A 67,208-nucleotide genomic window follows, 5' to 3' on the forward strand; every position below is an offset into this window, starting at 1 on the left:
ATCTTCACAGCCACAGTGTCTTCATAACTATACCGACAATTAGTTATATACCGACAATACAGACCCTTATATCTGACAGATGAGGAAACAGAAACTCAAGGGAATTGTAGTCACAGACACAGTAGGTGGAGGTCTGGACGGGAACCCAGGTCTCAATCCCCTTCCAAAGCCCAAACCTTTTCCTTGCCGGTACTGCGGGGGACAGACAGGCACGGGGAAAAATGTACCTTTACTGCAGTGAGTCTCCTGATGCCTCAGCCCAGATCTATTAAATCAGAATCTCTGGGTGTGGGAATCAGACACGGATGGTTTTAAGGGCTCCCAGGTGGTTCAGAGGGACAGAAAGGGCTGCCAAGCACTGCTTTACTGTAACTGTAAGAGGCACATCGCCTCCTCCAGGGCTCTCCAGGTGCTCCTTTCACAGAGTAATCCTGGTCCGAAACCAAAAATCAAAACCGAGCCAGTGGTGTCTAATTCCCCTGCTCTGATCAACAGAAGTAGGGGGAGGGTCCCCGGCCGAGCTCGCCCCAGCGGGGTTCGGAGCTCCTGCCCTGGAGGTTCAGGTGCGGCGCTGCGGCAGGAAGCCACCCCCTCCGCTCGGCCGGTGCGCGGGGCTGTTGCGCCATCCTCCTCGACTTTCGTAACAGCACCCTGGGACAGCCGAGAGACAGCTCCAGGGCGAGTTCCTCAAATGTTTTCCTGCCTTGCCGGGACCGTCCGCGGTTCTGAGTCATGTGCAAGTGGGAAGTCGCACTGACACTGAGCACGGCCAGAGGGACCCGAGCCGAGAGCGGCGCAGGGCTCGGGGACTCGCCGTGCGTGCGGAGCGCGGGCCCCCCGGGGATGGGGGCTGCCCTCCGGGCGTGAGCCCGCCCGCCGCCCCGCCCCAGCCGTCGGCTCCCGGCCCGCCCGCCCGCCCGCCCTCCTGTGTCTCTGGGAACATGGGGCATTAGGCGAGGAGGAAGCATGCTGGCCGTCCGCTGCGCGCTGCTGACCGCCCTCCTCGCCGCGTCCGGGACGGCGCTGGTCTTGAAGGGCTGCCCCGCGCTGGGTAAGGGCTTCGGGCGCTTCCGGAGGGCTGGGGCAGCTGGCGGGTGGAGGAACCGAGGTTGCTGCGGTAGACGCTGGGCGGCGGAGGGAGGCAGGGGGCAGTGATGGCTCCCCATGTCCGGGGCTAGCTGGGGTCCCCGCGGCACAAGGTGCGGCCCCGGGCTCCCCAAGCTGTCCCCCCCGCGGGCGCTAGCTCGCGCGCCCCCTTGCTGCGTCCTGCCGCTTCGGCCCGGCGCGCTCTCCCCGTGACTTCTCTGCCTCCGGTAAGCTCTCTGCGATCCGCGTACAGGACGTGGTGTATTCTCAGAAACCCGATCCTCGGGTCTCCTTGCCAGTGCCCCCCAAGAGTCCTTACACAACTGCGTCCTGGGTTACTTTAAAAGGAGATGCCCTAGCGGAGTGGAATTCCTGTCCCGGGCGTCCTTTATACCAGCGCCGCGTTTGCCCCTCAGCTTTTGGAGAAGGCATCCCGCCTGGCTCTTCCCTCGGACCCCGGGTTGATGTGTGAATGACAGTGCCCTGACTGTGAAGGGAGTGACATCATGGGCGCTGAATCAGGACCTTCCGGCTGTTCACTGCCCGCACTTGCTTAGGCAGACACCGGCTCTAGCAAGCCCTGTGCCTCAGATCTGGGAATTTAAGCCAAGTAAGGAGGTTTGGCCAGGGGATTGAGACGTCTTGAGACTGGCACACACTGGACTCCACTTTCAGACGAGAGAAGGAGGGGTGAGGCCCAGGGCACAGGGCACTTGTTGCTCCTGTAAACTGTAATGTGCCTCTAGCCGAATCCTCTCTGGGCTCTGGCAGCATGCCCTGCAGCACGTCTTTCTTCTGGAGGACCCTGGCAACTGTTTCTCCAGAGATTTGTTCTAGGGTCTGAAGGCTTCTTTGAGGCCACAGTGGAAAACCAAGGGGACAGCCGGAGGCTTCTGGGAATAGATGGCTGGGGGCCGGTGACTCTGGCTTTCACTGCTAGATCGCACTGTGCCCCTGCCCTGGGTGAACACCTTCAATCATCCTTCCCTGCTGGAGAGAACCAGGGGCTGGTGTGCCTGCAGCTCCCTTCGCCTTCTGAATGGTTGTGATTTTTGTGCTTCAAGGAGGAAAGAAAAGGGATTCCTTTTCACAGCACATGTTTATAACCCCAGCCGGTAAAAGCGGCTGTGGAAGGCCTCCTGTGCTTTACACACATTCTCTGCTGGATCTGAGTAATACTTTATTCCAGAGAGGAGGCCATCATTTAGAGAGGTTGGGTCGGGAAGTTGTCAGGACAGCTTGGTGGAGGCCCACCCCTCCAAGGCACTGTGCTCTGATGTGGTAGATCCCCAAGACTTCTAAATGGAGAACTAGCCCGGCAAGCAGAGCTGGGGGTGTCTGGGGGACAACCTGGCCATCACCCCTGGCTGACCAAGTGCTGGCCAGAAGAGGCCAAGGGAAGGGGAGGCCTGGGTTTGCCTGGTGTTCTATCAGAGAGAGGGAAGGCAGGGTTGAGGCCTGGGGCACCCAGGAGGGAGCAAGCCTTCCCTGCCTGCCTCTGTTGCTACTCACACCATACCCCAGGGCACCTGCCCCAGGGAGGTTACTGCTGTAGCTGCTGCTTCCTTTTTCTCCTAAGTGGCTATAAAGCACTGCAAGGGCAGGCTGTTGCAGTCAGTTCTCCATTTTCCTGGTGCTCAGGTTGGTCCGGCGAAGTGGTCTCAAGGCTTGGATAGCCTTGTGAAAGGCAGAACTGAGAGTTTGGGGAGGAAGTGAAAGCCCTCCCAGTTCAGAAGGAACATGCAGAGAAGTAGAAAATACCCAGCTCCCCTCCCACACCCACACAGATCTCAACCCACAAACTTGAGAGCAAAAATAAAGACATTGTACAGGAAGCATGGAGCAAATGACTGTGAGATATCTTGCTTTGGAGAAGTGAGGGGCCGAGCTGGGTAGCAGAGGCTGGAGTTGGTTTAGAGGGGAAATCCACTGACTCTCCTGGCTGTGGGCCCTTATAGCCAAGAGGCGTGTTTTCCTTGGGATCAGCTGCTGCCCACACATCCGAGCGCTGGCAGGGCTTCGCAAGTGAACTGCTGTCTAGGGGCCTGGACTAGTTGGGACGTAGGTGTCAGGTGTGGAAGGCCTGGACATCTGTGACTGAGGTTCCTCTCACCTTCTGTATTGCAAGACGGTGCACAAAACAAACACCTACACCTTTAAATCTCAAAGTCCTATCTTAACCTCTAAACTTCCCTTCAGGGCAACCTCTTTCAGTTCCAGCGCCTACCTGCGTTCCTTAGTCAGTTCAGTTCAACCACTCAGGCGTGTCGGATTCTTTGTGGCTCCATGGTCTGCAGCACGCCAGGCTTTCCTGTCCATCACCAACTCCCTGAGCTTACTCAAACTCATGTCCATCGAGTTGGTGATACCATCCAACCCTTCTCCTCCTGCCTTCAATCTTTCCCAGCATCAGGGTCTTTTCCAGTGAGTCAGTTCTTCTCATCAGTTGGCCAAAGTATTGGAGTTTCAGCTTCAGCATCAGTCCTTTCAATGACTATTCAGGACTGATTTCCTTTAGGATTGACTGGTTTGATCTCCTTGCAGTCCAAGGGACTCTTAAGAGTCTTCTCCAACACCACAGTTCGAAAGCATCAATTCTTTGGCGCTCAGCTTTCTTTTTACTCCAACTCTCACCATACATGACTACTGGAAAAACCATAGCTTTGACTAGACAGACCTTTGTCGGCAAAGTAATGTCTCTACTTTTTAATATGCTGTCTAGGTTGGTCATAACTTTCCTTCCAAGGAGTAAGCGTCTTTTAATTTCATGGCTGCAGTCACCATCTGCAGTGATTTTGGAGCCCTCCAAAATAAAGTCTGTCACTGTTTCCATTGTTTCCCCATCTATTTGCCATGAAGTGATAGGACCGGATGCCATGATCTTAGTTTTCTGTATGTTGAGTTTTAAGCCAAATTTTTCACTCTCCTTTTTCACTTTCATCAAGAGGCTCTTTAGTTCCTAGTCTCACCTTAAATCAATATTTCTCAAAAGACTCATTCTGGGTCTATTTGAATAAAAGTTGGTGTGTGTGTGTGTGTGTGTGTGTGTGTGTGTGTGTGTTCCTGCTTGGGTGCCCTGGGAGTGGGGGGTGGGTACTTGACAAGAATGCTGATCCTTGGCCCCTGCCCCAGATTTACTGAAGAGAAATATTTGGAAGTAAGGCTCAGGAAATGTCCTTTTCAACAAATACCACTTGTGATTCACAGATTTGAGGATGACTGGCTAAACGGGGCGATGGAGAACTGCAGGAAGGCCTTCTGCACTTCTAGCTTCTAGTTGCCAGAAATCCCTCCCGCTTTAGCTCCACCTCTTGCTGTGCTGTGTGTGCATAGTCGCTCAGTTGTGTCTGGCTCTTTGCGACCCCATGGACTGTAGCCTGCCAGGCTCCTCTGGTCCACGGGGATTCTCCAGGCAAGAATATGGGAGTGGGTTGCCATGCCCTCCTCCAGGGGATCTTCCCAACCCAGGGATCAAACCTGTGTCTCCCACACTGCAGGCGGATTCTTTACCGACAGAGCCTCCTGGGAAGCCCGCCTCTTGTTGACTCTGGCTCAGATGGTAAAGAATCTGCCTGCAATGCGGGAGATCCAAGTTTGATTCCTGGGTTGGGAAGATCCCCTGGAGAAGGGAATGGCTAACCAATCCTGTATTCTTGCCTGGAGAATCCCATGGACAGAGTAGTCTGGCGGACTACAGTCCCTGGGATCTCAAAAAGTCAACACAACTGAGCAATGAACACTTTCACTTGTTTTTACTTGTTTACTCACTGCCGAAAACAGTTATGAATCCTGTGAAGCCCTGGAATCAGCCACTCAGTGAAGTGAAGTGAAAGTTGCTCAGTCGTGTCTGACTCTTTGTGACCCCATGGACTATACAGTCACCACCTAAAGTCTGCCCTAAAAGGAGCTTAAGATGATCAAGGGTGAATCCCTAGGAGGGACTGAGGAAACCCTCTGTCCTGTCCTGCTTGGTGCCTGCTACTCAAGGACCAAGTTGTTGGAGCGGGGTGGACCAAGATCCTGAGGAGCAGGCCTGTGGATCCTCACTGCACATCACATCTCTGACCCTCTGCATCTTGGCCTGTGGACTGGGTTAACAAATCCTCCCCTTACAGGGTGTTTGGAAGGATTACACATGGCTGGTCCAGTTGCTCACTTTCCTTCACTTCCCTTCTGGTTCTCCTATCCCACCAGCCTTGCCTGCTACCAGCCCACCCAGTGAGCCAGAGCATTCCTATTACTAAATCTGGGGTTTTCCAGGTGAGGCTTAAAGATCTAGATCTGTTCTCTCTAATATGGTAGCCACTTACTAAGTAGGGCTGCTTGAAAAATTTGAATTAATTTAAAAAATCACACTTAAAATGTAGTTCTTTTGTTACACTAGTCACACTTGGCTACCATACTGGACAGCAAAAGTATAGAGCATTTTGATCATCGCAGAAAGTTCTACAGGACAGCGCTTGGTCTTGAGTGCTAAACAGTTTCTTCCAGAGATTTTCTGTTGCTTTTTATCCCTCTCTGGACCTTGTTTCCACATGAACACAGCTCATCTTGAACAGTTAATGGTTAAGGTTTTGGAGCCAGACTGATCTCTGCCCAGCCCTGCCATGGAGAATGATGTGAGCTTCAGCAAGGGATTTTTACCATCTCAGAGACTTGCTGTCCTCATCTGGAAAATAGAAATAATATACTACCTCACAGGGTGGTTATGAAGATGAAATGTGTTAAGTAAGGTACTACTCAGAGCACATAGCGAGATCTCTAACACAGAGCGAGTGCTTAAATACATGCAGCCAATAATGTATTTATCTGAAAAAAACATTTTGAGCTCCTCTGATGTTCCAGGCACTATTCTAAGAGCTGTGGATACAGCAGTGAGCCAAACAGACAAAATCCCTGGGCTCATTGGGGCTTCTTTCTATTAGGGATGTAAATTAAGTATATAGTATGATAATGACTAGTGCTAAGGAGGAAAAGGCTTCCCTGGTGGCTCAGATGGTAAAGAATATGCCTGCAATGCAAGAGACACAGATTTGATTCCTTGGTCAGAAAGATCCCCTGGAGGAGGGCATGGCAACCCACTCCAGTATTCTTGCCTGGAGAATCCCATGGGCAGAGGAGCCTGGTGGGCCACACACAGTCCATGGGTTGCAGAGTCAAATACACTGAGTAACTAAGCATGCGCGTGCGTGTGCGTACACACACACACACACAAGGAGGAAAAACAAAGCAGGGGTTGGAGATAGGAACCATTTGTTCAAATCAAGAAGGATGTGGAACTGATCTTTTTGAGGGGAAGCTGGAGAAGTTCTCACCAAGAAGATGATGTTGGAATGAAAGTCTGAGGAAATCTAAAAATATTGAGGGATTCCTTGTACTTCCAACTTGTGCAAGCAAATTCCTGCCTCCTCTTTAACAATCTGGTCCTACCTGAGGGCCTGTTGAGTTCTGGAGCAGAGGGCTCTGGTGGGACACTTGGATGCCCCTTGCCCTGGTGAAGTTTGGGTTTGTCTCTGGGGAAGCCAAGCCTTGGTCATCAGCTCTTTAGACTCCAGGTGGACAGGGAGGTTCTAGATGTCCTGTCCTTAATTGTCACTGAGGTGTTACGTCTTTGGAAGAGAGTCCTTGAGGACCGGAGTTGTGAGATAGCAAAAAAAGAGACTTTTAACCCTCAGACTGTTTGGTGAAGCCCTGGGGAGTTTCTTTGGGGTCATCTGTGTGCTTTACTCTCTTCTGCACTTGAGATCCAAAAAGGTCCAAAGTCTCTGGTAAAGTTGGGGACTTTCTGGCACGGTCCTGAGTTTGGCCTGACTTCCAGCCAGGCTATCTCCCAGTGCCTTTGTTCAGCTTCCCTCTGCCTCCCAACTTCCCTGCCTCTAGTCTTGCCTCTCTACCCTATGGTTACAGCAGCTGTCACCATCCTGGATCCTGACTGTACACCGAACTGTGCTAAGCTCTCTGCATCTATGATCTCACTTACTCTTCACAGCAGCTGTGTGTGAGAGGGGTCTTGGTGCCTGGCATAGAGAGGGTGGGCTGTTGGACCGCAGGTTTTCTCAGGGGGTGGGGGGGATCAGAAACTTGGTTTTAGACGTGTTGAAACTGAACTGTCTTTTAGACAATGGAGAGAAGATGCTGAGGAGCTGGGTATAGGAGTCCAGAGTTTGGGGATGCAGACTGAGTTTGAGGTATAAATTTGGGAGTTGGCTGATGACAGAGGTTATGTCAAGTCTTGAGCGTGGCTGAGATCACAGAGGGTGAGAACGTAGATGGAGAAGCGAAGAGGTCCTGGGCTGAGCCCTGGGGCGCTCCGACCTGGAAGAGGAGGAGGAGACTGAGAAGATGAGGCCGGGGAAGCAGGAGGGGAACCAGAAGAGTTGTCCTGAAAACGCAGCTAGGACAGTGCGTCAAGAGCTGGGAACGGTGTAGTGGTGTCAGACGCTGAGAGAGCAAGAAGACAGCCTGACCAAGGGACATAGCTACCCTCAGGCCGCTGGTGACCTTGACTTGATGTGAGGCATTTGGGCAAAATGGTGGAGGCCTAAGGCTGACAGGAGTGGACTAGAAAGAGAACAGGAGGAGAGAAACAGGAGCCAGCAAGTGGAGGCCACTCCTCTGAGGATTTTAGCTGTAAAGAGGAGTAAAGAAATGGAGTGTGCGTTGGCTGGAGACGTGGGGTCATGAAAGGAATTTTTAAAAAGATGACTGAAATCTCAGCCTGTTTGTATGCTGATGAACATAATCTAGTAGAGACCAAAAATTGACAGAGAATTGCTGAGGCAGTGTCCTTGAGTAGGCGAAAGGAAACCAAGGCTCAGAGAGGTTAAGAAACTCACTCAGGATGGCACAGCAAGGAAATGACGGACCTTGCGCTGAACCTGCTCTTTCCACTGTATCGCGTGTCGCCCACAACTCCCACCCTTCCCAAAGCTCGGAGGCATCAAGGTCACAGTTTCTCTTCTCGGTATTCTCAGAGACTTAGCAGCTCCATACACACTGATGTGGCAGAGACAGCTCTGATTTCGCCCCAGGAAGTGTCCTTCTTCAGTACTTTCAAGAAGAACACTTAAGGGCCTGTGTATGTTTAGGCCGTTGCAGTGTAACCCCCTCCTCCCTGGTATACATTCATACCACTTTGGGTCAGGGAAATGTTTTATAACCACATGTCCCTGCAAATGAGCTTTCTGTATCTCTAAGCAAGGCAGCTGGGAGAGCAGAGAGAGAGAAAACATCTCAGGTGGCAGGCAGTTCAGGCCTGTCTCTACACTGCCCACTTACCAAATCAGCCAACCTTGAGCCAAGTCACTCCAAGCTCAGACAGATAGAGCAACACTTCTTGAGGCCGAAACAAACAAAATCAGGTGCTTGATTGCTGTTACTGATCTGAAGAGCCTATTTTGATGGGAGAGGCTATAGTATGAAGACTTTCTCATAGAAAAGGAGAAAGACCCACCATTGCAGTGGGAATAATAATTGCTCATGTTTTTTGAGAGATTAGGTATGTTCTGAGAATAGTGCTAAGTTTTTAACATTAGTTATCTAATACAACTCTCACAACAACCTTTAGAAATAATTATTATTGGGCTTCCCTAGTGGCTCAGACAATAAGGAATCTGCCTGCAATGCAGGAGACCCAGGTTCGGTCTCTGGGTAGGGAAGATCCCTTGGAGAATGGCTACCCTCTCCAGTATTCTTGCCTGGAGAATTCCATGGACAGAGGAGCTTGGCAGGCTACAGTCCATGGGGTCGCAAAGAATCAGATGCGACTGAGTGACTAACAGATACACACACACACACACACACACACACACACATTATTATTATTTCCATTTTTGAGATGGGGAAAAGTGAGGCCTAAGGAGGTTGAGAAGCTAGCCCAAGGTCATACAAGTAGTAAGTGACTGTCCAAGGGTTGGAACTTGGGTGTGTCTGAATCCTCTTAACTACTTTAGACAATGGACTAGGAAAAAGTTCATTTATTTTTATAAATAAAGAACTTCCTCTTTATTTTAATTTTTTTTTAATTTATTTTTATTTATTTGGCTGCACCAGATCTTTAGTTATGGCACACAAGATCTTCGATCTTCCTAGTGGCATGAGGAATCTCTAGTTGCAGAATGGACTATCTGCCGCATATGGGATGTAGTTACCTCACCAGGGATCAAACCCAGGCCCCATGTATTGGGAGCATGGAGTCTTAGCCACTGGACTGCCAGGGAAGTCCCTAAAGAACTTCCTCTTTAATTTTTTTTTTGTATTTCATTATATGGACACACCGAATTTCGTTAGCCAGTTTCCTTTTGATGGACATCGTCTCTGGGCTTGTTTCCTGGCTTAGGCATTACAGATCGTGCTTCGGGGAGTAAGCTTGCATGTCCAGCATGTTGCCTAAGTGAAAGAACATGGGCAGCATGAATTCCTCGAAGGTGAATCTGTGGGTTGAAGGCCATGTGTGTTTGTGCTTTTGAGTGAGAGTGAAAGCTTCACCAATTCCTACTCCCGGTAGCAGTGAGAGAATGCCTGTCTCCACACCTCTGATGAAAACTTGTAATCAACCTGAGATGGTGTCTATGTGGAGTTAATTTTCATTTATCTTATCTGAGTGCGGTTATGCAGGTTTTTGCTTACTTAACAGATATTTGCATAGCCTGTTTCTATGAGCTTCCTGTTCATATTCATTGCTCGTTAAAAAAAAGAATTGGGTTGTTGGTCTTTTTCTTCTTTACAGGAGCTCTTAATATATTAAAGAATTTAGTCCTCTTTGATATGAGTTTTGAAGACTTTTCTCTAGTTTGTCATTTGTCTTTTTGGTGGGGGTTAGTTTTTGCCATGCATATTTTTAAAAAATTGTAGTTGAGTTTATCAACTTATTTTATGACTTTTAAATGTTGTATCATGCTTAATAAGATCTTCTCTATGCCAAAACTGTTTTAAAAGATTCTTTTGGAGGGGGGTGTGTAAAAAAGATTATTTTTTTTTTTTTCTGGTACTTTTAATAATTTTAATATTTAAATGTTTGATCCATTTAAATTTATCATATAGTGAGGTCTGGCTCTAACTTTTTGACTCTTGGTTGTTACCTGATGTCCTTTTTTGTAGTTTGTTGAATAATCCATTTTTCCCTCATTGATTTTAAAAAGTCACCTTTAAAATCTACCAAATTACTGTATATTATTGGGTTTATACAGCCTGATAGAGACTGAGTAGTTCAAAAATTCTGAGGCCTAATCGCCTGGGTTTGTGTCTAGGCTGACTCCTAGTTAGTTATGTAACCAGCCTCCTGTAAGATAAGCTGTTGAGAAGATCAAAGTAGGTCATCCATGTGCATACTTAGAATAGCACCTGTATATAGCCAACATTCAAATAAGCTATTTTAAAATAATTGTGGTAAGATACACATTGCATAACATTTATCATCTGAGCCATTTTGAAGGGCACAGTTCAGTAGTGCAGACTAAGCTTTTTGTGGTTACTATTATTTCTGAACTTTCTAGTCTCCTCTGTAGTTTTGTCCATCTACTCATGTGCCAGTGCCATGCTGTTCTCATCACTGTAGCTTTATAGTATGCTTTAGAGTCTTGTAGGGCTAATCTTCCTCTTAGTTCTCTGCTTTTTCAAAATTGTCTGGGCTATCTTTGCTTGTTTGCTTTTCAGTTTGAACTCTAGAATCAGCTTCCCTAGTTCCAAGAAAAAACAAGCAAACAAAAAGTCCTGTTGGTGTTTTTATTAGGACGAAGTAAAATTTAGAGCTAACTTAGGGAGCATTGACATATTTATAATGCTGAGTCTCCCTAGCTCAAAACCTGGTAGGCCTGGTGAGGTTTATTTATGAGAGGAACAGGCTGAGGGCAGAAAAGCTGGAGTCTGGGTTTCCCAGTTTCACTAAGGGTAGACGCTCCTGTTCTTCCATTCTGAGCTGCCTGCTTCATGGTGACACGAAGCTGGACCGGAGTGTGCTTGTGTGTGCTGTGCTCATGGCAGTGGGGGTGAGGGGAAGAATGGCAGGAGGACTTTGGGGCTTTATAAAATGAGCACCGCAGTATAGCATGCATGCGGAAAAGTGTGCTCAGCATAAGTCTAAGAGCCCAGTGAATTTTCACAAATTGAGCATAGCCACATGACCACCAGCCAGCCGTATGGCCAGCCCCAGCAGGCCCTCCTGTGTCCCTTCTGGTCACTCTCTACCACACCTCCATTTTGTGACTTCTCAAATCTTTAGCTTTGCTTCCTCATATCTAAAGGGGTGGAGGAGTGGAAGCTGGGGCAGGTGGTGGGAGGGGTGGTGGTGGATGTGGCTTGGGATGGGGCTGGGGGAATAGGTATCAGGTGTGTGCTGCACCCCATCCACCCCCTGCTTCGACAAACACATAATAAAAGACCCTGAAGGGGGCCAGGCTCCTGATTAGACTGCCTTGTTCAGAGGCATGATGACAGGACCCTTGCTGCTGTACTCCTGGGAAGGACGTGGGGCAATAACGAGCCAGGCTTTCAGTTCTGGCTACACCACACACTGGCTGTGTGACTTCTGGGCACTGGTTGCCGTCATCTATAACAATGGGCAGGTTGACTAAATAATCTTTAATGGTCTTTACAGCCCTAGAAGAGTGACCCTCTGCTCAGCACCCGCTCTGTGGCTGTAGCCCCAGCCCAGCCCCTTTCTGGACCTGCAGCCACATGCCCTTCTTCATGGCTTACTGAGTCTTGCCTTTATTCTTTTTTCAATCTGCTTCTTGGGGTTTGGTGGGGGAGGGAAGTTAGATTGTTTGCTCTCCTTTGATATCTTTTCCTCTAATTAGCTTATAATCTCTGAGAAGTGACCTAGGTCAGGCCTTCTGGGCCTGGGGCCAGCTGGTTATTTGTGATGCTGCCAGGGGAGAATTAAATGTTTTTCTCCTGAGGAGCTGGTCACACGCGCTGGTCTCTGAGTCAGCAGCCATCGTTGCCTTCTTATGGTCCAGAGGAGCCTCCCAGGCCCTCTCTCCAATCAGTAGATGTAGGGTCTGTGGTGCAGATAGAGGGCAAGACCGTGCCAAGGTAAATACTGACTCTGCCAAATACAAGACAAATACAAGCAGGTACAGAAGTACAAACACATTAGAGGGGGGAGGAGGGCAGGAGTCAGCAATCTGAGGAGGGGTCTGTGGGAAAGGGGTGGCTGGGGCCACATGGCCCTACGTGGCAGGGGAGGGCATTCTGGGGAGTTTTAGAAAGTGAGTGGGTGATCTGGTAAGAGCGTGAGATTAGGGGTCTGGGGGGACACTTTAAAACTATAAATCGTCACAGGCATGCTGCTGCTTGGGCCCTGGCTTCTGGTGAGAGACCCTGTGGGCCTACTAATGTGGCAGGGCTGTGTGGGGGCAGGCTCACTCCCCTCCCAGCCACCCCCCCCAAGAACTCTCAGCCCCAGGGCTCAACCCCAGGGCTGTCTTCCTGGAACCTCTGTGATGGTCAGAAACACCTGGGGAAGGCAGAGAGGAGGAGAAGAAATTGGGAGGGGGGAGATGCAGGGTAATGGGCAGCCCAGAGAAGGGGGGCAGGGCTGGAGCACAGGGAGGCACCTGGACCCCCAGGGAGTGGTGGGGGAGGCTATGGTCAGACCCACCTGGAACCAATTGCAGGCTCCCTCCCTCACTGGTTGTGTGCATTCGGGTCAGTTCCTCAATGTCTCTGAACTTCCACGGAAGTAGGGACCAGCCTCCTCCTCAGCAAGGTATGTTAGGAGGGTAGGGCTCTTAGGTAAGGTGCCTGGCAGCTTGGCACGTGCTAAGCGCTGTAGGTGGTGCTAAGTGTTACGGTTATTATTACTCGGGAAGTCAGGACATGGGTTTCAGTCCTTAGCTGGTGGGGGATGCAGGGACGGGATAGAGGACATCAGGCACTTGTTCTAGGCCCCATGGGACCAGATCCTGCTTCTGTTTCTCTTTGGACATTAGGTCCCCATGTTTTTTTTCCTCCTGGAGACTTCTCAGCAGGCACCTCTTTCCAGATCAAGGTCTTGCCTGCTAACAGGGTCCCCACGGTTCCTCTGTGACCCCTTCTGAGATCCTGTGTCCCTGCAGCCCCAGAGGCTGGAGGCTGTTCTATGCTGCCAGCCGGCCGGCCGACAGCTGGGAGAACTGTCCCTGCTCAGAAACCAGGGCGGTGGGATTAGCAGGCATGAGCTAAGTTGTGTCAGCGGCAGTGGCACTGGCAGCGGCTCCATGGCTTACATAAATGGGGCCAGGAAGCTGAACTTGTTTTTGCTGGCAGGAGCAACAACAGGCTGCAAAGGAGTTGAGAAATATGTGTCTCCGTGTGCGTGTTTTTCTCTGGTTATTGACATTTGTGAGTTTACTTGAAGAAGGGTAGAAGTAGAAAAACAACAAAGCTGTCTGGGTTTCTGGCATCCAACCTCAGGTCCTGGATGGGGAAGAGCCCACTTTCCAGGGCTGTACTGCGAAGTTCCCAGGCTTGAGAGCTGTTGGCCGTGGTGGGGGGCCCCAGGGAGTGGGATTGCGTGAGCACTGGGCCAGGAGAGGTGTGGGTTTGGTTTTCAGAGGTTACTAGGATCTAAACTCTCTTCCCCCTAGGGAATGAGAGGTGAAGGAGGTTGAGGGAATTTTCCTCCCCGGGGCTCTTGAGGGATAAGGGAGGTGCATTTGTCTGACAGCATTGGGATGCTCTGGCCATCTTCCTTCTCCAAACGTCATAGACTCTTAGAGTCATAAATCCACAGATTAATTGTATTTTCAAGCTGGGCTATTGTCTGAGATAAACAGACATAGACATGCTTCCTGCCCTTTGTGAGCTAGTGATTCAGAGTGATAAGATGCTAGATGGCAGGAACAGGGAGGGCGGGACAGCAAGGAGCTCCAGATTGTGATCTGAATCCTCATCTCACAGAGAAGGTGAGTAGGGCTCCACCAGGGGCTGTGACAGGCCCAAGGCTCATTGCAAGTCCAGGTGGCAAGACCAGGAATAGCACTTGGTCTTCTGATAACATAGGGCTGCTTCCCCTATGCCAGGCGGCACTGTTGGCTTCAGTCCTGGAGGCTGGGGTTGGAGGTGGTGAGCGTGGAGCCTGCACATAGCTCTGTCTGCAGAGTCAGCTCTGATCCCCTTGGAGGACATCAGATACCTGCTGTCCCTAAGGTCTTACTTCTCAACGCCTTTCCGTGCTGTTCGCTCTGTATAGAATGCCATTCCCTGTAGCCAGTCAATCCTAAAGGAAATCGATGCTGAATATTCATTGGAAGGACTGATGCTGAAGCTCCAGTTCTTTGGAGTCAACTCATTAGACAAAGACCCTGATGCTGGGAAAGACTGAGGACAGGAGAAGCGGGTGACAGAGGATGAGATGGTTAGATAGCACCACTGACCAGTGGACCTGAATTTGAGTGAACTCCAGGAGCTAGTGGAGGACAGAGGAGCCTGGCATGCTGCAGTCCATGGTGTGGCAAAGAGTAGACATGACTTAGTGACTGAATAAGAACAATAAATTCCCTGTAGCTCCATTTATCAAACTCCTACTTGTGTCTCAAATCTCTCTTCCTTTGGTGCCTCCCTTTAAGAATGTTTTAGCCCCTGCTCTTGGCTCCCTCAATATGTTGGGGACATTTATCTTAGAGTGGTCTGCGTTATAGGCAGTTTTGAGTTCTCCATGGGGTTTTGTGGAGAAGAATGTCAGTGCATAGTAAGTGTTCACTAACTGTCAGTTCTCTCTATGGGATTAGGATTTCTGGCCTTTCACTTGATGGGGCACAGAAAAAAAAAATTCTTAAATTCTTAAGGAGGGGACAGGCATTGGCTTGCAACCCTGGCTCAAATGTCTGAGCAGTTGCTCAAGGGCAGATGTTAAATTTCGTGCTGTGCTGAATGTCAGAGTGTGCAGGGCCAACCCCTCCCTCCCCACTCTCCCAACCCGGCCCTCACCGCCCAAAGTGAGGGCGTGAGGATGTCTGGGACACATCTGTGGGGAACAGGAAGGGATGCTCTTGGGAGCTCCAATTTACCTGGGACTCCCTCCTCACTGTTCTCCGCTGTGTCTCTTCCTTTGGCTCTTCCCCCTCAGGGAGGGGCCCTGGCAGACTCCAGGGAGCAGGCAAACAGGGCACGTGGGGAGGGATAGTGACCTTGTATCCACTAGGGGATGAGGCCAGCATGGCTGAGGGCTAAGCATGTAGCGTGCGGCAAGAGTGACAGAACGCAGAGCCGCAAGGGTTGGAGGGCAGAGCTGCGAGGGCGTGGTGTGTACACCCTCTGGCCTGGATCGTGCTCTCAGAAGCTGCTTGTCCTGAAAAATCCACTCTCACCCCACCCCTGTTCCTTGCACTCTGCTCTACTTCCACCCTCTTTAGGTATAAATTCTTGGACAGATCCAGGCTATGTAGCTTCTGTGTTTTAAATATATATATGTGTGTGTGTGTGTTCATTATAAGAATAATACACACAACTTACAGAAAATTGAAAAAAAGCAGAAAGATTAAAGAAAGAGGAAGAAATTGCCTCTCGTCCCATCCTTTGGGGGAGGTGAGTGAAAGTACCAGGAGGGCATTCTGTGAATATCACCTCTTCCTTTTCAAAGAGATGCTCAGGAGGGGGTTTCCTGGTTGCTTAGTGGTTAGGATTCCGGGCTTTCACTGCCTTGGCCCGGGTTCAATCCCTGGTTGAGGAACTGAGATCCTACAAGCCTTGAAGTGTGGCCAAAAAAAAAAAGGGAGAGAGAGATGCCCAGGGGCTCCCACGCAGCCCTGCAAGTGTCACAGGCACTGACTCAGAGATTTGGGTCAGGAGGCAGAGGGGTGGGAGGGTGGGGAGAGGCAGCACTGCCCACTCTGACAGTAGCAAGTATATTTGCTTGTGGTCTTTGCTCTCTGAGTATTTGATTGTGATGATCGAGCACAGAATGCTTTCAAAAGCGTAGTTAACACAGTGCTGTTCACAGGTTCGAGAAGAAATATATATTTTTTGAAGAAGGGCAGGGACAGGCAATACTTGCCAATGGGTGTTTATAATTAATCATTCCCCATTAAAAAAGAATAGTGACTCAGTTTTAAAGATTCAGAAAACCATTACTCAAGTTCCTTGGCAGAGGAAGTGACCATTATGTCGCTCCACAAGCTCTGCTTTAGTAGAAGAGAAAAAAAAGTCTTTTTATTTGTGATTTCTCTGAGCTGCCCAGATACTCTGGCCATTGTTCGTGAATTCAGGAACAGAACAGCCCCTGCTATTGTTCAAGCTGGTCACTGACCGTGTTAAGAGCTTCCATCTGAACTGGGGGTAAGGGAAGTGACCAGAGAAACGTATTTCTTGGAGCTGGCAAAGGCAGAAGCAGAAAAGAGAGCCCCTTCTGGTTCTAGGCTCCTGCTTTTCTTCCTCAGCATCTCCTGGGTGTGACAAGCTGGCACTTCGGTCTGTAGTATAGGGCCTGCCCCCTGCACAACATGAGGAATACCACATGGATCCCTGTGTCCTGTGTGACAGGGGCTCTTGGAAGTTTTCACTGGAGAACCTGACCCTGTGGGGACCTCCTTGGCGCCCTATGTTGAACATTTGTCGAGCATGTACTGAGTTCTCTGATGAGTGTTCATGATTGGGGATGGAGACCTATATATAGTTAAAGACGCCATGTGGAGAGCACCAGGGCACGCTCATTCTGCCATGGCCCTTGACCCTTGCTTGGACTTCCGAGCACTTTTGAAAGTCTATTGTGTGTTGGTTCCTTGTGAATTTCAATTTCTGCTCATCAGCTGATGAGGGATGTTGTAAGCACAGCACAGCGGGGCCACCCACCAGAAGACTGTTCTATTTCGACAGCGTCTCCATCTTTTTTTGTTTGTTTGTTTTTGGCTGCACCAAGAGGCTGGTGGGATCTTAGTTCCTGGACCAGGGATTGAACCTGCGCCCCGTGCAGTGGGAGTGCAAAGTCCTAACCACCGAACCACCGGGGAATTCCTGACAGTGTTTCCATCGTTGTTCCTACAGTGTTGGTAATATTTTCATGAACTTGACATCCATGTTAGCTTATGTCCTTTAGCTGCTTTATCAAGTAGAAAATGGAGAAGTGAGAGCATTGATATAGTGATTCCAAGTGTTGATGGGTCTTTTAAAGCTCATTCAGGCACAGATGGAATTCAATATGTGGACTGGACGTGGCTGGCCATAACCTCCATCAGGTGCACACCAGATTCAAGTGGTTTGGACCATGTGTCGGTCATGAAGGAGAAGGACATGTGTGACATATACACACACACTGGGACCGGCAGTTGCACTCAGGGAAATTCTTGGGCAAATGCGCCAAGAGCCACATTGGAGAAATTTGATAGCACACTCTTTAGTACAGCAGAACCCTGGGAATGACCTAAAACCTCCCTCAGCAGGAGAATGCGATCGTTGTCCAATGGAATATTACACAGCAGTGAAAACAAATAACGGTAGCTGCACGAATCATGGAAACGTAAGGAATGACAGAAGCATGTCACAGAAGACTATCTACAATCTCTATACATTTCAAATATCATACAAAGTTGAGAACAATTTAGGGGTCCATGAATAGCGAGTCTGAACCTATTTTTTAAAGAGAGGGAGTGGACTTCTCTGGTGGTGGGAAGTGGATAAGAACCCAGCTACCAATGCAGAGGATGGGGGTTTGATCATTGGTCTGGGAAGATTCCACCTGCTGAGGAGCAACTAAGCCTGCGTGCCACCACCACTAAGCCTGCGCTCTAGAGCCTGTGCTCTGCGACAAGAGAGGCCACTGCGATGAGAAGCCCGTGCACCGAAGTGAAGAGTAGCCCCCGCTCACTGCAACCAGAGAAAGCGCTCACAAAGCAACGAAGACCCAGTGTAGCCAAAAATAAATAAAAACACATTTTAAAAAGTAAAAGTGAGAGAACAATATGCCCCAAATGTAACACTGGATGAGCAGGGAGACTGGGGAATTCAGAAGCACAGAAGGAACTTCAGAGCCAGTGACTGCTAGTGGTTTGGTTGGCAGGAGCTCAGGGGTGTTTCATGCTTCGTAACTTTCTTGTACATTACACATATAAATTTGCATGCGTTCAATATCATAGACCACATTTAAAAATGATATTTGAAATGCTAAAAATATACTACTAAAGATTATGTGTGAAAGGAGTACTTAGGGCTTCTTATACCTTTTTTAAGCCCTGTGGACATGGAGGTACCCTCAGTCACTGGACTTGGTCTTCTAGGGACTGGGATGGTCAGGGGAGCCCTGGATTCTCTGTCCCAGTTCTCCAGGAGTGAATTCATCTTACGTGTCTTATCCTTGAGGGCAGGGTCTCTCTGCTGCCCAACTGCATCCCTTTCACTGGTGCCTGGCTCTGGGGGCCTCTTCAAATGTTCGTTGGATGTTGGTCATTTGCCCCGTAGTTGGGGAAGGTGAGGCAGAGGGTGTAAGGAGCCTGCCCACACTTGCTCGGCTGCATGCTGAGATGCAACCATTTTTCTCACCCAAAGTCCAAGGCTCTGGTGGTGAAGAGAAAGAAACCGTAGGTGATAGGCTGCTATCCTGTCCTTGGATGTGTCCCTTATCTGCCAGTCTTGGGGCAGAGGGTGCCACCGTTGGGATCTCGGGCTCCAAGTGATAAGGTGAGAAGGAAGCTTGAAGGATGTCTGTATAGCCAGAGAGAAGCCGTTGCTATCCCCTCCACCTTTCCCCCCACATTTGTTTATTCATTTGACTGTGCCAGGTCTTAGCTGTGGCACACAGGATCTTCAGCTGTGGCTTGCAAACTCTTGTAGGATCTAGTACCTTGACCAGGGATTAAGCTCGGTTTCCCTCCAGTGGGTGTGCAGCCTTAGCCATGAGACCACCAGGGAAATCCCCAGTCACTGTCCCCTTTATGGCCATGTCCCTGGCTGCTCGGCTGTGCCCGGGGTCTGTCTAGACAGCCAGCCCAGCTGGCTTTGGGAGTGTCGTTCTCTTGGAAGTCAGTTATCCTTAGTCCCTCCTCTCTGACAGCTGCCTTGGCGGGAGGAAGGAGAGAGATTAAGAGTGCCTCCTAAACAAGAAAGCTTTGCAGGCTGGGGAGACACTGTTGCTGGGCTTTTTTGAAATCTTTGACCAGAAATTGCTTCTGTTTGCTAATACACGACCACATGTTTGCTTAGAAGGACCGAGTGTGCTTAACATGAAAACTTGCCGTTTTCCCTGGCTTAAGTTTCCTTAGCTGGTTAGACTAATTTAAATCTTAGATGCTGTGAATCTCTTTAACCTATGAAAGTGTTAGTCGCTCAGTCGTGTCTGACTCTTTATGATCCCATGGACTGTAATCCACCAGGCTCCTCTGTCCATGGGATTCCCCAGGCAAGAATACTGGAGTGGGTTGCCATTCCCTTGGGTTGCCAGGGGATCTTCCAGACCCAGGGATCCAACCAGGGTCTCCTGAATTGCAAGTGGATTCTTTACTGTCTGAGCCACAGAGAAACCCCTTAACCTATACTTGAAAAAAAAAATTTGGTTGTTCCTTTAATCTCTAATATCCTTGCCTTGAATAGCACTCATGATATTTTTCAAGGGAGTGCATTTCTTTTCGTTTACTTTCCAATGTTGTCTCTAGAATAAACATAGCATTGCCCTAAATGGTCTGATAGAAAGGTGGAGGTGGAGGGAGCGCTGAACAGAGCTGGAAGACCTGGTTTGCATCTCAGCTGTGTCACTAAGTTATCGGTGATCTTGGACTAGTCTCCTGATTCTTTGGTGCCTTGGTTACTGTCTGTAAAATGGGCCACTTACCACGGAGACCCCGGGATTCTGAGACTTCAGGTGTACTCATGCATCCCACTGGGTTCCGGCCTTCATTCTTACATTCGTTTATACATGCATCAAGTGCTCAGTGGGCCACTGCTGGGTTCCAGGCAACAATCTAGGCACTAAAATATAGCAGAGAACAAAACAGAGTATCTACGCTTGTGGCACTTGGAGTCCCAAAGTAAAGATGGATATAACATTGGTAATTAAAAGACAGCATGTGAGAGGTCATGTGGTGAGGGAGGCAGAATGGGGGCCTAATGCAGCTGAGGGAAGGCCTGTGGGGAAGCGACATATAGGCTGAGATGAGCAACAGGAGGAGGTGGCATGGGGGTCGGGGTGGGGGGGCGGTGAGTGTGAGCAGAGCTCAGGAGCCTGTGGGGAGGGGCTCCATCCCTTCTAAGGCTGAGTGGGCTAGGTGAGGGTTCAGAGGCCAGCATGGGGCAGGTGGTGGAAAGCCCTGTGGGCCGGCCCCTAAACTTGGACTTCCTCCTGTGGATGATGGCAGGCCCTTGAAGGGGCTGCCAATCAAATGAGCGGGGTGACCAGATAGCCTCTTTGGAAGGCTTAGGGGAGCAACTGGGTGGAGATGGCCAAGGTGGGGGCTGGGAGGCTGTTCCTATAACCCAGGAAGGGGTGATGGTGGCCTGGGCCAGATGTTTAGCACCGGAACCTTCTGTGGCTCCCCAAATTGGAAATGAGGCCCCTTGCTCGGGTTCCTGTGGCCTCACCCAGTGTCTTCTCCCCTGGCAGAGGTGGCGAGCGATGTGCTGACCAGCGTGCGAGGGGCCAATGTCACCCTGACCTGCCCAGGTGGGGGACCAGAGGACAATGCCACAGTTCACTGGGTGCTCAGGGATCAGATGACAGGCTCGCACCACGGCAGACCGGCTGGCATGGGAAGGCGGCTGCTTTTGCAGTCCGTGCAGCTCAGCGACTCCGGAAACTATTCATGCTACCGGGAAGACCACCCAGCTGGGAGCGTGCGCTTGGTGGTGGATGGTGAGTGGCGTCCTCAGAGCTCCCAGCATGGCTCTGCGTGTTCCAGGGAGAGATTCCCCACTTGACCCTTTAAATTCCTGTCATTTCCTTGGCCCAAGCATTTCGGGGAAAAGCCCAGTGACGCCTGCCAGTGAGGCTGGCCGAGCTTCCAGCTGGGTGGGGGTGGCTGGTTGAAGGAGATGCCGTCTCTTTGGTCTTGCTGGGTGCTTAGGGGTTGAGGGTCCGGGGACAAGGAGCCTGGGTTTGAATCCTCCTCCTTCATGGCTTAACTTCTCTGCTCCTCAGTTCCTTTGTTGGTAAAATAAGGTTCATTTTATTAACCTAGTTCAGGTTTATTTTTAAATGAGTGTGTGTGCGTGCACACATATGGTGTTAAAAACTCTGGCACATAGTAAGCTCTTGAATGAACTGTTCTCATCGTTAGAATTAGCAGGTTCCTAGCTCGCGCGTATCTCATAAGACACCTGGAGTCAGACGCCCAGTGTGCTAGGCCCTGTGCTGAGGGACTTTCTTTCTTGGTGTCTTGTATCGTCCTCCCAATGTCCCAGTGAGAGAAAGCAGTGTTATTATGATCATTTTTCAATCATTTAATTTTATGGTAGAAAACTGAAGGGAGATTGGGACTTGCCCACACAACCAGTGTAACTCCAAAGCCCCAACTTCTTTTTCTGTCAACTGTGCTCCCCTTTAGGCAAGCTAGCCTCCCAGGTGTCTCCCCTCACTTGCCCACCTCCCAGCCTGACACGAGGACTTTGGTGTCCTTTAATTTCCCAGCCCAGTAAGATCTGTTCATGGCTGTTGGCTGTCGTGAAGGCTGGCACCAGGGCAGGGTGGGGTGGCAGGGCTGAGCTGAGCGCTCCCTCAGAAGTGAGGTGAGCCCAGAAAGGAGGTGAAGTGTGCTGCCTCCTCAGCCTCTATTCTCTCCTTCCAGTTCCCCCGGAGAAGCCCCAGATCTCCTGCATCCAGAAGAGCCCCCTCAGTAGAGTGAATTGTGAGTGGAGTCCTCGGAGCCCTCCATCCCTGACCACCAAGGCCGTGTTACTGGTGAAAAAGTTGTAAGTATCTTGGCTGGGCAGTGTGTCTGTCTCCTCCATCCTTACTGAAGCTCCAGGAGTGATGGGGAGTGGGGGAGCTCTCTGAGGAACCCGGTGGGATTGGCTGACCAGTGATTCCAAAATGTTACTGGAAAGTAATACTTTGGCCACCTGATGGGAAGAGCTGACTCAATGGAAAAGACCCTGATGCTGGGAAAGATTGAAGGCGAGAAGAGAAGGGGACAACAGAGGATGAGATGGTTGGATGGCATCACCGACTCAATGGACATGAGTTTCAGCAAACTCCAGGAGATGTAAAGGACAGGGAACCCTGGTGTGCTGCAGTCCATGGGGTCGCAAAGAGTCGGACACGACTGGGCGATTGAACAACAAGTACTTTAAACTGAGGGGAAGGGAATGAGGGAGACTTTACCAGGAGAGCACGCCCTGTGCTGGTCACGGTGCTACACCCTTTGTTCTGTCCACACAACAGCCAAGGTGGAGGGTGGGAGTTATTTTCCTCCTTAACAGATGGAGAAGCTGTGAACCACAGAGACTAATTAGTTTGTTTAAGGTCATCTAGCTAGTAAGTACGGAGAAGGCAATGGCACCGCCTCCAGTACTCTTGCCTGGAAAATCCCACAGACAGAGGAGCCTGGTAGGCTGCAGTCCATGGGGTTGCTAAGAGTCGGACACGACTGAGCGACTTCTCTTTCACTTTTCACTTCATGCATTGGAGAAGGAAATGGCAGCCCACTCCAGTGTTCTTGCCTGGAGAATCCCAGGGACAGGGGAGCCTGGTGGGCTGCTGTCTATGGGGTCGCACAGAGTCGGACACGACTGAAGCGACTTAGCAGCAGCAGCAGCTAGTAAGTAACTGCTGCCAGGAATCAAACCCTAGTCTATCTCCTTTCATTCAAAATACAAAGGTTTTGGGTGTTGTTCTTAAGAAGACACAGATGTCCTTGGGTGGGGAAGGGCAGCTCCTGCTCAGTCCTGACTGTGAGCTTATCAGGATTTCCCCCATCATAATGGCCGGTGAGCAGAAGTGGTGACCGAGTCGGGAGAGGGAGCTGGGGCCGTGGAGCAGGAAGTCACACTTGGTCCGTGGTCCCTGTGGCACCAGAAGATGGCCCTGTCACGTGTGGTTCCGTGCTTGGTCCTTTGTCTTGTCGTAGTACAAGAGTTAAAACGACAGACTGGAAGGCTTACTCAGGCAGGATTTATTAAACAAGGGGCATCACAAAATGTACTCCCAAGATGTGAGAGCGGGCTGACCCCGTAGGAGTGGAGCCGCCCTATTGTAAGTTTTTCTTTTATGTCCTTGTTCCCTCCCCAAAACAGTCCTCCATGTCTGATTTGTGTTGCCCGTGTCAAACAGGGCTTATATCCGAGACCAACTAGGGAAGGGGGCGTGTTGGGCATGTTTTCCTGCTGAAGCTCCTGGCTGTAGGTATTCCCTTTGTTCTGTTTTTCATGGGCTTTTAAACTTCTCTGTCTGCCTTTTTTTTTTTTTTTTTTTCCTGTCTGCCTTTTAACTGCTGCTTTTTAACTGCCACTTTGGACACTCTACCTAACAGCACATTGACAGATGAATGGATACAGAGATTGTGGTACACATTTACCGTGGAATATTACTCAGCTCTAACAGCACAAAGCGGGATGAGTTCAGGCATGGATGTGGAGTAGGTGGATGATCACATCTCTGCAGTTTTCTCTGTTTCCATCTCAGAGCCAAGGTCCCATTGAGTGCTTACTCCATCGTGTCTGACTCTGTGCGGCCCTTTGGACGGTAGCCCACCAGGTTCCTCTGTCCATGGGATTCTCCAGGCAAGAATACTGGAGGGGGTTGCCATGCCCTCCTCCAAGGGATCTTCCTCACCCAGGGATCAAACCCACATCTCCAGCATTGGCAGGCAGATTCTTTACCACTCTGACACCTGGATGTCTAAAGGTCCCCTTAGGCTATAGATGTTTATCACTGAGTTTGAGCTGGCAATCATCAGAGGATCAAAAAATTCAAGCAGTGATGTCGTCAGGGTGTTTTGGTCTGCATCTGTGCCTGTCTCCAGAAAGTCACCTGGTGGTGACGTTTGTGTTTTGGTCTCTGCACAGATATGTATAGATTGCCCGTCTGCATATGACGCAGCTGCCATTAGGACTGATGGCTCACGCTCCAAGTCGGGGAGGGTCAGAGGTCTCTACAATCTAAAGCTGAGTTAGGATATAAATTGTCTGGGACCTGGAAGGCATTTCTGCTTAGATGAGATGTTCCGTATGGTGGCCGACAGCTGCCCAGACCAGCCCAGGGAAAGCTTATTCAATTGACACTTGGACTAGAAGACTTGGTGTGTTGACAGAGCGCGAGAGGACAGGGCATTTTCCTCCACAGCCCCCTCCTGACAGCAGCCTCAGGCACATCTACTTGCCTTTCCTGGGCTGTCTTCACTGGTGTGAGGAAGGGGGAATGGGGAGCCCTTGTGAGAGCCTCAGGTCCCCCCAGAACCCACTCAGGCCCATCCTGGGACTGCGAGGGTGAAACGCAAAGAGGTTTTGTGTGTTCTGCTCTTTTTGCTCACGTGTGTGCCTGTGGTCACACCCTCGCCCCACTGCACTTGCTTGCTCACTCTCTCTGTAAGTGTCAAGTTCAGCATCTGCCGTGGGTTGGGTGCTCTCCCAGGCTGAAGGAGAGACAGGAGGCAGACAAGGCTGGGCCCCTGGACTTCCCTGGTAGCCCAGTGGTTAAGAATCTACGGTTCCAATGCAGGGGGTGCAGGTCAGATCCCTGGTTGGGGAACTGAGATCCCACATGCTGTGCTGCGCAACCCACCCCTCCCCCCCCCCCAAAAAAAAAGACTGGCCCTTGCTCTTAGGGCTTCCCTGGTGGCTCAGACAATAAAGAAAACACCTGCAGTGCAGGAGACCTGGGTTCAATCCCTGGGTTGGGAAGATCCCCTGGAGAAGGGAGTGGCAACCCTTTGCAGTATTCTTGCTTGGAGAATTCCATGAACAGAGGAGTCTGGAGGGCTATAGTCCATGGGGTCGCAGAGTCAGACATGACTGAGCGATTAACACACGTTGCTCTTAGGGCCCACAGATTGTAGGAGACACACCACAGTCCTGTGGGATGGATGTCTGGGTGATGGTGGAGGGAGGAGAGGGAGGCCCTAACTCAGACTGGGAAGGTGGGGGCAGGCTTCCAAGAAGAAAAGAGTTTGTCCTGGGCCGGGGTTCAGACTCAAATCAGAGGTTGATGGTTGATTTGTCCTGTGGCAGTGAGGTGGTTGGCTGCCCTGGCCTCACAGGCCTGTGCATGTCATACGTGGGTGAAGTCTCAGGCTTCCAGACTAGGTGGGAGAGTGTCTGACTCAACTTCAATATCTCTATCACCCAGAAATCCTTTCTGGGCTCACCTGCCAGAAACACTCCCATCTCCTTGCAAAGCCCTCCAGCACTTCGAGCTTCTAGAATGGCATTCCACTGGCTGTCCTAGACCTCTGAGGGCAGGTCTTTTTTGTTAGTATCTTGGGGCCAGGGTGGGGCCTCTTGGTTCCTTTCTGCATCCCCCGCAGAGGCCAGAGCACAGGGCCTGGCAGAGAGCCTGAATGCATGGCCTCCGTGATGCCACGGTGATTGAGTTCGCCCTCTAGTTCAGCCCCTTTGACAGCGGTGCCAGGGGCTAAGCTAGATGTCTTACACTCATTTTTCAACTAATCCTAAGAAAGCCCTGTGAGGCGGGTACTATTAACATTACCATTTTCGAGTGAGAAAACAGAGGCTTGGAGAGGTTGGAGAATTTACTCAAGACCCCAAGTGCTGCTCAGTGTGTGGAGCGGAGATGAATGCCCCCGGGCTGAGACCCCAGAGCCTCAGCGTCTCACCACGCCCCCTGCTCACCCCAGTCCTGGGTAAGTGGCGCAGCTGATAGCGAGCCCCGCCCTTGTTTTGTCTCCACAGTCCGAAGCAAGTCTTCCAGGAGCCCTGCCAGTATTCCCCCGAGTCCCAGCGCTTCTCCTGCCAGTTGGCTGTCCCTGAGGGAGATAGCTCTTTCTACGTATTGTCCCTGTGTGTCGCCAACAGTGCCGGGAACAAGTCCAGCAACCCCCTAGGATTTGACGGCTACAAACTCCGTAAGTGAGCTCTTCAGGCCTCCCTCTGCCCTTTAGCTGTTTTTTTTGTTTTTTGTTTTTAATTTAATGTTCCTCATGTGCCTTTTGGAGTGGCCTGGTGAAGGGTTTGGTGAGCTGGTGCCTTTTCTGCTCTACTTGCCAGGGGTCTGAATATGGCAGGGATGTGTGTGTGGCAGTGGTCGGGGGTTGGAGGCGGGGTCTTGCCTGCTGGGGGCTTGCGGTCTTCCCGGGTCTCTCCTTTGCACCGTGCTTGCTGCCACATAGGAGCCCTTTTCCCACAGTACAGCCCGACCCACCCGTCAACATCACAGTCAGCGCCGTGGACAGAAACCCCCGCTGGCTCAGTGTCACCTGGCAGGACCCCCCCTCCTGGAACTCATATTACTACAGGCTACAGTTTGAGCTCCGATACCGGACTGAACGGTCAGAGACATTCACAACACTGATGGTAAATTTTTCTTTTACTCTTAGACAGTAAAGAGTCCTTAGATACTCGGGATGGTAGAATGGGTTCACTTCAGTTCAGTTCAGACGCTCAGTCCTGTCCGACTCTGCAACCCCATGAATCGCAGCACGCCAGGCCTCCCTGTCCATCACCAACTCCCAGAGTTCACTCAGACTCATGTCTATCGAGTCGGTGATGCCATCAAGCCATCTCATCCTCTGTCGTCCCCTTCTCCTCCTGCCCCCAATCCCTCCCAGCATCAGGGTCTTTTCCAATGAGTCAACTCTTCTCATGAGGTGGCCAAAGTATTGGAGTTTCAGCTTCAGCATTAGTCCTTCCAATGAACACCTAGGACTGATCTCCTTTAGAATGGACTGGTTGGATCTCCTTGCAGTCCAAGGGACTCTTAAGAGTCTTCTCCAACACCACAGTTCGAAAACATCAATTCTTCGTTGCTCACCTTTCTTCACAGTCCAACTCTCACATCCATACATGACCACTGGAAAAATCATAGCCTTGACTAGACAGACCTTTCTTGGCAAAGTAATATCTCTGCTTTTCAATGTACTATCTAGGTTGGTCATAACTTTCCTTCCAAGGAGTAAGCGTCTTTTACTTTCATGGCTGCAGTCACCATCTGCAGTGATTTTGGAGCCCCCCAAAATAAAGTCTGACACTGTTTCCACTGTTTCCCCATCTATTTCCCATGAAGTGATGGGACCAGATGCCATGATCTTAGTTTTCTGAATGTTGAGCTTTTAAGTCAACTTTTTCACTCTCCTCTTTCACTTTCATCAAGAGGCTTTTGAGTTCCTCTTCACTTTCTGCCATAAGGGTGGTGTCATCTTGCATATCTGAGGTTATTGATATTTCTCCTGGCAATCTTGATTCCAGCTGTGCTTCCTCCAGCCCAGCGTTTCTCATGATGTGCTCTGCATATAAGTTAAGAAAGCAGGGTGACAATATACAGCCTTGACAAACTCCTTTTCCTATTAGGAACCAGTCTGTTGTTCCATGTCCAGTTCTAACTGTTGCTTCCTGACCTGCATATAGGTTTCTCAAGAGGCAGGTCAGGTTGGTCTGGTATTCCCATCTCTTGAAGAATTTTCCACAGTTGATTGTGATCCACACAGTCAAAGGCTTTGGCATAGTCAATAAAGCAGAAATAGATGTTTTTCTGGAACTCTCTTGCTTTTTCCATGATCCAGCGGATGTTGGCAATTTGGTCTCTGGTTCCTCTGCCTTTTCTAAAACCAGCTTGGACATCTGAAGTTCACTGTTCACGTATTGCTGAAGCCTGGCTTGGAGAATTTTGAGCATTACTTTACTAGCGTGTGAGATGAGTGCAATTGTGCGGTAGTTTGAGCATTCTTTGGCATTGCCTTTCTTTGGGATTGGAATGAAAACTGACCTTTTCCAGTCCTGTGGCCACTGCTGAATTTTCCAAATTTGCTGGCATATTGAGTGCAGCACTTTCACAGCAATGGGTACTAGAAAGAAAAAAATGAGTTTTGGGTCCCGGTCAGCCGCTCACTACCTGCATGGCCTTTCCAAAGTTCTAGACCTTTCTGAGCCTTGGCTGCCTCACTTATAAAGTGGGAATAATAATGCCAGGCCAATTTCCTCCATACGGGCCCATTTGTGAGGGCGAGAGCGTGACCTGGGGGGAGAAATGGGCTGCCTGCAAGTCAAGGGTGTGCTGGCAGGTTTCTGTGGTGCCTGGGGCAGGGGCAGTGACTTAGCTTCTGCTCCTGCTGGCCCTGAGGGCAGCTTCACCTGTTATGAGCCTCCTGCCCAGCTGAGTGGCCCACTGGACCTGAAAGAGGGAGCACCTGAAGGATGGGGGTGTCTAAGGACTCCAAGGGCCCTGTGGAGCTAACAGGTGCCGCTCAGGCTCCAGCCCAGAGTCCATTGTGCCTCTCACCCACAGCTGAAGGATCCGCAGTACCACTGCATCATCAATGATGCCTGGAGTGGCATGAGGCATGTGGTGCAGCTTCGGGCGCAGGAGGAATTTGGGAATGGCTTGTGGAGCGAGTGGAGCCCCGAGGTCACCGGCACCCCTTGGACAGGTATGTGATAACTGAGCGTTTCTGCTTTGTTATTATATCAATTATCTGTTGCTGTGTAACAGGTCTTCCCAAGTGATGATAGTGGTAAAGAGCCTGCCTGCCAGTGCAGGAGATGGAAGAGACACAAGTTCGATCCCTGGGTTAGAAAGATCCCCTGGAAGAGGGCATGGCACCCACTCCAGTATTCTTGCCTGGAGAATCCCATGGACAGAGGAGCCTGGGGGGCTATAGTCCATAGGGTTGCAAATAAGTTAGACTTGACTGAAGTGACTTAGGATGGATGTAACAAGTCCGACTTCCCTCGTGGCACAGTGGTAAAGAATCTGCCTACGATGCTGGAGATGCAGGTTTGATTCCTGGGTTGAGAAGATCCCCTGGAGAAGGAAATGGCAACCCACTCCAGTGTTCTTGCCTGGAGAATCCCATGGAGAGAGGACAGGCCATGGAGTTGCAAAAGATTTGGACGTGACTTAGCGACTAAACAACAACACCAACCATTTATCTGCTCAAGATTTTGAAAAATGGTCGGCTGGGCAGCTCTCGTGCCGGTCTGGCCTGAATTAGAAAGTAGCTGCACCATGTCTGCTCTGTCCTAGATGGCATCAGTTCACCATGTCTGACGGTCGACGCTGGCTGGTGGAGGGGGCCCTCGGGTCTCCCTGCAGTCTGTCATCTTCCAGCAGACCGGCCTAGACTCAAGAGGGAAGATCCGCTCCACAACTTGATAGGAAGAACTTGTAGCTATATTTAACCTACCACAGTTACTAATGCTTTTTACTTGAAAAAAATTAAAGGTAATAATGATCATTTGCAAGTAATTACTGTGATTAGTGAAAAATTCCAGGAAAATACAAAGAATAATTATTCCCGGTATTCTGACCACCTAGAGAAAACCAGTGAGAACAATTTACTATACTTCTTTCCTCTTCTAGGTATATTTATATGTGTTTATGTATTTATATATCAAATTTCGTGAGTATTCCCATGTAATTAAATATTTTTGGAAAATGTATTGTTTAGCAACTGCATGACTAATGTGTTTTTTTTTTTAACCCATGGGAATTATTTTTTTAACTTTTAAAACTTTTATCAAATTAATACATGCTCACGGCAAAGAAGCAGAGAAGGGCTTATAATAACAACCAGTGTCTCTTGTCCCACCCCTTCCCATTTTCACAGCCCTGCTCGCTAGACGAAGCTGTTTTTAGTTCTTCTGTCTCCTCCTCTCTGAACAACAAACTAACATGGCTGGGTGTTTTTTCCCCAAGAAAATAATATGAGACGTTATCTTTTCACTCCTTCCTATGAAATATTAGGATTTAATCGACCCACATCCAGTGCAGGAATCTCCCTGATTACAAACCAAAGAGTGTGGTAGCCCAGCCTCTGCTTAAATGCTTCCAGAGATGGAGAGCTTACTACTGTAGGCTTGTAGCAGCCCGTTCCATTGTTCCCAGTGTTCTTATTGTAGAATAGTTTCCAGGTTTGCTTCTGTGTCAGATCTCTTTAGCCCTGCAGCATAACTGGACCAAATCAGTTGTTCTTAAATACTAGACAATTAAAAAATAATAGGGACTTCCCTGGCAGTCCAGTGATTAAGACATCAGATTTGATCCCTGGTCAGGAAACTAAGATCCCACTTGCCCAATGCCACAGCAAAGAAGAAAAAAAAATTTTATTGAGTATGTATGGATGAAAAAGAAAGGGCAGAAATGATATAAGTTGTCCAGACCCAGCCCCACCTCTGCCACTTTCTTCTGTCTCTGGCTTCTGGGAGACTTAGATGTCGGCTGGCGTTCTTCCCCCAGAATGGATGCTGTGATGAGATGGCCTTTCCTCTACCCTGGCTTTGCAGCATGTAGTCCTTGTCCTTCCTGTCCTGCTGCCTGGGAGAGCCGGCGGAGTGAGCAATGTCAAGTGCAGGCTCACGCAGTGTCAGGCGCTGCCGTCCGTCCCCTCTTCTGTCCGTCGAGAGCAGGAGGCAGCTTTCTATTGGACCCTATCCTCAGAAGTTTATTTCCTGGACAAGAGTTTTTGTCTTATAAACAAAAGTTTATAAGACTTGGACAAGAAGGGAAGCCTAACTACTCTATCCTCCTTAGAAAGGTCATTTAAATAAATCAGAACATCCTTCAGGCTAGATTGTGTTGACCTGTCCATAGCTGTCTTTGGTTTGTATACACTTTGAGCCAAAACATGCTGAATACCAAACATTAACATGGCCTTAGGAGCCTTTGCGAGGGGAGTGAATCATTTATAACATTGTGTGGTGGAAATGTCCTGTTTACCTTTTATCCCAAGCACTTTTTTTTTTTTTTTAATCCCAAGCACTTAATTTGGATGGTCACAAATAGCTTTAGAAAATCTTGTTTTGTTAGAAAATTCTTGCTTTTCTTTTTTTTTTTTTTAAAGTTGTGGTAAAACACAAATAACTTACAACTTACCATTTTTAAAGCGTGTGGTTCAGTGGCCTTAAACCCTTTCGCATCATTGTGCCACCTTGACCACCATCCAGCTCCACAACTTTTTCCATCTTGCAGAACTGAAACTCTATACTAGTTAAATAGTAACTTCCCATTCATCCCTACCTCCAGTGCCTGGCAACCACTGCTTTACTTTCGTCTCTATGAGTGTGACTGCTCTAAGTACTTCATGTAAGTGGAATCATACTGTATTTGTCTTTTTGTGTCTAGCTTGTATTACTTAGAATAACTTCCTCAAGATTCATCCGTGTTGTAACCTGTGTCAGAATTTCCTTCCCTTTTAAGGCTGAATAATATTCCATTGTATGTATATACCATAATTTGTTTATCCATTCATCTGTGGATGGACGTGGCTTGCTTCCACTTTTTGACTGTCCTGAATAATGCTGCTATGAACATGGCTGTACAAATATGTTTTGATCTCTGCTTTCAGTTCTTTGGAATATATACCCAGATGCATAGTTGCTACACTATATGCTAATTCTATCTGTAATTTTTTGAAGGACTACCATACTATTTCCCACGGTGGCCACACCTTTGCACGTTCCTACATTTCTATCAGCAATGTGCAGGGTTTTCTTTTTTTCATATCCTTGTCAGCACTTAGTATTTTCTTCCTTTCTTCTTCCCTTCTGTCTCTTTTCTTCTTTCTTTCTTAATACTTCTCCTTATGGGTGTGGTATTGTGGACTTATTTCTTAATTGGAGGATAATTGCTTTACAATGTTGTGTTAGTTTTTGCTGCACAACCACGCGAATCAGCTATAAGCATACATATATTCCCTCCCTCTTGAGCCTCCTTCCCACCCCCAGCCCTATCTCACCCCTTTGGGTCCTCACAGAGCACTGAGCTGAGTCCCTTTGCTTCACAGCTGCTTCCCACCAGCCATCTATTTTGCAATGGCAGTCTGTATACTTCAATGCTACTCTCTCTGTTTGTCCCTCCCTCTCCTTCTCCCACTGAGTCCACAATGGTATTGTGGTTTAGATTTGCATTTCTGTAATAAGTAGTGCTGTTGAAGATATTTTCATGTGTTTACGGGCTATTTGTATGTCTTTTTTGGAGAGCTATCTATTCAAGTAGAAAATTCTTTCTCATGTGAACCCAACTCCGGTCTCACTGGCCCTTGGTCTCCAGGGTAACCCCTGATAAGTCTGCCAGTCTGCTCTCTCTGAATGCTTCTGGAAGTTCCAGGGGACTTGCATCTGCTTGTGCTGTTCCCAGGCTGTGGAATGGGATGGCTTGTGGATTCCTTACCTGTCTGGTGACCTTCCCTCAAAGCTGGTCTCATCTGTAGATGTTCCTCTTTAAATTGTTGTATTCTCCTGCCAGTGGAGGACGGTGTGATAGGCACCTGTTCAACCTCAGGTCCTGTGTTTCTGTGACTTGCTACAGTGATCACGTAAGCTCAGGCAGAACTCTTTTGACCACTTCTCGCATAAGCAGCTGAAGGGTTTGAGCTCCTATTCTGTACCTGTGTGGGTTTTGAGGGGAGGGTCTTCAAAACCCCAGTGGTGAATATAGCCAAGGGAGAAACCAGCTGCTTCCCTCTCCACTGAGGGCAGAGCAAGAGGAACTTGGATTATTCCCATGCAAGAGTGATTAGGTTGGAAACTGGGGAGTGCTTCTGGAAAATGAGAGGGAGGTTATGTATGTTTTACTGAGGTTACATAAGTTTTAGAGTTATTTGACTGTTTGGGACATGTCAGTGCACTAGATACTACATTGATGGGCTTTCTAGCCCCAAAGACCTGCCTCCATCCCTAAAGCCCAGACAGGTAGGATGCGTGTGGAGGTCCTGACACAGAGGCCAAGAGAAGTACATTGGATCTGGAAATCAGGTTGTATGACCTTGGTAACATTAGTTTACCTCTCAGAGCCTCAGTCTTTTCATCTGTAAAATGGGAGATGACGTGACCTATCTTGTCCCCTTTGGAGAGTTTTTATGAATTTAGAGAAAAAAAAACATTTCTTAGAGATAATAACTAGTACTGCAAGTGTAGGAGGATTAGTACTTTGAGTGCTGTGTTGATTGCTTCTTGGTCCGGGAGGATCCACAACTGTTGAGCCCAGGGCTCTTGGGATAAAGAGAGCGGGGCTGTGGACATCCTAGAGCTGCCGCCCTGAATACAGTCCTGGACTCACTGAATTGGAATGTAGAGGGGAATGTGAAATGGGGAATGTGCGGGGGTGGGGTGGGGGAGGGGCTGGCGTGGCATCCCACTGTAATTGATAAGGCTGTGGAGCAGACAACACTCCCGGCAGTTTAGAAAGAGCAAGAAGGGCTTCATGGAGGAGGTGGCATTTGCGTTATGTCTTGGAGGGTGTTGGAGGGGTTTCCCAAGTATAGAATGGGGGATTATAGGCCACGGGAACAGCACGTGCAAGGACGTGGACTGTGAACCAAGGCAGGGCTGTTTGGCCCGGCGGGAGCACAGGTGTGTGCGTGGGAGGTCCGAGTGGGGCGCGCGGGAAGGCCTGAAGAGAGAGGGGGTGCGGGGTAGAGGTGTGGGGGAGGGGAGTCAGGCGCCTGGGCTGCAGCCAGCGCTGCCCCCTTGAGGCTGAAACCCGGCTGCACACAGTCTTGTGGAGGCAGCGAGGTTCCCAGCCTGAGGGCGGGGCGCTGAGTCACTGAGTTCTGGGGGCCCTGCTCTGGCCAGGAAGGCCAGGTGACTGCCAGCAACACCTGCCACGGTGACTCATGGAGTCCCTGCCTGTCAGGGCTGATGTCACTCTGATGTCAGGCCAGGAAGGAGAGGTTACACGTTAATAGGCGGCTGGTCAGCCGCTCTTTGCAGGCTGGGAGTTCCTCACGTTTGTCCTCTCCGACAGCACTGGCAAGGCTGGCATCCAGCAAGCCTGTGGACCCCTTGCACAGCGAGCTGGGGCAGAATGCTCAGGAAAAGCCCGTTAGGCATGAGGGTTGTTTCTTGCTTTCATGAATCCCTTTAACTCCCTCTCACGCCCTGCTCACCGACACCTGGAAAATATTAAGAACCACCTGTGACAGGTAGTGAGCAGTGGGGACCCATTCTTGGGAGTCACACTGCTGAGGAGGTGCTAGAGGTTTGTGTCCACGTGGCCTTTGGGGGACCCTGCGGCTGGGCTGCACGCTGTCCGGGCAGGTGGGCCTCCCTGGCCCAATCCCTTCAGCTACATACTATCACCTCAAACCCTGCAGTCGTCCCATTCTGGGGGACTTCACTGTGTTCCTCCCCTCAGCATGGCCTGAGGGGAAGTAGGTTAAAGGGTACTTGGGGACATGTTTCTGAAGAGACCATGCCCCTTCACCCCTCCCCGGGCATCGCCTGACTCTGCCGTTGTGCCGTTTTCCATGGCAACTCCACGTGCTGCTTCCACGGGCGGCCTTGTCTCGTCCCCTGGGTGCAGTGTTGTCGCTGGGCGGACTGGGCTCTGGTCGCTGGCACTGCCCCTCCCAGCAGGACCTTAGGGAAGTACCCAGCTTTGCTGGGTTTCCAGATGGGAATGATAGGCCTGCTTCAGAACTTCCAAACCAACCACCTGCCTCACTGGGCTGAGAGGACTAACCAAGCTGGACAGCAGGTCACACCCAGCCTGGCACATGTGAGTATGTGCCAGATGCTAGCAATTCACTTGTGTTTCAGGCCACATCTGTCCCTTGAGCTCTGGATTCTTGTCTCCACTCTGCCCAGAGTTTGGACCACAAACCTCCCTGTGTTCTTTATCTGGCAATGGACACTACCATCCAGCCCGCTCTCTGAGCCAGGACATGCCCAGGATAGCAGGCCAGACCACCCTCTCCCTTGGCTCAGGTTCTTGTCCCATGTTGGCAGGATTCTTTTTGTTATTTATTTAGCTGTGCCTGGGTCTTAGTTGGAGCCTGTGGGCCCCTTGCATTGGGAGTGCAGAGTCTTAGCCACTGGACCCAGGGATGTCCCTCAACAGAATTCCTACAAGGATCCCTGAAACTGATTTCTGTCTCTGGTGAGAGAGCACCAGGTGACCTCCACGCCACTGCTATGGGCCTCTTTCTAGATCACAAGCCTGAATGTTGCTCCCTGGTCTACAGCCATGACTCCCCTTAACTTCCAGGTAAAGCTCAAACTCCTGAGCTTGGAGCAGAGGCCTCCTCCGGCTGCCTGCCCACCATCCCTCGTGCCTGGCCCTCTCTCACCTCTTCCCCTCCAGTGGGACCAGCACTTTGGCACTCATGTCTGCCTCTTCATCCACCTTCTTTCCGGGCCCACCACTGCATCACTTCCTTCCACACCCACCCTACCTGCTCCATTTCTGTGCATAGCTGAAAGTTTCCTGGGATTTCTATAAGATTTCAAAAAGAATTTTGGGTACCCAAGAAGGTCACCAGCTTTTCAGTTTGCTAAGTAAGGACCTAAAATTAAATGGTTAAGTAAAAAGTGCTCTGCTGTGCTTAGTCGCTCAGTCATGTTGGACTACCAGGCTCCTCTGTCCATGGAATTCTCCAGGCAAGAATACTGGAGTGGGTTGCCATTCCCTTCTCCAGGGGACTCTTCCCGACCCAGGGATCCAACCCAGGTTTCCTGCATTGTAGGCAGATTCTTTACTGTCTAAGCATCAGGGAAGCCCAAGTAAAAAGTAGCGATTGCCATTGACCGTCACTCATTTCATAAGAGGATGAAACAAGGGCTTAATGTCAGAAGGAAGACACTTAAGCTATATAGCTATCCAGTTTGTTTTTTCTCATTTGGCCTCAGACTAGTAGACTTCTCCACAGACTGTCCTGGGTGGTGCTGGGGCCCAGGTAGAGGTGATTTATTTCTCCTCAGGAGATTGTCAGCTCCTCAGTGTGAGGTTTTTGGCTTTTTTGTTTTTCTGAACGAATGGAAAAAGTGAAAGTGAGGTCGCTCAGTCGTGTCCGACTCTTTTCTGCCTCATGGACTGTAGCCTACCAGGCTCCTCTGTCCATGGGATTTTCCAGGCAAGAGTACTGGAGTGGGTTGCCATTTCCTTCTCCAGGAGATCTTCCCGACCCAGAGATTGAACCTGGGTATCCCACATTGTAGGCAGACACTTTTACTGTCTGAGCCACCAGGGAAGTCCTGCACAAATAGAGGAACAGTGATTAACTTTCTGGTTGGTGGTTTATAGGGTGTGAGGGAAGGCATGTCGTCCAGAGTGGGGACGTTGCCTGGTGTGCTGCTCAGCTTGTGGGTCCCTGTGTCTCCACCCCACCCCCTGTCTGTGAATGTCTGGCTTTGTGGTTCGTCCCTCTCCCCTTGTTCCTTCATCTTTCTGTCACCCTCTGGCTTCCTTTTTCTTTCTTTTGCCTCTTATTCCCAGCCCACTCCTGTGTTCCCTCTCTGTACTCCAGCTCTGGAGCCTAGTAGCCCGTATTTTAACTGGTCATAATATATAACTTAAAAGTATTGTGTTAGAAAATGTTTTATGTTCTGTGTTCTGAATTTAGAGTCAGTTTTTAAACAGATGTTTTTGTGTGCTGGGCGCGTGCTAGGTCCTTTAGCCTGTGATCTGAGGTGACCTGTGTAGAAGGAAGCCACCCCCTTCCTTAGAAACAAAGAAGCGAGGTCTAAAAGAAGCTGAGTGCCTTGACCAAAGCTACAAATCTGGTATGAAGGCCTCTGCCATCTTTTGTATCGAATTTCTCTATTCCAGAACCCAAGTAAGCAAACCCAAACCCATTTTCAAATTAACAGAAATACGTCTTTTGTTTTAAAAACTCATGTGGAAAAAACTCACAGGTAGTCTCTCTCAGCCTCACTTACTGGACATGGTCATTCATTCATTCACTTTGTTATGAATATAAAAGTACATCGTCTGATCTGGAAATACTATTACGGAGACACACTCCGTGTTGGATGTTAATGTATCAGTCCTTTTTTTTTCCCAGGTGATTTTCCATAATTGAAATTTTACTAATTACACAGTTTTCAGCAAGATGCAGGCTCATGTTAAGTACTGAGTTTACAAAGATGAGTAGGATACAGTCCTTGAATTTGAGAAATGTTCAATCTAGAGATGAGTTTTTTTTTTTAAATGAAGTGGAAAAAAGTTTATTCTTGGAGTCAGAAAGCTTTAACACTTATTTTTTACAAAACTTCAGGCAAGCTATTTAACCTCCCTGTGTCTCATTTTCCCCATCTGTAAAGTGAGGGTGATATTATTACCGATCTCAGAATACTCAGAGTACTGTTGTGAGAATTAAATTAGTTAGTTCGCTTTTAGTATTATAGGTAGGATGGTGCCTGGCATGTAGTAAACTCTGAGTAAATGTCAGGCATCGTCATAGTTGTTGCTGTTATGGTCTCGTGACCACCACCACTGTCCTTATGCCCGTTACTTCCTGGCACACGGGGGCATATGGGAGCCAGTGAATGCCGGTTCCTTCCCCTCTTTCATTCCACATGCTAGCTGCAGTGAAACACTAGGAAATATAAAATACGTTTGTCTAAACGGAAAAAATGTGTTCTCTGTTGTTGCTAACGTTTTATAGCCTTCCTGAGCCTCTGCATCTGTAAACCTGTAATAATAGTACCTGCCTTGTGAGATACTATGAACATCACGTAGGCAAAGAACCACTTGGAGCTGGAGTAGAGTGAGCGTCCACCAAGGTCAATGGTAGAAGTACTAGCAATATTTTATTAGTATGCTGTTAGTATTAATAATATTATTATTAAACTTATTTTCCCCTGAGCCCTAGTTTCTTCTATAAAATGGAAATGTTTATTAGTAATAGCAATACACCTTCCATCTCAGGGGACAAATGGTCTGAGTCAGGGGTTCCCGTTGTCATCTATCCTGAAGTAGAAAATGGCAACTCACTCCAGCATTCTTACCTGAGAATCCCATGAAGAGAGGAGGCTGGCAGGTTACCGTCCATAGGGTTGCATAGAATTGGACACGACTGAGAGACTAACATTATTGTCATCTAGGGAGGTTTTTAAAAAGTCTTGTTATGTAAGACAATCTTAACTATGTGTTGGAAAAATTTTGTTCGGTCTGGTAGCATTCCTGGGTTATTTGAGAGAAAATTCCTCCTTTAATCTCTGGAAATCTGAGCCACCAAAGGTTACACATCCTTTTCTGGACTTCATATTATGTTGGGGGCCAGAACTCAGGGTCAGAAGTATACTGGTCTCCTTTTCTTCCTGAAATATCTTTCTGGGCTTGAGGGATCTTTTAAAGACCCTGATGGCTGAAACTTACCATGGAGATTCTAAGGCTATAGGTCAAGGATTGGACCTAAAAGACCACTGATGAATCTGAACATGTCTGGGTTTAAGAACCACTGGACTGAATGACCATCCATGGTCAACCATATTTCCTATGTAGAGTTGTCCCTGTCTCCTGGTTTTAGCTTTCCTTCTAGCGTCCCCACACCCTCCTTTAATCCTTCAGTCATCCCCTGCTATGAGTCTAATTGTTCCCTGTTAGGTTGGGCTGGGAAGAACACAAAAGAATAAGAGGCTGTGTCCCTCCCATTTATCCAAGGTTGATCTGGGGCTGAGTTGCTCTGTGACCTTGGACAAGTTGCTTTCCCTCTCTGGGCTCTCTGTACAATGCGGAGGGCGAACATGCTCTTGTGTCCCTTCCAGTGCTGCTGCAGTGTGGTGTTTTTCCCCTCCTGGGGAATGCACGCCCCTTCTGGAAGTTTCTGTCCTGAGCAGAAGAAAGGTCACCCTCTCCTCCAATCCCTTGCTAGTTGTTCTACTCCTGACTCAGAGAGGCTCGACATCTTTGTATAAACTGGTTCTGTGGTATTTTTAATTTCTTGATGGAAAAATGATGAACTGAAAAGAAAATATTTTAAACTCCAGAGCATTCAGTGCCTGGTCCCTCGGGCCCATATTTGCGGCTGAGTCAGGCCTCGTGTCAGCGTTCTCGCTTTGATAGTTGCCCTTCTGCAGCCTTGGGGGTTTCTGCAGCAACGTGGTTCCCATGGAGCGGGAGGGGCCCAGGAGGGTGCCCAGTCCACCTCCCTTCTTGGGCACAGTATATTAAATCCATCCAGGCAGTAAGAGTCTGTTGTTACATAATTTAAAAACATATATTTATTTATTTGGCTGAGCTGGGTCTTAGTTGCAGCATGTGGGATCTTAAGTTGCAGCATAGGAGATCTCGTTCCCTGACCAGGGATCAAACCTGAGTCCCCTGCATTGGGAGTGTGGAGTTTTAGCTACTGGACCACCAGCAAAGTCCTAGAGAATCAGTTGTTTAGATAAATATTTCTATTGCAAAAAGGGGCATGTTGCTGCTAAGTCACTTCAGTCGTGTCCGACTCTGTGCGACCCCATAGATGGCAGCCCACCAGGCTCCCCTGTCCCTGGGATTCTCCAGGCAACAACACTGGAGTGGGTTGCCATTTCCTTCTCCAATGCATGAAAGTGAAAAGTGAAAGTGAAGTTGCTCAGTCATATCTGACTCTTAGCGACCCCATGGACTGCAGCCTACCAGGCTCCTCCGTCCATGGGATTTTCCAGGCAAGAGTACTGGAGTGAGGTGCCACTGCCTTCTCTGAAAAAGGGGCATACAGGAGATTAAAATGTTAATGGTGCTTATATCTGGCGCTGTATATCCTTCCATTTTTTTCTTTCTGTGTATGAATATATATTTGTTGTTGTTGTTGTTCTGTTGCCAAGCCAAGTCTGACTCTTTGTGACCCCATGGAGTGCAGCACGACAGGCTTTCCTGTCCCTCACCATCTCTCAGAGTTTGCCCAAGATTATGTCCATTGAACTGGCGATGCCATTCAACCATCTCATTCTCTGTCACCCTCTTTTTCTTCTGCCCTCAGTCTTTCCCAGCATCACAGTCTTTTTCAGTGGGTTGGCTGTTTGCATCCGGTTGCCAAATTATTGGAGCTTCAGCTTCAGCCTTAGTCCTTCCAATGAGTATTCAGAATATATATTATGGCATATCATATAACATGGGCTTCCCAGGTGTCTCTGTGGTAAAGAGTCTGCCTGCAATGCAGGAGTCACAGGAGACATGGGTTTGATCCCTGGGTCAGGAAGATCCCCATGGAGAAGGAAATGGCAACTCACTCCAGTATTCTTGCCTGGATAGTCCCATGGTCAGAGGAACCTGGCAGGCTACAGTCCATGAGGTCGCAAAGAGTTGGACACGACTGAAGCAACTTAGCACACCACACGCAAAACTTTGGATCACACTATATGGACTTTTTCTTGTCTCACATTTTTCATTATATCATATTCTTAGTTGTTTTCTGAGATATTTTTAAAGACTATTGCAATGTATGATTATATCAGAATTTGTATGGCTAGTCCTTTAGGGTTGGATAGTTGCTTGTTTTCAGCGTAAGATTCACTATGATTAATTTTATTCTATCAGTCGGGACTTCAGGGTTCATGAATAATTAATAATGACTATTCTATCCACAGAGTCCAGGAGTTCTACTACGACCAAGCTGCCCACCTCCACGCAGGTGAGCTCATGTTCTTATAAAAGGGTCATGGCGACAGCACCTAGAGTTGAGGGTTGTGGGCTGGCGTCAGGCAGAAGTTGACTCCAATTGCACCTCTACCACTTACCAGAAATGTGGCTGTGAGCAACTGGCCTGAACACAGGGGCTCTGTAAAGCAGGGGAAGAGCAGTTCTCACTATATCCCAGTGATCTAGGCCACGTAAAGTGTGGATTGGCTCTGGCCCGGCTCACTGAGCAGCTGTGTGTCTGGGGGCTGCTGTTTCATCTCTGAACCTCTGGGCATCCCGATAGCTTAGCTTGTGTATCTGTGCTCTTCCCCTATGGACTCCTGGTGTCATAATTTTCTGAAAAGAGGATTACTTCTGAAGCTGCTTAACAAATCCTTGTGTAATCCAATTTCCCATTCAACTATATCTCATCTCCTGGTCCTTAATTCCCTCAATGCTAAGCGGGGAGGCTCAGCCACTGCTGGAGCTGGGCAGCATGGGGAAGAGCCAGGGTCTTGCATCTTGGCCATATTGGATGCAGGACTGTCCAGGCACCAGCGGGAACAGCTCCAGGGTGCAGCCCACACTCACGGGGCTGGAGGGTGGAGGGAACTGACACTGAGAACTTGCCACGCCTCACTAGGCTCTAAGCCTGGCATCTCCTCCTTCATTTGACCTTTATGATCACCAAGATTTGGGTGCCCTAATGATCATGCCTGTACTGATCAGTCATGTCTGACTCTTATAGCCCACCAGGCTCCTCTGTCCATGGGATTTTCCAGGCAAGAATACTGGAGTGGGTTGCCATGTCCTTCTCCAGGGGATCTTCCCAACCCAGGGATAGAACCCACATCTCTTATGTGTCCTGCATTGGCAGGCGGGTTCTTTATCACTAGCACCACTTGGGAAGCCCATGGTCATGCCTACAAGGGAGGAAAACTGATGCCCATGTGGATTAAGAAATTTCCCCTGCCTTCCATAACTAATAAGTGGTGGATCCAAGATTCTAGCCTGAGCTTTTCCCAGTAAGTGGTAGTACCCACGCCCTGGCACCAGACCCATAATACATCTGCTGTTTCAGGTTACTTATTGAGTATCTCCTCTGTGGAGGGGGTGTGCCCTTAAGCTCCTGGTGGAGAGACATGTGGGAAGAAATCCCTACCCTGAGTAGGTGAGCTATAGATACAAGTAAGTTGAGAGTGATGGGTCAGACAAGGAGAGGTCCATGAGCTGGAGAAAGGATTGCCATGGGTGGATCAGGCAGGAGGTGAAGGAGGAGATAGTGTCTGAGCTGGGTCCTGAACGATGGTGGAATCTGCAGAAAGAGGCTCACAGTGAGGAATATTTCTTTTAGGCACCTACTACTACTGAAGATAATGAAAATATTTTCTCCAAAGATTCTGCAAAAACAACCAGCCTCCCAGGTAAGGACTGGATATTTTTGAGTTTCTGTTGCTTATGGGGCACAAAAGAACTTGTCTCTGCAGAAAGTCCTTTCTTTTTGGAAGTGTTGGCAGAGGGCTGGTCTGCTTAATGAAAAGGATCGATGGCAGAAATAGTCTTTTATTACTTTATACTTTCAAGTTTGATATCGTTAGCTAAGATATCGTGAAGGGACCGTAAGAAGAGTAAGATAAATCAGTAAACAACGTCACATTTGGCCCAGAATACAAATGAATGTGCTACAAACAAAATTACTAAAGTCTGTATTGAAATACCCTTTTGAGGAATGAAATAAATCTTTGGGAAGGCCTTCATTCCAATGCTTCTGATTGCCTATACCTGCAAGACTAGGGAAACTTAGTAACGTTTGCATCAAGAAAGATCCCAACCAGGGCTTCCCTGGTGGCTCAGTGGTAAAGAATCCCCCTGCCAATCAACTGGGGAGACATGAGTTTGATCCCTGATCCTAGAGGAACCCCCATGTTGCAGAGAAACTAAGCCTGGACACCACAACTATTGAGTCTGTGCTCGAGTGTCTTTGAGCCACAGCTGCTGAGCCCACATGCTGCAGCTGCTGAAGCCCAAGTGCCCTAGAACCCATGCTCCACAGCAAGAGAAGCTACTGCCACAAGAGGCCTGCACACCGCAACTGGAGAGTAGCCCCCGCTTGCCACAGCTGGAGAAGAGGTCACACAGCAACCGAGACCTAGCACAGCCCCCAAAAAAGGAAAGGGAAAGATCCCAGGTCCTGTGTTTGCTTTACTATTAATATATGGATGGGACTCATGGAGTCCAGACTCTGGAGGCTCAGCAGCTGAACGCATTCACCTGATGATTCTTGGGCTTTCTGAGGGAGTCCCTGGCCTCCATACCTTTAACTGGGCAGATTCCTGCCATGCCTGGCTGCCCATGCCCTGCCATTGCTATTGCAAAGCCCCACCTAGTGTAGTGAACTTAGGGGGACCTGCCAAACACCTGGGGCTAAGCTCTGCGTGCACAGCTGGGAACTTGGAGTCGAACCCATCCCTGCTCTCCCGGAGTCTACCATCCAGGGGGTAGGCTCTGGCAAAGACTAAAGCGGTAACTAGCAGAGTGGAATGTGGCCAAAAGGGAGCCATAGGTAAAGCAAAGGGGATTTAGAGTCCTGAGGGAATCATAGAAAGTTCACAGAGGAGGTGCCATTTGAATGAATGGTGTGGGTGGGACAGCAGGAGGTTGGGGCAACAAGCAGTTCAGGGGATACAGTGGAGGAAGAACCCTTGAGTCTTCTCTAGACACTCTCACCAATGATCTGTCTAATCCAGCCCTGTGTCTTTAAAGACCGTCTATGGGCTGATGACTCCCAAATGTACAGCCCCATCTCTGACCTTCCCATGAAGATCCAGCCAGACTGGTGTATCCAACTACCTAGGTGACATGTCCACCTGATACCTACCAAAACTCTCAGACCTGACGTGTCTAAAAGAGAATGCTTGATGCCTCCCCGCCTCTTCAACCCAAAAATGTTCTCATCCTTCTTCCTCATTTCAGTAAAGACAACACCTCCTCTGGGTTGCTGAGGCTGGAAGGTGAGACAGGCTTCCTCTGCTATGCCTCATCCCATGTCCCGTCCTCCAGCAGGCCCTGCCAGTTGTATCCTGAGGTTTGTCCAGGAGCTAACCACTTCTCACCCCTCCACTGCCAACACCTGGCCCAGTCATTGGTGTCTTTTCTCCAGGAGGACTTTAGGGTCTGCCTGCTGGTCTGTTGGCTTTTAGTCTTTTGTTTTAATATTTATTTATTTATATGGCTATGCTGGGTCTTAGCTGTGGCACTTGGATTCTTTTTAGTTGTGGCATGTGGAATTTAGTTCCCTGACCAGGGCTTGAACTCGGACTCCCTGTACTGAGGACGTGGAGTCAGCCACTCACCCACTGGATGTCCCTCCTGGCTTTTGTCTTAACCCCCAACTGACTCTTTTCCAGCCAAAAGCCAGAATGACTCTTAAAACACAAATTTAAGCTCTTCTTGGCTCAACACCATCTTGTCTCCCAGAGTAAAAGCTGAAGACCTAACAAAGACCCTAGTCTCCACGAAGTCAGGCCCTGATCTTGAGGTATCACCTCCTCCTCTCTCTTGCTCATCTGCTCTGCCTTCCTCACTTCCACACGTGCTCACCGCATGGCCTTTGCACCTACTGCTTGCTCTGCCTGGATGCTCTTCCCCTGACCTCCCCTTGGACAGCCCTTTCATATATCCAGGCCTCTGCTCAAATGTACCCCCTCACCCCCCTGCCCAGGGAGGCCTTTCCCAATCACCCAATTTGACAGAACCCTCTACTGTCACGCTCCCCTTTCTATGCTTTTTTTCCATCATTGCCTTTGTCAGTGCTGACATCTTATTAGATATGTATTTGTTTGTCTGTCTCCCTTGATTAGACTGTAAGATCCAGGAAGCCAGGAGTCTTTCTGTCATCCAATTATCTGTATCCCTGAGGCTTAGAACAAAGCCTGGCACGTGACGGACACTCAGTAAATATTTGTTGAATGAAGGAAGGAACAAATACAAAAGATGATGAAGTATTAGTGAAAGAGTAAGCCAAGCATACACGAAATGCCTGTCTCTGCCAAGAGACGTGGGACACACTGGGAGACACCGGCCCTTGTGGTCAGTGCTAAGGCAAAGCCTGCATCTACTAGACACTTGGAGTGATGACTGGCATCCCATCTTTATCAGCAGTGGGTACCATTTAGGGTGGAAGAGCCTGAATCCGAAGTCCATGAGACTGTAAGTGTCTGCATTTTCAGCAGAAGGGAATGGTGATTTGGCTTAGACTACTCTCTGTCTAGCCCAGGGTCTGTCTCTGGCAGCCAGGGGAAGGAGCTTTCTCTGGAAGGAGATGGTTGTTTGTGAAGCTAGTTTGTTTTCACATTCATTCAATGAAATATTTAGATGGGCCTGCTTTGTGCAAGGCACCACGTGAGGAGTTGGAATGTTAAAAGTGAAAAAGACACACATGGTCCCTGCTTTCAGGGAGTTTAGGCTGGAGGTGGAGCTGGGGGAGTAAGCAAGGCGGGCCAGCGTGGAGCAGGATCACTTCTCAAAGGGAGTGCTTCTCATCTCATGTGAGATTCAAAGGCCAAGCAGGGGGACTGGCCAGCAAAGGGGAAAGGGTGCAGCAAGGATGGATGAGCATTCTAGGGGAGAAGAGAACGCGGGTACAGGAGAGGGAATATGAGTGAGAAAGATGGACTGAAATTCAGATGGCTGGGGCTTGCGTACCAACTGGGGAGACAGGTGAGAAGTGATGATCTGGTGGGGACAGCTGCACCCAGACACTTGATTTAAAGCATCCGCACCTCCAGGAGCTGCTGTCAAGGAGGTCCCCTGAGGCTCTGCTTCTTGCACTCCCCCGTGCCTCGTGGGGCCGGCTGAGTGCCACTAGAAAAGCTGCTCTGAAAGTGAGTGGGAGTCTGTGGCTGGCCGCAGGCACTCAGAAGCTCTGAGCTGGAGGTGTATCTCTTGCCAAGTGGTGGCATCCTGGGGTCTGTCAGACTGTGCTGGGGGAGACCTTCTAGAGTTGGCTTTGGCCAGAACACTGACAAGTTTGCCAGGCAGAGCTGTTTCCTCCTCTAGGGGTGAGGTTCTTTTGAGGTTTTGGCAGCACCTGCGGAGTGGTTTATTTTTTTTTTCCCCCTTCTTTCCTCTACTCCTCTTCCTCCTCTTCTTCCTCTCCCTTTTACTTTTTTTTTTTTTTTCTAGTGCAAGATTCTACTTCGGTACCACTGCCCGCATTCCTGGTGGCTGGAGGAAGCCTGGCCTTCGGGACCCTCCTCTGCATCGGCATCATCCTGAGGTGAGAAGGGCCCCGGGGTGGCCCCGCGGCATTCTCAGGCTTCACATCTAGCTTTGCCAGTGCTAGGATGGTGGCCATGGGTTGGAGAGCCACGAGTGGATTCCAGATATATTTGAGAGGTAGAATGGAAAGATCTGATGACAGCTTAGATGGGAAGGATGAAGGAGAGGAAGGAATCAAGTCTGACCCTTAAGTTTCTGGCTTAAGCAGAACAACCAAGTAGAAAAACAATGCTTACATCTTGGTAGCACTGGGGAAACCCCAAGTGGGCAAGTTTGGGAGGCCATTCAGATCATTGCCACCAGGCAGATGGTAGTTGGGGCCATGGGAGAAGATGGGGCCAAAAATGTCATCTGTGGAGTACAACTGGAATATTGTGAAGAGGAGGAGCTGAGAAAGGGACTGAAAAGGAGCAGCCTGAGAGGGAGCAGAAGAGGCAGGAAAGCCTGGTTGTGAAAGTGTGTGTTAGACACTGAAGAAACACCTTAGGCTCTGAGATTGCAACATGAACATACCCTTCCTCTCCTAAGAGCCACAGACTAAAATGAGTAAAGTACCACTTGAGGAGCACCGCAGCAGAAGTGCACGGGTAACTCTGAAGTGCCTGGCTAGACTACCTCCTTGGGGATATTCTGTGTTTTAAAATAAGCAGACGTAGTGGGTCATTTTTAAATGTCCTATCCTGGTGCCCCCCTCCAGTCTTGGTGAGGGCTTGGTTGGCACTCTGGTCACTGCCGTGCCATGCCTAATCATCCCAGTCTGTCTCCACTTAGTCACTGGTGTTGCCATTCATTCCCAAGCTTGCAGAGAAGTCACCTAACAGAGCTCCCAATGAATGGGCAATAAAGAAAACTTCCAGTACTCACGATTTTACTGCAGGAACTGGCAATTTTGCATATGCTGAAGCCCTAAAGGAAATGAGGCTGGGCTCTGGCTTCGGATGGTGGTAAATTCCAATAATAATATAAGGAGAGGAGAAATTCCATCCTATGTCTTTCTGTTTTTCCTGTCTTTTCCCTTGTTTGTAACTTGCAAAGATTCTACCCCGTGATTGTGAGAGGTGGTCTTTGAGGTGTTTGGGAAGGACGGGTAAGACTTTAGCAGACAGCTTTTCACGTGCTCCACGAGACTCCACTCATTGGAGTCTCACAGTGACCCTGAAATAACTTAGCCACCAAGGTGGTCTGGGTTGGAAGATGAGGAAAATAACAACTCACACTGTGTTTGGGGTTGTTTTTGCTTTGATTTTTCAATGAAGTAGCAACCAAGCTGTTCCAAGGGTGTGCAGAAGATAAGGTTCTTAAAGAGTAACTCCCTGGAGGAGTCAAGAACTCAGTCTTTTATATCTTTGGGCCAGAGAGGGGCCCTGCCAGCTTTCAGAGGTCTTCCTACTCCCTTCTAAGGGATTCTTTGCCTCACCTCAGATACCTCTTCTTTCTGTATCTGTATCATCTGGGTTTCAAATGGACTTTCTCATAATCCACCAGAGACCCTATAGAGCAGTGGTCCCCCACCTTTTTGGCACCAGGGAGCAGTTTTGTGGAAGACAGTCATGGACCAGAGGGTAGAGGGGTGGCTTCAGGATGACTCAAGTGCGTTACATTTCTGTGTACTCTATTTCTATTACTGTTACATCGGCTTGACCTCAGGTCATCAGGCATTAGATCACGGAGGTTGGAGACCCCTGTTCTAAGGGATTCCTTGCCTTACCTCAGACACGTACTTCTGTGTTCTCTTTATTTCTTTATCATTAGGGCTTCAAAAGGTCTTTAGCATAACCCACCACAGGCTGTGTAGAATAAATATCATGATTATGATTTCCTCTTGACAGGTGAGGAAATTAGAGCTGAAAGAAAGAAGGGTGATTACAGCTAGTCAGGGTGAGGCTAAGGTTCAGACTCACAGCTTATACTTCTTGGTTAGGGCCTTAGGGGTCATTTAGTCAAACTCTTGAGTTTTACAAATGACACAACAGTAACGACAGGTAAGCTGACTTGCCCAGGAACACACACTTTGTTAATAGCAGAGACAGGACAAGGACTCGTGTCCCAAGAGTGCCTGCCCACTGCGCCAGCCTGCAGTCGGCTAAGAGGTGGGCCTAGTCCTATATGTCCACTGTCGGCCGGTGGCCCCGCTAACAGGCGGTGCTCTCCTGCTGTGCTGTTAACCACTGGGAGAGAAGTGTTAGGCTGGGATCGGCCACAGCGCTCATCACAGCCCTGGTTTGCTAATGTGCTGATGGTGCTTGTACACTGGCTGGTTGCTGCACAACCAGAGTCCCTGAAGGCACAGTGCCATGTGCAGAGAACATAGCAGTTATTTATTTCCTAGCCCGATGAGTTTCCATCCTCCTGTATAAGGCTAATTTATTTGGAAAGAGGCCAGTTAATTTCAAACAGTGAAAAATCACACTATTTCCAAAGTCCCCCATGTCAAAAAAAGGAGTATCAGTAGGGGTTTCCCTGGTGGCTCAGTGGTAAAGAAGCCCCCTGCCAATGCAGGAGATATGGGTTTGATCCCTGGTCCGGGAAGATCCTACATGCCACAGAGCAGCTAAGCCTGCGTACCACAACTGTTTGAGCCCGTGCTCTAGAGCCCGGGAACCGCAACTACTGAGCCCAGGTGCCACAGCTACTGAAGCCTGCAAGCCCTAGATCCTGTGCTCTGCAACAAGAGAAGCCACCGCAATAAGAAGCCTGTGCATGGCAATAAAGAGTAGCCCCTGCTCCCTGCAACTAGAGAAAAGCCCACGCACAGCAACGAAGACCCAGTGCAGCTAAAAAAAAAAAAAAATGAGTATCAAGAGATGCTGCGGGAGCCTGGGATACCAAAACGGTTAGGCCACCGTGACCACTGGGGTGGCCAGATGATCACAGTGGACAGAATGAGAGGCAGATGGAGGAAGGCAAGCCCACCCCCTGTGACACCATCTTTCTATTTTTAGTACATTTATTTTGTGTCTCAAGCAAAGCACAGTATTTTCCCAAGTATTTTTCCATCAATATCAGTGACAATTTTTAAAAATTTAAGTGTGCTGTTGAAAAAGGTGTACTATCTTTTTAAAGGGATGTTGTAGCTTAAAAGGGCCATTCTCCCCACTGTACTTCCTGTGCCCCACTGTGCCCCCCATTTATAGCTGTTTTATGCCATTGGGCACTGGGAAAATAGGATTTTCATAGCAGAGAGTTACTTTTCTGCACATTTATTTAGAATGGCTAGCACTATTAGATGAGGACTTCCTATGTATATGCCTATGATTTAAATCATTTTGTATTGAATGTATTGTTTCATTTCAGTATTTTAAAATCACACTCTCCCATCTCTGTGGTTAATTATAAGTGTTTTATAAGTTTTTAAAGTGTTTTTAAAAAATCTCTTTTAGTTGCAGAACCTTTTCTTAAAACAAACTATTGCATGCATACATGTTCAGTTACTTCAGTTGTGTTCGACTCTTTGTGACCCCATGGACTGTATAGCCTGCCAGGTTCCTCTGTCCATGAAATTTTCCAGGCAGTGCTCAGACACCTGTCAAGGGCAGGGCAGTGCCAGGTTTGACGGACCACAGGCTCAGAGGTTTCTAAGTCCCCTTTGAGCTTAGTGATTTGCTGAAAAAGTCGCATTCACTCCTCAAAATATTTCAAAAGAAGGAAAGCTCACCTTTCTCAGTTACCCATCCAGTTGAAAAAATCTGAGGACAGAGACTGCTTTCCATGTGGGTTAAGTAACATCAATAGAAACTTTAAAAAAATTGTGACACAGGATTATTTCCTAATATCGGCAGTTTGGTGAATACTGACAAATAGCAAAGAAGGACTGATGCTGAAGTTGAAGCTCCAGTACTTCACCTGATGCGAAGAGCTGACTCATTCAAAAAGACCCTGCTGCTGGGAAAGATTGAGGGCAGGAGAAGAGGGTGACAGAGGATGAGATGGTTGGATGGCATCCCTGACTCAATGGACATGAACTGGAGCAAATTCCAGGAGATGGTGAGGGACAGGGAAGCCTGGTGTGTTGCAGTCCATGGGGTTGTGAAGAGTCAGACACAACCTGGGGGCTGAACAACAACAAAGCAAGGGAGAAAAATCACACATTAAGCAAAGATAGCGACTGTTAATTTTTAAAATGTAAAAGTCTGACAAACATACAGGGAAGTGCAGATGTCATAAGTGTACAGTCCCATGCATTTCCACAAAGACACCCATGCAGCTGACACCCAGATCAAGAGCGCTTTACATTTAGATGAATTTTCTCCAAGTCTTTTTCCTCAGCATAGTCTCTTGTTGGTTTGTTTTGGCTGTGTGGCATGATGGTTACCCAATCAGGTGTTGAACCTGTACCCCCTGCATAAGAAGCAAGGAGTCTTAACTACTGGACCACCAGGGTTTGTTTCTCAGAGCCATGATTATTCTGTATCCATAACTCTGAATCCTGCCTTTTAAATAAATGTAGCATTAGTTATAAGCACTTCTTATTATTACAATTTTTTGTAAACCTCACTTTCATCACTTATCCATTAGATGCATAGACCCAAGATCACTTAACCAACCTCCTATTATTGGGTGGTTGGACTGTTGTTTTGCTTTTATAAACAAGACTGTGTTGAACATCTTTGTGCATAAAGCTTTTTCCATGGCTATGTGCTTTCCTGAGGGTACAGTCCCAGAAGTGGAAATCTTGGATCAGAGGGGCTGAATGTTTTGAAATCCAGAGTGTAACGACTCTGTCTTCAGTTCTCTCACGAGAGAGGATTCCACCCAAGAACCCAGCATAGCTCCAGTAAGCGCCCTGCTGTGTTCTCTTCCTGTGCAGTGCCTGAATGGCGAAGCCCAAGTCACATTCTGCAGACTGTTTGTTCCATTTGGATAACAGGCTAAGAGCCAATGGCATATGTGGAGCCAGCTATCAATTATTTATCATAACAAGGACAGGAATAGCCTGTCGATATAAAAAGAAACCTAAGGAAAATCCCCAAACCTTGTTTTTGATGTTGGTTTCCCCTCTCCCCTCCCAGCCCTTCCTGAAGTAGCTGACATTTGGTAGAATTGAGAGAGACCACTTTGCTCCCCCTTTGGGGTCAGTGGGCAGTAAGTTAGTAGGTGACAAAGTGGGAAGCGGGGGTGGGGGGGAAGATGGGCTGCCCCGCTCGACTCAGGGAGGAGCCCTGACTGTACCTTTGAAGATTGCTATCACCATCTCATCTTTCTTTGGGCTGTCAAGTGACTTTTCTCAGTTACTGAGCCCTGGCTTTGGGCCCAGAGTGGAGCAGGGTGAACGAAGCTGTGATCAGAGAGATGTCTATCTCCTTCCTGTTTAACATTGACTTTCCTGTCAAATGAGTCACTCGTGCCCAAGTGGTGCCCATGGCCGAGGCTGTGTGCATGTGCCAGTGTGGTGGGAGGGGACCCAGGGGTGTAGGGAGAACTGGGGACTATGAGCATATTGGAAGCCAGAAGTGAAGGAGGGGTGTTGAGGGAGCAGGACAGTCCTTTTCCTTCCCCACTGAAAGAATACTGTCTCTCTTTTTTTTAAGTAAATGGATTGAGACTGAGAACGTGTCCCTCTGGGCTGCCTCTATGGTTGTGTCAGTCTTTCAGTCATGTCCGTGTCTGACTCTTCATGACCCCATGGGCTGTAGCCTGCCAGGCTCCTCTGTCCATGGGATTCTCCAGGCAAGAATACTGGAGTGGGTTGCCATTCCCTTCTTCAGGGGAGTCTTACATACTCAGCAATCGAATATAGGTCTCCTGCATTGTAGATGGATTCTTTACCGTCTGAGTGGAGCAGAACAAAGAACAAATTAGGTTCTCAGGTGCTACAAAGAGACACTCAAAACCTCAGTTTCCCCATTGGTAAATTGGACCCACCATGCATACCTATTCCCTTGGGGTATTTTTGATAGCTCTTCAGAGGATTATGTAGCTCCTGGTGACAAAAAGCAGCCAATGAATAAATAGTTATCAATCCTTGGAGCTGAGACCCAAGAGTGCCAGCCCACAAGGGCAGCCAGCTGTTGGTGTTTTTCTCTTGGGTTTATCACAGCAGGAACTCAACATTTGCGTGGTTTGTCTTTGTGTGTCTGTGTGAAGGTTCAAGAAGACGGGGAAACTGCAGGCTCTGAAAGAAGGCAAGACAAGTGCACACCCGTCCTATTCTTTGGGCCAGCTGGTTCCTGAGAGGCCCAAGCCTACCCCAGCGCTTGTCCCCCTCATCTCCCCACCGGTGTCCCCCAGCAGCCTTGAATCTGACAACACATCGAGGAACAGCCGGCCGGATGCTAAGGGCCCTGGAAGCCCTTATGACGTCAGCAACAGAGACTACTTCTTCCCCAGATAATGGGTAGGCCTAGCAGCCTGGGGCGTCAGGCCCCTGGACTGTGTGGATGCTGAAACATAGACTGGCTTAGCACAAGTCGCTCCTCACTGCCATGCCAGCTTATCTCAGGTACTCGGGGCCTCTGGCTTCACCTTTACAGAAGCGCCTCACAGAAAATTCTATGCTGGGTGAAAAAAAAGATTTGCTGTGTTGGTTGAGTTTTGAATCACCCTGACCCCAATGCCCTGATTACAGGGTGAGAGTGAACTCAGGCCCCCGTGAAGAGATGGGTGTCAAGACTCTACTGGCCACTCAGGTGGGCAGAGCTGGGTGACTGGGGAGGTTTGGGACTGCCCCGGGGCTTTGGTGTGGATGAGCCACTGGCCATCCGCGCATCCCCGCCCACCACCAGGAGCGGCAACCTCAGACGGCTGGGATAGATTTCTAGCCAGACTCCCCAAGTCGCTTATGTCTTGACCCTTCTCTTCTAGCTCAAACTCTAGAAACCCAAGTGCCTTCAAAATTCCGTTTTTTCTAGGCCTGAGTGTGGGAGAAGGTCTCTTGTGCTTTTCTTTCCCCCGCAGCTGAGGTGGGGGCAGACAGTATCTCAGGGCCTGATGGTTTGAAATGGAATTATAATTAGTTCCTCATCAGCATTTTCTGAATGTGAATGGTCGTCCTAGGCACTTGCTGAATCCAGAAGCGAGTGCACTGGCTCGAGTTCCCTTTTTGGATCCCAGGACTTCAGGAGAGGAAGGAGGGGAGTGGGGCAGGGTCTCCAAGCTATCTGTAGTGGCTTTGCTGAGGGGGCTGGAGGCCTCTGCACACCGTCCCCCCACTTCCCCGGTTCCCCAGAAGGAGAACTGGCATCAGGAAGGCTTCTGCCAGTTGTGAAATCAGCATTGCCTCGCTCCAGCTTTGTTTATTTTGTTTTCAACTGAGCCTGAGTAACCAGGGAAGATAATATTTATGCAAAAAGACAAAAGAACCTGGCAAGAATGGATTTTAATGTGGTTTTTAAAAAACTGCTGACTCTCTTATCTTCAGAGGGTAGAGCATCCAGTATTAGTTGAGAGTCGGTATATAAATAACAGGCGAAAGGCACAATGACTTTGTTTAGCATAAAACTGAATCAAGTGACAAAGGACGAGAAAAGATTTTCCCCTATAAGAGAAGAGACTCTGTTTTCATTCTAAATTTTGTTTTTGCCTTAAAAAGTAAAAAAAAAAAAAAAGAGAGAGAGAGAAAAAACAACTCTGCCTCTTTTCTAATTTAGCGGAAAAGGCAGCTTGTTACTACTCCCCCAGGCGGTCGAGAAGGAAATGGTGTCCAGCTCCCAGGTCACAGTGCTGGGAAGCCAGCGTCCCACGATTACTCAGCAGGTCAGCTGAAAATCCCCACCACTGAAAGCCATGAATTCTCCGGTATCAGACGAGGTTCATTTAAAAAAAAAAATCCTAACCTTGATGCCTTCCTCTTTTTAGTTAGTTCCTTGAATGTGATTGTGTTCAGCAAGTATTGGAGCATCGACTGAACGTCGAGGCGTGACACTGTGCCAACCACTGCGGTGTACTTTTCTGTCTAGGCTTTGAAAATTCAGTAAGTTAGTGGTTACCTAGACAAGCACCCTCAAGTATCCTGGGAAGTCCCAGAAAGAAGCTGTGATTAAAATCTGTCGTGCAACCCACCACTAAAAATGTACCAGACCACAACACTTTTCTAGTAGTCTCCTGTTTTAGAACAACCACCAGCACCAGACAGGTGGGAAAAGGACAGAAATGATCATGTTTTGTTTACTGTTTGCCGGGCTCAAGCTGTTATGACGTTGGGCGACGTGGTGACTTTCATTGCTGGCTTTGGCTGTAGCTTTCAGACTCTGTTGCTGCCTTTGGCAACTAATCTGAAGTTGACAAAAGTGAGGCAGGTGGTTTTGTTTTGTTTTTCTCTCAAGTTTTCGTGACTGAGACCAGCAAAAATGCTGTTAAAGGGAAATATAGAAAATGAGAATCTGCATGAGACAGGATGATTCTCTGCCCACAGTTAACTCTTGACAAAGTTTTACCCACGTGTAATATTAGCAGAGCCAGGCAGCGGTGCTGGTGGAAGATGTGAAATCCAGATAGCTCATGATTGCTGAGAGCTAGGCAGCTTTGATCTCCAAATTGTTATTGCTTTCATTATTATTTGAACGGAACTGCCTCCCCCCCCTTTATTTTTTTATAAGCTAGTATAGATGAAGGAAAAATATATGTCTTCTCTTGCTCAGTGTACATAGGTATACACCCTATGCTCTCTCTGTCTTTGAATCTATGGTCAGTGAATGTGTGTTTCAGTTCACAGGTCATTCTTACCTGTGTTTCTACAGCACACGTGTGATGCTACTCACCTAATACCTGTAGCAATCTGCTACACAGCCAGAAGGAAATGTTAGCCCAGCGACAATTTTTTATTACAGATGGACAGCTTATGCCGCTGGGTGGGAAACATTGAAAATATGCTAGTTCAGGGTTTCAGTTAAAGTGGTCATTAATTCTTGTAGCATTAATGAAAAAAAATTTTTGTTTTTAAGTGTCGAGGAAGTAGCGTTGACTGTTTCTGCAAAGCCTTCGGTAACTCTGAAAGCTCTTTGCCCTGATGGAGCCTTGCCCTTGGTAGTTTGTTTGCCAGGCTCTGGGCTCACCCCAGTCTCTGTCATTTGTCTGCTGTCCCCGAGGGAAGGACACACCATTACAAGGGGTGGGATCTGCTCCTGGAACGGATTGGGAGCCCACCTGGTGGGGAGCAGACCTCGGCTCAACAGAGCTCAGTGGGGCAGACTGGGGGTGGTCATGGTTTGTGGGTTTCCTGTAGAATGTTCAGGAATGTCTTGCCTGGCTGCTTTGGTTCTAGGCTATATCGCTTCATCAGAGGCACTTAAGATTGCCCCAGTTGGGGAGGAGTCTGACACCCAGCTCCAGATTGAGTTGGTAAGAAATCTGTCTTAATTTGGAGAAGCAGGGGCAACTGGTGGTTCCTGGGAGCATGAGCCTGGATCCCAGGCTCCCATGCAGCAGTTGGCAGCGGGGCTTTTGCCAAGCTGGCTCCACTTCTGTGCCAGCCACTCCCGAGCATCCCCGAAAGGTCCTTCTAGCATCGCGTCCTCTGTGTAGCCTGGCTCCAGCACCAGCAAGTTTCTATGGCAACCTTAATGATGATTAAGGAACATTGTCAGATGTATGAACATATGCTCAAATGCAGATCTACTTCAGAAGGAAAGGATTGGAACAGCATGTAGCAAGGCTGTTAATTAATAGAGAAACCGTATTTGGATGGAGAGCACACATCTGTTAAATAGAATACCTCAACTTTATGTTTTTCTGGAGAGAAATAATAGTTTTAAGTTTGGTGTTTTTTTTTTAACCTAATTATCTGAAAGCAAATACCAAAGGCTGGTGATGTCTGTATATGGGGCAAAGGGTCAGTATAATTTTTTTCAGTGTTTTTTCTTTTAACCAGCTATTTTGCATTTAAAATGAAAATTGTAAATGTTTGAAATAAATAAGTTCCAAAAAATATGCCTGGGAGATAATGATGCTTTGGCGCCTGGGTCCTTTCAAGGAAAGACTTGCATGGTTACTCGGGGAAAGGGGTGAGGAAACATGGATTTAAGTCAAAGAGAACCATTTGGGGGTGAGCTTTTCCTTAATGCAGGATTAAATTACCTCTGGAAAAAAATCAGGTGAGTTTAAGAAATAAGTTGCAATTTCTCAAAGACTTTCATTTTGGAAGTTATTTCCCCAAATGAGCCCTGGACTTTCTGGAAAGGGCGTAGGTGCTTCGGCTTTTTTACATCATTATCAGGTGATGGACCTGGGGGGAGGAAAAGGAAGGGCCATTATTCATCAGAAGACTGTTTATTGAACAGGGGCTATTAACGGAATCACAAGTCAACCCTGAACCTCTCCATCATCAGGCTGCATCTGTCCCCTATTGAAAAGGATCCTCCATAGGAAACTCTGGGACTCTGCCATCCCAAATCTTCCAAACAGAGGAAAGCCTTCATGTGGATGCTCTGTGGATAAGAGTTGCTGTGTAAACAGTTCAGGGCTGGGGAGGAGGAAACTGCATGGAAACCTGGAAATTGTGTAACTCAGACCGAAAGCTGAAGCGCCAGGCCCCGCTGTGCGGCTCCCCAGCCCCCGGGGAATCAGAAGAAAGCCACACGATCAACCGCACCTATGGGGCCCATCCTTGAAGAGGCCACGGTTTCTTGCGAGGTTGGTCCCTGTCTTGCAGAAAGTGACACAGGAAACAGATGTCCCATGGTGGCTTGGCTGTGCGGGCCCCACAGAGGGTGTGGGAGTGAGTGTAAGGAGCAGGAAAGGGAAGAGGGTGGCCCCCCCTCTTCACCACATCAGCTGTTAGGATGGTAAGACTATGATGCTCTTTCCAGAAGAGAGAATGAGAGAGCAGATGGGGGATCCTGTAGAGGATGGCAAGGAACACTCAGTTACTGGAACGACCACTGAGGAAAGCGCTTTCCTTATTTTTTGATGCAGAAGGACACCAAGCCTTCCCCCACGTCTGTGAGAAGCACAGGCCCGAGGCAGGAAACACGGTGCCCTCCTGCATAGCAGAAGCATGCTGTTGCAAGGCCTGATGCTGGTCCAAGCAGTGTCCAAGGCCGGGCGGGGCCTGGCAGCCTCTCGGGCAGCGTGGTGGCCATGTGGGCTGGCTGGGTGAGCTGACTGAGTGGCCATCAGGTAAATAGTCCTGAGCAGGGGAGCCAGCCCTACACGATCCTTCAAATACTGACCACCCCTTGGTCTCTCTATGAAACTTCTGGTCTTCTTGCTGATGTGTGTTACTTAAAACAACCTCAGCCACATCTTATTTCACACCAGCAATTTTCAGTGACTATCCAAAACATGAATACAATGAGATTTTTCAGTGAGATCCCCAAACACTCGCACTATGGGAATATGTAGCATTCAATTAGGCTGTTTCTTTTTCTCAGGTAACTTCAAAATGCTTAGTAAGGCTGCCGAATGTCCACAAAGAAAACAGCTGATCGTGTTTTGAAAAATTTATTTTATTGAAGTATAGTTGATTTGCAATGATGTATTAATTTTTACTGTATAGCAAACTGATTCAGTTATATACATATATATACATTCTTTTTCATTTTCTTTTCCATTATGGTTTATACAGAATATTGAATATAGTTCCCTGTGCTGTACAGGAGGACCCTTTCTATATATATATTAATAATAGTTTGCTTCTGGGAATTCCCTGATGGTCCCATGGTTAGGACTCTGATTTCACTGTGGAGGACCCAGATTGGGGAACTAAGATGCTTATTCCAAACTCCCGATCCTTCCTTCCCCCACAACCTTCCCCTTTGGCAACCACCAGTCCATTTTAATGTTTCATTATGATTTTTTTAAAGAATGAAATTTATCGGGAGGACAGTTGAATTCTGTTTTTTATTTAATGAATTTTGGGGGCCATGCTGTGTGACATGTAAGATCTTAGGGCCCTGACAAGGGTTGAACCCTACATTGGCAGCAGCACACAGTCTTAACCACAGGGGTAACAGGGGAGTCCCCTATTTGGGTTTTTAAATGCAAGTGTGCTGAACAATGAGGGTTCTGAAATGATGAAATGTCCCATTCAGTGTAACTGGGACATTCTAGGGTCTGTCCCCGGTGACTGATGAAGGGAGGGGGAAAAGGTGGAGGAGGACTGTGTCAGCAGCACGTGCTCGTGTGGAGAGCATGTTCATTACCCTGCAGAGCACAGGTACACGTGTACACTGGAGTCACCACAACCAGCAGGGGCTCCAGATGGGTCTGAAGAAGGTGGTGACGGACCCTGAGGGTGACTGTGGACCCTGATTGTTTCTATAAGGAGGTGGGTGCTCTGGGGCCTCAGATTTCAGTCAATCATGTCTGTGGATGGGTCCAGGAATTACTAGAAGCCCAGGCTTCAACCCCAGACCCTCCAGATCACAAAAGTGGACGTCTGTTTACATGAGTGTAAGGTGCTCAGTTTCTCTTGCTGTGCTGCCAGCTCTGAGGGTCTCTGTGAGGGAGACTGCAGCGTGGGAGGTGAGGTTCTATGGCAACACGTTATTGGGGGCCTAAGCAGGCGACAAAACCTGTGGACAGCAAAGAGCTACACCACTGGCCCTGCTGGTTATCCAGAGGGTCACCGTCCCTTTTTGGTCGAGATGGCATGTTAAGATTAGCTAATAATAATGACAGCCGTTTATGGACCCCTCCCCATGTGCTTCACAAATAGGATATTCTTTCTCATCCTAACGAGAGGTAAGTTTTCACCAGTTTACAGATGCAACCACAGAGGTTCATATTGGTGAAGATAGTGGCCTAAGACTCCTGAGCTGGGTAAGAGGCTGAACTAGACCCTAAACCTGGGTCTGCTTGACCCCAAGCCAGTGCTCTTTCCCTTGCTGTGTGGCCCCTCAGCCCCTGGTGACAACCAGGATAGTCCTACCTTTCCACCCCCTTTCCCAGGCTAGGTGCTTTGCCCCTGTGCTGGGTGGGGGCCTGGCCCACTCACCCTCCTGGGGAGATGGCCCTGGAGTCTTCATCTGGTTTATCACACGTATCAGTGCGGAAGCCGAGACCCGGGGAGTCTGAGCTATGAAGGTGTGTCCCTGAGGCCAACAGACCTCAGTGATGCTCACAAAATAGGAGCCACAGAGAAGATGGGCCGCAGAGGTGGAGGCAGCAAATAGCTCCTTACGGTTAATGATCCTTCACCAGAAACCAAACCACTTCCCCTCCTTCTGTATCAGTCCCGTATCTATTCCTCTGAACTCTGAGTGATTGATCTGGTGTTCTGTTGCTTCCTTGGTGTATATTTTAATGTTGTTTGTTGTTCAGTCACTAAGTCATGGCTAACTCTTTAAGATCCCCTGGACTCTAGCCCACCAGGCTGCTCTGTCCATGGGATTTCCGAGGCAAGAATACTAGAATGAGTTGCCATTTGCTTCTCCAGGGAGTCATCTGGATCCAGGGATCAAACCCTCTTCTCTTGCATCTCCTGCAGTGGCTGGCAGATTCTTTACTGCTGTGCCACCAATACTTGAATGAACTTCCTTGAAATCCCCAAACTGTGCTTTATTTATGGCATGTGAACTTTCTTATGTCCACTGTGTCTGAAAGGGTGAATGATCACCACGCTGGAAGAGGTGGTTCTCTCTGGGCTGAGTCCTTCAGGGGATGTTTACTCCATCACCACGCCAGGATGTAAGAGGAACCAATCCCTTCCCAAAGATGCTGTCAGTTCATTCACTGAGCCAGGCAATTAGGGAGCAAATGCTCCTGCTGTCTCCAGGAACCAAGTGACTAATCTGGTCTAGGGAGTCAGGGAAGGAAGGGACAGGGCAAGTGAACAGAGGAGGGTTCCAGTGGAAGGGGTGGCCTAGGGAGGCTGACGGTACAGGGCCTGGGGTGAGACCTGCCTTGGACATGCAATGTGTAGAGCAGTTTTTCGACATTCTAAGAGCATTAGGAAGCTGCTGAAGACCAGATTTGCTCCTTCTTTCTCTTTTATGCATATTAAATTTTTTTTTCATGAGCCTGTATGTTTTTACAGTTAGAAAGCTTTTCACTAAACCGTTATAATCCCTCTATTTTGGAATAGTGCAACCAGGTTGGACTGCCTATAAGAAATTGTTAATTAAAAAGTGCAAGAAGTAGGTGGGGATCATAGATAAAGCAAAACTGACTATGAGACAGTAACTGTTGAAGTTGAGTAATAGGTACAGAATGGTTCATTATATGAATCTTTTAAAAGCATTGACATTCTCCATTTTAAATGCGCAAGGACTTTAGGGTGAATGCTTCACTTGCAAACATACCATTTAAAATAATGCAAATAAGGACTTCCCTGCTGGTGCAGTGGATAAGACTCCACCTGCCAATGCAGGGGACATGGGTTCGATCCCTGTCAGGGAAGATTCCACATGCCTCAGAGCAACTAAGCCTGTGTGCCCCAACTACTGACCCCCGATTCTAGAGCGAGCAAGCCGAAACTAACGAGGCCCCCACGATCCACGACTATTGAAGCAGGTATGCCTAGAGCCTGTGCTCGGCAGTAAGAGAAGCCCCACTTCACCACAATTAGAGAAAACCCTAGTGCAACAACAAAGACCCAGAGCAACCAAAAAAAAAATCAAAAATGAATACGAACACATCTTCCTTAACGATCTTTTAATGTAAACCACAATTCTCACTCATTCACAGTATACTGGTTGATACTTTAACTACTTGGCTTGGCTTTTTTTTTTAATTCAAGTATAGTTGATTTACAATGTTGTGTTCGTTTCAGCAAAGTGACTCAGTTTTATATATATATATATTTTTTTTTCTTTTCCATTATAGATTATTATAAGATGTTGAATATAATGTCTTGTGCTATATAGTAGGTCCTATTGGTTATCTCTTTCATATATAGCAGTGTGTATGACTATTATATATAAGATAGATATTAACATCCTAAACTGTTAATTTACCCCTCTACTCACCCTGTTGGCTTTTATGTGCACAGGTACTGTCTCTTTCCTTCGGTTCATCCAAACTGGTAATCTTGTTCATTTATACACACAAATCAGAAAGCAGTAGGAACAATGTAAATCAATGAAGTTAGAACACACCTCCACACCATACACAAAAATAAACTCAGAATGGCTTAAAGAAGCCAAAAGGAATCATTGAAAAAATGTCATGTAGGAAGTGTTTTAAGTTTGAATTGAGGTGGTAACAGTGACTCACAGCAAATGATTTGCAACATGGGGGAAGTCATCCTGGTGCTACTTGTGGACTCTGGGAATGATGATCTCCATGGTTCAGAGTCTCCTTAATTTATAATTGCACGTTCATTATCAGAGCTTAAATTGTCCTGGAGGACTTCAGGCTACCAGATCCATAGATGGAGCCTCTCTTAAGCAGGCAAAGAATGCCCAAGCCCGTCAGACCCAGCACAGGGTGGTCCAGGAGGTGGACCTAATTCCCATTTCCCCCGCCTGTGTCCATGGGCTCACCTGTGGGGAGAGAACTCACTGATCACCCATGACAACCTGGATGTCCAGTCTGCTGGTGCATTTTCACTGTAAGATAATATAGACTGGAATTTTTTTTAAAACTGAGGTAAAAGACATAAAGAGGAGGGCATGGCAACCCACTCCAGTATTCTTGCCTAGAGAATCCCATGGACAGAGGAACTGGGTGGGCTAGAGCCCATGAGGTCGAAAAGAGTCAGACACGACTGAGGCAACTTAGCATGGATGCAAAAGATATAAAATCTGCTGCCTTAACCATTGCTAACTATAGAGTTCAGCAGTGTTAAGTACATTCATATTGTTGTGTAAACAACCTCTAGAATGTTTTCATCTTGCAAAACTGAGACTTTATACCAGTAAACAACAGCTTCCACATCTCCCCTCCCCCCAGGCCTTGGCAATCACCATTCTATTTTTTGTCTCCATGAATTTGACTACTTTCAGTTCAGTTCTGTTTAACCGCTTAGTCGTATCCGACTCTTTTTGACCCTATGGACTGCAGCACGCCAGGCCTCCCTGTCCATCACCAACTCCTGGAGTTTACTCAAACTCATGTCCATTGAGTTGGTGATGCCATCCAACCATCTCATCCTCTGTCATCCCCTTCTCCTCCTGCCTTCAATCTTTCCCAGCATCAGGGTCTTTTCAAATGAGTCAGCTCTTCTCATCAGGTGGCCAAAGTACTGTAGTTTCAGCTTCAGCATCAGTCCTTCCAATGAACACCCAGGACTGATCTCCTTTAGGATGGACTGGTTGGATCTCCTTGCAGTCCAAGGGACTCTCAAGAGTCTTCTTCAAACACCACAGTTCAAAAGCATCAATTCTTCGGTGCTAGGTACCTCATATAATTGGAGTCACACTGTATTTGTTTTCTTGTGTCTCAGTTCAGTTCAGTTCAGTCGCTCAGTCGTGTCTGACTCTTTGCGACCCCATGAATCGCAGCACACCAGACCTCCCTGTCCATCACCAACTCCCGGAGTTCACCCAGACTCACATCCATTGAGTCAGTGATGCCATCCAGCCATCTCATCCTCTGTCGTCCCCTTCTCCTCCTGCCCTCAATCCCTCCCAGCATCAGAGTCTTTTCCAATGAGTCAACTCTTCACATGAGGTGGCCAAAGTACTGGAGTTTCAGCTTTAGCATGATTCCTTCCAAAGAAATCCCAGGGCTGATCTCCTTCAGAATGGACTCCTTGGATCTCCTTGTAGTCCAAGGGACTCTCAAGAGTCTTCTCCAACACCACAGTTCAAAGTCATCCATTCTTCAGTGCTAGGTACCTTATATAATTGGAGTCACACTGTATTTGTTTTCTTGTGTCTAGCTTAGCATAATGTCCTCTGCTAAGTCACTTCAGTCATGTCTGACTCTGTGCGACCCCATAGACGGCAGCCTACCAGGCTCTCCCGTCCCTAGGATTCTCCAGGCAAGAACACTGGAGTGGGTTGCCATTTCCTTCTCCAATGCATGAAAGTGAAAAGTGAAAGTGAAATCACTCAGTCGTATCCGACTCTTAGCGACCCCATGGACTGCAGCCTACCAGGCCCCTCTGTCCATGGGATTTTCCAGGCAAGAGTACTGGAGTGGGGTGCCATTGCCTTCTCCGAATGTCCTCTAGGTTCATTCATATTGTAGCATGTGTTGACATTTCCTTCCTTTTTAAAGCTCAGCAATATTCACTGTACATATATACACTGCATTTTGTTTATCTACTCATCCACCCTTGGACGTTTGGGTTGCTTCCTCTTCTTGGCTTTTGTGACCATTTTTTTTTAACTTTATTTTTTATTTGCTAAGTAACACCAGTTGGCTAGTTTGTTACTCTTTGCCTCCTTAGTCAAAGGTGAAGAATTCCAGGTATAATCTCGGAAAGGGAAGGGAAGTACATATATACCTTGGGGATATTGCAGGCTTGGATTTAGACCACTGCAATAAAGCAAATATCACAGTAAAGCAAGTCATGTGTATTTTTTGGTTGACCAGCGCATGTAAAACTTATGTTTATACTATACTGTAGTCTTTTAAGTGTGCAATAGCATTATGTCTAGAAATGTACATACATTAATTAAAAAACACTTTATTGCTGGAAAATGCTAACCATTATCTGAGCCTTCAGTGAGTTGTACAGTCTTTGCTAGTGGAGGGTCTTGGCTTGATGCTGATGGTGCTACCTGATTAGGGTGGTGGTTGCTGAAGGTTGGAGCGGTTGTGGCAATTTCCTAAAATGACACAGCAATGAAGTTTGCCACACTGACTGACTCATCCTTTTGTGAAAGATTTCTCTGGAGCATGCAGTGTTGTTTGATAGCTTTTTACCCACAGCAGACCTTCTTTCAAAATTGGAGTCAGTCCTTTCAAATCCTGCTATTGGCTTATTAACTAAGTTTATGTAATATTATAAATTCTTTACTGTCATTTCAACAATCGTTGCAGCTTCCTTGCCCGGAGTACAAGAAACAGCTACACCTAAAGAAACTAACTTCTCTGCTCATTCCTAAGAAGCATCTCCTCATCCACCAAAGTTTAAAAAAAAAGTTTTATCGAAGTTTTATAAGATTGTAGCAATTCAGTCATACATTCAGACCCCACTTATTCTAGTTCTCTTGCTATTTCTACCACATCTGCAGTTACTTTCTCCCCTGAAGTCTTGAGCCCTTCAAAGTCATCCATGAGGGTTTGAATTCACTTCTTCCAAACTCTTGTTAATGTTGATATTTTGACCTCTTCCCCACAAACCACGAATGTTCTTACTGGCAACAAGACTGATGAATCCTTTTCAAAAGGTTTCCAATTTCCTTTGCCCAGATCCAACAGAGGAATCACTATCTACGACAGCTAGAGTCTTATGAAATGTATTTTTAAAGACAAAGACTTGAAAGTTGAAATCACTCCTTGAACCATGGGCTGCAGAATGGGTATTGTGCTCTCAGGAGTAAAAACAACACTAATCTCACTGCACATTTCCGTCAGAGCTCTTAGGTGACCAGGTACATTGTCAATTAGCAGTAATATTTTGAAAGATATCTTTTTTCCTGAGCAGGTCTCAACAGTGGGTTTAAAATATTCAGCAAACAATGTTGTAAACAGATGTACCGTCATCCAGGCTTTACTGTTCCATTTACAGAGGAGAGGCAGAGTGGATTTAGCATAATTCTTAAGGCCCTTAGGGTTTTTGGAATGGTAAGTGAGCATCATCTTCAAGTTACCAGCTGTATTAGCCCCCAACAAGAGTCAGCCTGTCCTTCAAAGATCTTAATCCAGGCATTGACTTCTCCTCTCTAGCTATGAAAGTTCTAGATGGCATTTTCTTCCAATGGAAGGCTGTTTTATCTACACTGAAAACTTGTTGTTTAGTGTAGCCAGCTTCATTAGATCTTAGCTAGATCTTCTGGATAACTTTCTGGAGCTTCTACATCAGCACTTGCTGCTTCATCTGGTACTTTGATGTGCTAGAGATAGCTTCTCTTCTTAAACCCCATAAGCCAGTCTCTGCTAGCTTCAAATTTTTCTTCTGCATTCTGCAGCTTCAGCACTTCTCTCAGCCTTCATAGAGCTGAAGACAGCTCTGGATGAGGCTTTGACTTAAGAGGATGTGGTGGCTGGTTTGGTCTTTTATCCAGACCACTCAAACTTTCTCTGTATCAACAATAGGACTGTTTAACTTTACCATTTGTTTGTTCACTGGGGTAACACTTTCTTTCAAGAACTTTTCCTTTGCATAGCTTGGCTAACTGGTGCAAGAGGCCTAGCTTTTGGCCTATCTAGGCTTTAGGGGTGCCTTCCTCACTAAGCTTAATCATTTCTAGCTTTTGACTTAAAGTGAGAGACTCTTCCTTTCACTTCAACTCTTAAGAGTTCATTGTAAGGTTACTATTAGGCCTAATTTCAATATTGCTATATTTAAGTGAAATGTGAGGTCTGAGCGGGTAATGGGGGGAATGGCTAGCCAGTGGAGCAGCCATAACACACAATGATGTCAAAGTGTTAGTTGCTCAGTCATGTCTGACTCTTTGGGACCCTATGGACTATAGCATGCTAAGCTCCTCTGTCCATGGAATTCTCCAGGCAAGAATACTGGAGTGGGTAGCCATTCCCTTCTCCAGGGGATCTTCCCAACCCAGGGATTGAACCTGGGTCTCCCACATTGCAGGTAGATTCTTTGCCATCTCAGCTACCAGGAAAGCCCCAGAACACATCATATTTATTTTAAAAAATATAAAAAAAAAATCGTTGGCAGCACTGGGTCTCGGTTGCTGCAGGAAGGCTTTAGCTAGTTTCGGTGAGTAGGGGCTTCTCAACGCAGCGGTTTCTCTTGTTGCGGAGCATGGGCTCTAGGCGCTCAGGCTTCAGTAATTGTGGTTCATGGGCTTAGATGACCTATGGCATGTGGAATTTTCCTGGACCAGGAGTCAAACCCGTGTCCCCTGTTTTGGCAGGCAGATTCTTAATCACTTCTCACCAGGAAAGTCCAACACTTATTAAGTTCACCATCTTATATAGGCATGGTTCATGGCATCGGCAAACAATCACAATTGTAATGTCAAACATTACTGATCATCATAACAAATATAATGAACAGCTTTGAAGTACTGTGAGAACCACCAAAATGTGACACAGAGACAGGAATTGAGAGGATGCTGTTGGAAAAATAGCACCAAGATTGCCATAAACCTTCAGCTTGAAAAGATCACAGTGAAGCGCAGTAATATGAGGTATGTCTGTCCTCTACTACTACTACTACTACTACTAAGTCACTTCAGTCGTGTCCTACTCTGTGCGACCCCATAAACGGCAGCCCACCAGGCTCCGCCATCCCTCAGATTCTCCAGGCAAGAACACTGGAGTGGGTTGCCATTTCCTCCTCCGATGCATGAAAGTGAAAACTGAAAGTGAAGTCGCTCAATAGTGTCCAACTCTTCGCGACCCCATGGACTGCAGCCCACCAGGCTCCTCCGTCCATGGGATTTTCCAGGCAAGAGTACTGGAGTGGGGTGCCATTGCCTTCTCCGATGTCTGTCTAGGTAGAGCAATTAAGAGCCACTCCACAATTAGACCTGGACTGCAGTATCAGTTCAGTTCAGTTGCTCAGTTGTGTCTGCCTCTTTGCGACCCTACGAACCGCAGCACGCTAGGCCTCCCTGTCCATCACCAACTTCCCAGAGTTCACCCAAACTCATTGCCGTTGAGTCAGTGATGCCATCCAGCCATCTCATCCTCTGTCGTCCCCTTCTCCTCCTGCCCCCAATCCTTCCCAGCATCAGAGTCTTTTCCAATGAGTCAACTCTTCACATGAGGTGCCCAAAGTATCGGAGTTTCAGCTTTAGCATCAGTCCTTCCAATAAACACCCAGGACTGATCTTCTTTAGGATGGACTGGTTGGATCTCCTTGCAGTCCAAGGGACTCTCAAGAGTCTTCTCCAACACCACAGTTCAAAAGCATCAATTAATTCTTCGTGATATTAAGTGATAGTATGGAGAAGGCAATGGCACCCCACTCCAGTACTCTTGCCTGGAGAATCCCAGGGACGGGGGAGCCTGGTGGGCTGCCATCTCTGGGGTCACACAGAGTCGGACACGACTGAAGTGACTTAGCAGCAGCAGCATGGGCTATCACTTACTACGTGACTGACCCAGTGTTTATCTGAAAAACGAGGCTACCACCTGGTTCACTGCCTTGTGGAGGATTAAAGTGGAATAATACAGCACAGAAAGCATTTGTTCAGGAGCACGCCTAGTGTACAGCAAGAGTTTATTCTCATTACTTAGATCCTGGCCTTTCACAGGGTCAGAATCCAAGCTGAACAGACCAAAGCCTGGGCTGTTGGAAACAATGTGTTCAACTTGATTTCTGAAAACAAGCACTCCATTGCTCTGGTGACATGAGGGAGGCAAACATTTCAACAAACTCCCTTTTCTGTTGACACAGATGGGAGAAAACAATGAGCACTTATACCACCTGGTGGCAATTTATATAAATGTTCGATGGAGACAGACTTTGATAGCCTGCTTCTAGAATCGCAAATGACTTTGGGTTTCTAAAGAGCTGCTTCCAACGGCAGCTCTCAGCCATGGCTGGGTGTGGAAATCACCTGGTCAAGGGTGAAAACCAGATTCACAACAGACCATAGCGCCATGC

General features: G+C 48.1%; 1 protein-coding gene across 5 annotated transcripts; it reads left to right on the plus strand.

The window, feature by feature from the left end:
- The first annotated feature begins 930 nt into the window (after window positions 1–930).
- On the plus strand, window positions 931–53,659 carry IL6R (interleukin 6 receptor). 5 transcript variants are annotated; one of them, XM_086392955.1, is made up of 10 exons: window positions 931–1,051; window positions 20,594–20,842; window positions 21,774–21,897; window positions 25,834–26,006; window positions 26,288–26,454; window positions 28,382–28,523; window positions 40,387–40,430; window positions 41,772–41,841; window positions 45,602–45,695; window positions 51,782–53,659. In XM_086392955.1, exons 1-10 carry the CDS (start codon window positions 967–969, stop codon window positions 52,026–52,028), a joined length of 1,395 nt encoding a protein of 464 aa, XP_086249081.1. In that variant the 5' UTR covers window positions 931–966; the 3' UTR covers window positions 52,029–53,659. The 5 variants fall into 5 exon arrangements, with proteins under 5 accessions (XP_086249081.1, XP_086249085.1, XP_086249084.1 ...); XM_086392957.1 differs by lacking the exon at window positions 931–1,051 and adding an exon at window positions 1,063–1,313; XM_086392959.1 differs by lacking the exon at window positions 28,382–28,523.
- Window positions 53,660–67,208: the final 13,549 nt, after the last annotated feature.

The sequence above is a fragment of the Bos grunniens genome, chromosome 3, assembly GCF_055505025.1.
Source record: "Bos grunniens cultivar Pamir isolate PY7600 chromosome 3, Bosgru_T2T1.0, whole genome shotgun sequence".
Lineage (NCBI taxonomy): Eukaryota > Metazoa > Chordata > Mammalia > Artiodactyla > Bovidae > Bos > Bos grunniens.

What these genes read in the sequence shown, in the direction of transcription:
- IL6R (XM_086392955.1), top strand. Translation starts at nt 967, where the DNA reads ATGCTGGCCGTCCGCTGCGCGCTGCTGACCGCCCTCCTCGCCGCGTCC. An exon ending in CGTGCGCTTGGTGGTGGATG is followed by an intron (nt 20,843 to 21,773) that starts GTGAGTGGCGTC and finishes CTCTCCTTCCAG; the next exon opens with TTCCCCCGGAGAAGCCCCAG. An exon ending in GTGTTACTGGTGAAAAAGTT is followed by an intron (nt 21,898 to 25,833) that starts GTAAGTATCTTG and finishes TTGTCTCCACAG; the next exon opens with TCCGAAGCAAGTCTTCCAGG.